Raw genomic sequence first — 70,080 nt, 5'->3', positions numbered from 1 at the left:
TCTCTCTCATTAAGGCCACATGGCCACACTGTGTCTCTTAGTTCTTGCAAGCTAAGCTTGAGTCAGTCTCTCTCATTAAGGCCACATGGCCACACAGTGTCTCTTAGTTCTTGCAAGCTAAGCTGGAGTCAGTCTCTCTCATTAAGGTCACATAGTCACACTGTGTCTCTTAGTTCTTGCAAGCTAAGCTGGAGTCAGTCTCTCTCATTAAGGCCACATGGCCACACTGTGTCTCTTAGTTCTTGCAAGCTAAGCTGGATTCAGTCTCTCTCATTAAGGCCACATGGCCACACTGTGTCTCTTAGTTCTTGCAAGCTAAGCTGGAGTCAGTCTCTCTCATTAAGGCCACATGGCCACACTGTGTCTCTTAGTTCTTGCAAGCTAAGCTGGAGTCAGTCTCATTAAGGCTACATGGCCACACTGTCTCTTAGTTCTTGCAAGCTAAGCTGGAGTGAGTCTCTCATTAAGGCCACATGGCCACACTGTGTCTCTTAGTTCTTGCAAGCTAAGCTGGAGTGAGTCTCTCTCATTAAGGCCACATGGCCACACAGTGTCTCTTAGTTCTTGCAAGCTAAGCTGGAGTGAGTCTCTCTCATTAAGGCCACATGGCCACACTGTGTCTCTTAGTTCTTGCAAGCTAAGCTTGAGTCAGTCTCTCTCATTAAGGCCACATGGCCACACAGTGTCTCTTAGTTCTTGCAAGGTAAGCTGGAGTCAGTCTCTCTCATTAAGGTCACATGGGCACACTGTGTCTCTTAATTCTTGCAAGCTAAGCTGGAGTCAGTCTCTCTCATTAAGGCCACATGGCCACACTGAGTCTCTTAGTTCTTGCAAGCTAAGCTGGAGTGAGTCTCTCTCATTAAGGCCACATGGCCACACTGTGTCTCTTGGTTCTTGCAAGCTAAGCTTGAGTCAGTCTCTCTCATTAAGGCCACATGGCCACACAGTGTCTCTTAGTTCTTGCAAGGTAAGCTGGAGTCAGTCTCTCTCATTAAGGTCACATGGGCACACTGTGTCTCTTAATTCTTGCAAGCTAAGCTGGAGTCAGTCTCATTAAGGCCACATGGCCACACTGTGTCGCTTTGTTCTTGCAAGTTAAGCTGGAATCAGTCTCTCTCATTAAGGCCACATGGCCACACTGTCTCTTAGTTCTTGCAAGCTAAGCTGGAGGCAGTCTCTCTCATTAAGGCCACATGGCCACACTGTGTCTCTTAGTTCTTGCAAGCTAAGCTGGAGTCAGTCTCTCTCATTAAGGCTACATGGCCACACTGTCTCTTAGTTCTTGCAAGCTAAGCTGGAGTGAGTCTCTCATTAAGGCCACATGGCCACACTGTCTCTTAGTTCTTGCAAGCTAAGCTGGAGTGAGTCTCTCTCATTAAGGCCACATGGCCACACTGTCTCTTAGTTCTTGCAAGCTAAGCTGGAGTGAGTCTTTCTCATTAAGGCCACATGGCCACACAGTGTCTCTTAGTTCTTGCAAGCTAAGCTGGAGTCAGTCTCTCTCATTAAGGCCACATGGCCACACTGTGTCTCTTAGTTCTTGCAAGCTAAGCTGGAGTCAGTCTCTCTCATTAAGGCTACATGGCCACACTGTCTCTTAGTTCTTGCAAGCTAAGCTGGAGTGAGTCTCTCATTAAGGCCACATGGCCACACTGTGTCTCTTAGTTCTTGCAAGCTAAGCTGGAGTGAGTCTCTCTCATTAAGGCCACATGGCCACACAGTTTATCTTGGTTCTTGCAAGTTAAGTTGGAGTCAGTCTCTCTCATTAAGGCCACATGGCCATACTGAGTCTCTTAGTTCTTGCAAGCTAAGCTGGAGTGAGTCTTTCTCATTAAGGCCACATGGCCACACAGTGTCTCTTAGTTCTTGCAAGCTAAGCTGGTGTGAGTCTCTCTCATTAAGGCCACATGGCCACACTGTGTCTCTTAGTTCTTGCAAGCTAAGCTTGAGTCATTCTCTCTCATTAAGGTCACATGGCCACACAGTGTCTCTTAGTTCTTGCAAGCTAAGCTGGAATCAGTCTCTCTCATTAAGGTCACATTGTCACACTGTGTCTCTTAGTTCTTGCAAGCTAAGCTGGAGTCAGTCTCTCTCATTAAGGCCACATGGCCACACTGTGTCTCTTAGTTCTTGCAAGCTAAGCTGGAATCAGTCTCTCTTATTAAGGCCACATGGCCACACTGTGTATCTTAGTTCTTGCAAGCTAAGCTGGAGTCAGTCTATCTCATTAAGGCCACATGGCCACACTGTCTCTTAGTTCTTGCAAGCTAAGCTGGAGTGAGTCTCTCTCATTAAGGCCACATGGCCACACAGTGTCTCTTAGTTCTTGCAAGCTAAGCTGGAGTGAGTCTCATTAAGGCCACATGGCCACACTGTGTCTCTTAGTTCTTGCAAGCTAAGCTTGAGTCAGTCTCTCTCATTAAGGCCACATGGCCACACAGTGTCTCTTAGTTCTTGCAAGGTAAGCTGGAGTCAGTCTCTCTCATTAAGGTCACATGGGCACACTGTGTCTTTTAGTTCTTGCAAGCTAAGCTGGAGTCAGTCTCTCTCATTAAGGCCACATGGCCACACTGTCTCTTAGATCTTGCAAGCTAAGCTGGAATCAGTCTCTCTCATTAAGGCCACATGGCCACACTGTGTCTCTTAGTTCTTGCAAGCTAAGCTGGAGTGAGTCTCTCTCATTAAGGCCACATGGCCACACAGTGTCTCTTAGTTCTTGCAAGCTAAGCTGGAGTGAGTCTCTCTCATTAAGGCCACATGGCCACACTGTGTCTCTTAGTTCTTGCAAGCTAAGCTTGCGTCAGTCTCTCTCATTAAGGCCACATGGCCACACAGTGTCTCTTAGTTCTTGCAAGGTAAGCTGGAGTCAGTCTCTCTCATTAAGGTCACATGGGCACACTGTGTCTCTTAATTCTTCCAAGCTAAGCTGGAGTCAGTCTCATTAAGGCCACATGGCCACACTGTGTCGCTTTGTTCTTGCAAGTTTAGCTGGAATCAGTCTCTCTCATTACGGCCGCATGGCCACACTGTCTCTTAGTTCTTGCAAGCTAAGCTGGAGGCAGTCTCTCTCATTATGGCCACATGGCCACACTGTGTCTCTTAGTTCTTGCAAGCTAAGCTGGAGTCAGTCTCTCTCATTAAGGCTACATGGCCACACTGTCTCTTAGTTCTTGCAAGCTAAGCTGGAGTGAGTCTCTCATTAAGGCCACATGGCCACACTGTGTCTCTTAGTTCTTGCAAGCTAAGCTGAAGTGAGTCTCTCTCATTAAGGCCACATGGCCACACAGTGTCTCTTAGTTCTTGCAAGCTAAGTTGGAGTCAGTCTCTCTCATTAAGGCCACATGGCCACACTGAGTCTCTTAGTTCTTGCAAGCTAAGCTGGAGTCTCTCTCATTAAGGCCACATGGCCACACTGTGTCTCTTAGTTCTTGCAAGCTAAGCTTGAGTCAGTCTCTCTCATTAAGGCCACATGGCCACACAGTGTCTCTTAGTTCTTGCAAGCTAAGCTGGAGTCAGTCTCTCTCATTAAGGTCACATAGTCACACTGTGTCTCTTAGTTCTTGCAAGCTAAGCTGGAGTCAGTCTCTCTCATTAAGGCCACATGGCCACACTGTGTCTCTTAGTTCTTGCAAGCTAAGCTAGATTCAGTCTCTCTCATTAAGGCCACATGGCCACACTGTGTCTCTTAGTTCTTGCAAGCTAAGCTGGAGTCAGTCTCTCTCATTAAGGCCACATGGCCACACTGTGTCTCTTAGTTCTTGCAAGCTAAGCTGGAGTCAGTCTCATTAAGGCTACATGACCACACTGTCTCTTAGTTCTTGCAAGCTAAGCTGGAGTGAGTCTCTCATTAAGGCCACATGGCCAAACTGTGTCTCTTAGTTCTTGCAAGCTAAGCTGGAGTGAGTCTCTCATTAAGGCCACATGGCCACACAGAGTCTCTTAGTTCTTGCAAGCTAAGCTGGAGTGAGTCTCTCTCATTAAGGCCACATGGCCACACTGAGTCTCTTAGTTCTTGCAAGCTAAGCTGGAGTGAGTCTTTCTCATTAATGCCACATGGCCACACAGTGTCTCTTAGTTCTTGCAAGCTAAGCTGGAGTGAGTCTCTCTCATTAAGGCCACATGGCCACACTGTGTCTCTTAGTTCTTGCAAGCTAAGCTTGAGTCAGTCTCTCTCATTAAGGCCACATGGCCACACAGTGTCTCTTAGTTCTTGCAAGCTAAGCTGGAATCAGTCTCATTAAGGTCACATGGTCACACTGTGTCTCTTAGTTCTTGCAAGCTAAGCTGGAGTCAGTCTCATTAAGGCCACATGGCCACACTGTGTCTCTTAGTTCTTGCAAGCTAAGCTGGAATCAGTCTCTCTCATTAAGGCCACATGGCCACACTGTGTCTCTTAGTTCTTGCAAGCTAAGCTGGAGTCAGTCTCTCTCATTAAGGCCACATGGCCACACTGAGTCTCTTAGTTCTTGCAAGCTAAGCTGGAGTGAGTCTCTCATTAAGGCCACATGGCCACACTGTGTCTCTTAGTTCTTGCAAGCTAAGCTGAAGTGAGTCTCTCTCATTAAGGCCACATGGCCACACAGTGTCTCTTAGTTCTTGCAAGCTAAGTTGGAGTCAGTCTCTCTCATTAAGGCCACATGGCCACACTGAGTCTCTTAGTTCTTGCAAGCTAAGCTGGAGTCTCTCTCATTAAGGCCACATGGCCACACTGTGTCTCTTAGTTCTTGCAAGCTAAGCTTGAGTCAGTCTCTCTCATTAAGGCCACATGGCCACACAGTGTCTCTTAGTTCTTGCAAGCTAAGCTGGAGTCAGTCTCTCTCATTAAGGTCACATAGTCACACTGTGTCTCTTAGTTCTTGCAAGCTAAGCTGGAGTCAGTCTCTCTCATTAAGGCCACATGGCCACACTGTGTCTCTTAGTTCTTGCAAGCTTTGCTGGATTCAGTCTCTCTCATTAAGGCCACATGGCCACACTGTGTCTCTTAGTTCTTGCAAGCTAAGCTGGAGTCAGTCTCTCTCATTAAGGCCACATGGCCACACTGTGTCTCTTAGTTCTTGCAAGCTAAGCTGGAGTCAGTCTCATTAAGGCTACATGGCCACACTGTCTCTTAGTTCTTGCAAGCTAAGCTGGAGTGAGTCTCTCATTAAGGCCACATGGCCACACTGTGTCTCTTAGTTCTTGCAAGCTAAGCTGGAGTGAGTCTCTCATTAAGGCCACATGGCCACACAGTGTCTCTTAGTTCTTGCAAGCTAAGCTGGAGTGAGTCTCTCTCATTAAGGCCACATGGCCACACTGTGTCTCTTAGTTCTTGTAAGCTAAGCTTGAGTCAGTCTCTCTCATTAAGGCCACATGGCCACACAGTGTCTCTTAGTTCTTGCAAGGTAAGCTGGAGTCAGTCTCTCTCATTAAGGTCACATGGGCACACTGTGTCTCTTAATTCTTGCAAGCTAAGCTGGAGTCAGTCTCTCTCATTAAGGCCACATGGCCACACTGAGTCTCTTAGTTCTTGCAAGCTAAGCTGGAGTGAGTCTTTCTCATTAATGCCACATGGCCACACAGTGTCTCTTAGTTCTTGCAAGCTAAGCTGGAGTGAGTCTCTCTCATTAAGGCCACATGGCCACACTGTGTCTCTTAGTTCTTGCAAGCTAAGCTTGAGTCAGTCTCTCTCATTAAGGCCACATGGCCACACAGTGTCTCTTAGTTCTTGCAAGCTAAGCTGGAATCAGTCTCATTAAGGTCACATGGGCACACTGTGTCTCTTAGTTCTTGCAAGCTAAGCTGGAGTCAGTCTCTCTCATTAAGGCCACATGGCCACACTGTCTCTTAGTTCTTGCAAGCTAAGCTGGAATCAGTCTCTCTCATTAAGGCCACATGGCCACACTGTGTCTCTTAGTTCTTGCAAGCTAAGCTGGAGTGAGTCTCTCTCATTAAGGCCACATGGCCACACAGTGTCTCTTAGTTTTTGCAAGCTAAGCTGGAGTGAGTCTCTCTCATTAAGGCCACATGGCCACACTGTGTCTCTTAGTTTTTGCAAGCTAAGCTTGAGTCAGTCTCTCTCATTAAGGCCACATGGCCACACAGTGTCTCTTAGTTCTTGCAAGGTAAGCTGGAGTCAGTCTCTCTCATTAAGGTCACATGGGCACACTGTGTCTCTTAGTTCTTGCAAGCTAAGCTGGAGTCAGTCTCTCTCATTAAGGCCACATAGCCACACTGTGTCTCTTAGTTCTTGCAAGTTAAGCTGGAATCAGTCTCTCTCATTAAGGCCACATGGCCACACTGTGTCTCTTAGTTCTTGCAAGCTAAGATTGAGTCAGTCTCTCTCATTAAGGCCACATGGCCACACAGTGTCTCTTAGTTCTTGCAAGCTAAGCTAGAGTCAGTCTCTCTCATTAAGGTCACATGGTCACACTGTGTCTCTTAGTTCTTGCAAGCTAAGCTGGAGTCAGTCTCTCTCATTAAGGCCACATGGCCACACTGTGTCTCTTAGTTCTTGCAAGCTAAGCTGGAATCAGTCTCTCTCATTAAGGCCACATGGCCACACAGTGTCTCTTAGTTCTTGCAAGCTAAGCTGGAGTGAGTCTCTCTCATGAAGGCCACATGGCCACACTGTGTCTCTTAGTTCTTGCAAGCTAAGCTTGAGTCAGTCTCTCTCATTAAGGCCACATGGCCACACAGTGTCTCTTAGTTCTTGCAAGGTAAGCTGGAGTCAGTCTCTCTCATTAAGGTCACATGGGCACACTGTGTCTCTTAGTTCTTGCAAGCTAAGCTGGAGTGAGTCTCTCTCATTAAGGCCACATGGCCACACTGTGTCTCTTAGTTCTTGCAAGCTAAGCTTGAGTCAGTCTCTCTCATTAAGGCCACATGGCCACACAGTGTATCTTAGTTCTTGCAAGGTAAGCTGGAGTCAGTCTCTCTCATTAAGGTCACATGGGCACACTGTGTCTCTTAGTTCTTGCAAGCTAAGCTGGAGTCAGTCTCTCTCATTAAGGCCACATGGCCACACTGTCTCTTAGTTCTTGCAAGCTAAGCTGGAATCAGTCTCTCTCATTAAGGCCACATGGCCACACTGTGTCTCTTAGTTCTTGCAAGCTAAGCTGGAGTGAGTCTCTCTCATTAAGGCCACATGGCCACACAGTGTCTCTTAGTTTTTGCAAGCTAAGCTGGAGTGAGTCTCTCTCATTAAGGCCACATGGCCACACTGTGTCTCTTAGTTTTTGCAAGCTAAGCTTGAGTCAGTCTCTCTCATTAAGGCCACATGGCCACACAGTGTCTCTTAGTTCTTGCAAGGTAAGCTGGAGTCAGTCTCTCTCATTAAGGTCACATGGGCACACTGTGTCTCTTAGTTCTTGCAAGCTAAGCTGGAGTCAGTCTCTCTCATTAAGGCCACATGGCCACACTGTGTCTCTTAGTTCTTGCAAGTTAAGCTGGAATCAGTCTCTCTCATTAAGGCCACATGGCCACACTGTGTCTCTTAGTTCTTGCAAGCTAAGATTGAGTCAGTCTCTCTCATTAAGGCCACATGGCCACACAGTGTCTCTTAGTTCTTGCAAGCTAAGCTAGAGTCAGTCTCTCTCATTAAGGTCACATGGTCACACTGTGTCTCTTAGTTCTTGCAAGCTAAGCTGGAGTCAGTCTCTCTCATTAAGGTCACATAGTCACACTGTGTCTCTTAGTTCTTGCAAGCTAAGCTGGAGTCAGTCTCTCTCATTAAGGCCACATGGCCACACTGTGTCTCTTAGTTCTTGCAAGCTTTGCTGGATTCAGTCTCTCTCATTAAGGCCACATGGCCACACTGTGTCTCTTAGTTCTTGCAAGCTAAGCTGGAGTCAGTCTCTCTCATTAAGGCCACATGGCCACACTGTGTCTCTTAGTTCTTGCAAGCTAAGCTGGAGTCAGTCTCATTAAGGCTACATGGCCACACTGTCTCTTAGTTCTTGCAAGCTAAGCTGGAGTGAGTCTCTCATTAAGGCCACATGGCCACACTGTGTCTCTTAGTTCTTGCAAGCTAAGCTGGAGTGAGTCTCTCATTAAGGCCACATGGCCACACAGTGTCTCTTAGTTCTTGCAAGCTAAGCTGGAGTGAGTCTCTCTCATTAAGGCCACATGGCCACACTGTGTCTCTTAGTTCTTGCAAGCTAAGCTTGAGTCAGTCTCTCTCATTAAGGCCACATGGCCACACAGTGTCTCTTAGTTCTTGCAAGGTAAGCTGGAGTCAGTCTCTCTCATTAAGGTCACATGGGCACACTGTGTCTCTTAATTCTTGCAAGCTAAGCTGGAGTCAGTCTCTCTCATTAAGGCCACATGGCCACACTGAGTCTCTTAGTTCTTGCAAGCTAAGCTGGAGTGAGTCTTTCTCATTAATGCCACATGGCCACACAGTGTCTCTTAGTTCTTGCAAGCTAAGCTGGAGTGAGTCTCTCTCATTAAGGCCACATGGCCACACTGTGTCTCTTAGTTCTTGCAAGCTAAGCTTGAGTCAGTCTCTCTCATTAAGGCCACATGGCCACACAGTGTCTCTTAGTTCTTGCAAGCTAAGCTGGAATCAGTCTCATTAAGGTCACATGGGCACACTGTGTCTCTTAGTTCTTGCAAGCTAAGCTGGAGTCAGTCTCTCTCATTAAGGCCACATGGCCACACTGTCTCTTAGTTCTTGCAAGCTAAGCTGGAATCAGTCTCTCTCATTAAGGCCACATGGCCACACTGTGTCTCTTAGTTCTTGCAAGCTAAGCTGGAGTGAGTCTCTCTCATTAAGGCCACATGGCCACACAGTGTCTCTTAGTTTTTGCAAGCTAAGCTGGAGTGAGTCTCTCTCATTAAGGCCACATGGCCACACTGTGTCTCTTAGTTTTTGCAAGCTAAGCTTGAGTCAGTCTCTCTCATTAAGGCCACATGGCCACACAGTGTCTCTTAGTTCTTGCAAGGTAAGCTGGAGTCAGTCTCTCTCATTAAGGTCACATGGGCACACTGTGTCTCTTAGTTCTTGCAAGCTAAGCTGGAGTCAGTCTCTCTCATTAAGGCCACATGGCCACACTGTCTCTTAGTTCTTGCAAGCTAAGCTGGAATCAGTCTCTCTCATTAAGGCCACATGGCCACATTGTGTCTCTTAGTTCTTGCAAGCTAAGCTGGAGTGAGTCTCTCTCATTAAGGCCACATGGCCACACAGTGTCTCTTAGTTCTTGCAAGCTAAGCTAGAGTCAGTCTCTCTCATTAAGGTCACATGGTCACACTGTGTCTCTTAGTTCTTGCAAGCTAAGCTGGAGTCAGTCTCTCTCATTAAGGCCACATGGCCACACTGTGTCTCTTAGTTCTTGCAAGCTAAGCTGGAATCAGTCTCTCTCATTAAGGCCACATGGCCACACAGTGTCTCTTAGTTCTTGCAAGCTAAGCTGGAGTGAGTCTCTCTCATGAAGGCCACATGGCCACACTGTGTCTCTTAGTTCTTGCAAGCTAAGCTTGAGTCAGTCTCTCTCATTAAGGCCACATGGCCACACAGTGTCTCTTAGTTCTTGCAAGGTAAGCTGGAGTCAGTCTCTCTCATTAAGGTCACATGGGCACACTGTGTCTCTTAGTTCTTGCAAGCTAAGCTGGAGTGAGTCTCTCTCATTAAGGCCACATGGCCACACTGTGTCTCTTAGTTCTTGCAAGCTAAGCTTGAGTCAGTCTCTCTCATTAAGGCCACATGGCCACACAGTGTATCTTAGTTCTTGCAAGGTAAGCTGGAGTCAGTCTCTCTCATTAAGGTCACATGGGCACACTGTGTCTCTTAGTTCTTGCAAGCTAAGCTGGAGTCAGTCTCTCTCATTAAGGCCACATGGCCACACTGTCTCTTAGTTCTTGCAAGCTAAGCTGGAATCAGTCTCTCTCATTAAGGCCACATGGCCACACTGTGTCTCTTAGTTCTTGCAAGCTAAGCTGGAGTGAGTCTCTCTCATTAAGGCCACATGGCCACACAGTGTCTCTTAGTTTTTGCAAGCTAAGCTGGAGTGAGTCTCTCTCATTAAGGCCACATGGCCACACTGTGTCTCTTAGTTTTTGCAAGCTAAGCTTGAGTCAGTCTCTCTCATTAAGGCCACATGGCCACACAGTGTCTCTTAGTTCTTGCAAGGTAAGCTGGAGTCAGTCTCTCTCATTAAGGTCACATGGGCACACTGTGTCTCTTAGTTCTTGCAAGCTAAGCTGGAGTCAGTCTCTCTCATTAAGGCCACATGGCCACACTGTGTCTCTTAGTTCTTGCAAGTTAAGCTGGAATCAGTCTCTCTCATTAAGGCCACATGGCCACACTGTGTCTCTTAGTTCTTGCAAGCTAAGATTGAGTCAGTCTCTCTCATTAAGGCCACATGGCCACACAGTGTCTCTTAGTTCTTGCAAGCTAAGCTAGAGTCAGTCTCTCTCATTAAGGTCACATGGTCACACTGTGTCTCTTAGTTCTTGCAAGCTAAGCTGGAGTCAGTCTCTCTCATTAAGGCCACATGGCCACACTGTGTCTCTTAGTTCTTGCAAGCTAAGCTGGAATCAGTCTCTCTCATTAAGGCCACATGGCCACACAGTGTCTCTTAGTTCTTGCAAGCTAAGCTGGAGTGAGTCTCTCTCATGAAGGCCACATGGCCACACTGTGTCTCTTAGTTCTTGCAAGCTAAGCTTGAGTCAGTCTCTCTCATTAAGGCCACATGGCCACACAGTGTCTCTTAGTTCTTGCAAGGTAAGCTGGAGTCAGTCTCTCTCATTAAGGTCACATGGGCACACTGTGTCTCTTAGTTCTTGCAAGCTAAGCTGGAGTGAGTCTCTCTCATTAAGGCCACATGGCCACACTGTCTCTTAGTTCTTGCAAGCTAAGCTGGAATCAGTCTCTCTCATTAAGGCCACATGGCCACACTGTGTCTCTTAGTTCTTGCAAGCTAAGCTGGAGTGAGTCTCTCTCATTAAGGCCACATGGCCACACAGTGTCTCTTAGTTCTTGCAAGCTAAGCTGGAGTGAGTCTCTCTCATTAAGGCCACATGGGCACACTGTGTCTCTTAGTTCTTGCAAGCTAAGCTGGAGTCAGTCTCTCTCATTAAGGCCACATGGCCACACTGTGTCTCTTAGTTCTTGCAAGCTAAGCTTGAGTCAGTCTCTCTCATTAAGGCCACATGGCCACACAGTGTCTCTTAGTTCTTGCAAGCTAAGCTGGAATCAGTCTCTCTCATTAAGGTCACATGGTCACACTGTGTCTCTTAGTTCTTGCAAGCTAAGCTGGAGTCAGTCTCATTAAGGCCACATGGCCACACTGTGTCTCTTAGTTCTTGCAAGCTAAGCTGGAATCAGTCTCTCTCATTAAGGCCACATGGCCACACTGTGTCTCTTAGTTCTTGCAAGCTAAGCTGGAGTCAGTCTCTCTCATTAAGGCCACATGGCCACACTGTGTCTCTTAGTTCTTGCAAGCTAAGCTGGAATGAGTCTCTCTCATTAAGGCCACATGGCCACACAGTGTCTCTTAGTTCTTGCAAGCTAAGCTGGAGTGAGTCTCTCTCATTAAGGCCACATGGCCACACTGTCTCTTAGTTCTTGCAAGCTAAGCTTGAGTCAGTCTCTCTCATTAAGGCCACATGGCCACACAGTGTCTCTTAGTTCTTGCAAGGTAAGCTGGAGTCAGTCTCTCTCATTAAGGTCACATGGGCACACTGTGTCTCTTAGTTCTTGCAAGCTAAGCTGGAGTCAGTCTCTCTCATTAAGGCCACATGGCCACACTGTCTCTTAGTTCTTGCAAGCTAAGCTGGAATCAGTCTCTCTCATTAAGGCCACATGGCCACACTGTGTCTCTTAGTTCTTGCAAGCTAAGCTGGAGTGAGTCTCTCTCATTAAGGCCACATGGCCACACAGTGTCTCTTAGTTCTTGCAAGCTAAGCTGGAGTGAGTCTCTCTCATTAAGGCCACATGGCCACACTGTGTCTCTTAGTTCTTGCAAGCTAAGCTTGAGTCAGTCTCTCTCATTAAGGCCACATGGCCACACAGTGTCTCTTTAGTTCTTGCAAGGTAAGCTGGAGTCAGTCTCTCTCATTAAGGTCACATGGGCACACTGTGTCTCTTAGTTCTTGCAAGCTAAGCTGGAGTCAGTCTCTCTCATTAAGGCCACATGGCCACACTGTGTCTCTTAGTTCTTGCAAGTTAAGCTGGTATCAGTCTCTCTCATTAAGGCCACATGGCCACACTGTGTCTCTTAGTTCTTGCAAGCTAAGCTTGAGTCAGTCTCTCTCATTAAGGCCACATGGCCACACAGTGTCTCTTAGTTCTTGCAAGCTAAGCTGGAGTCAGTCTCTCTCATTAAGGTCACATGGTCACACTGTGTCTCTTAGTTCTTGCAAGCTAAGCTGGAGTCAGTCTCTCTCATTAAGGCCACATGGCCACACTGTGTCTCTTAGTTCTTGCAAGCTAAGCTGGAATCAGTCTCTCTCATTAAGGCCACATGGCCACACAGTGTCTCTTAGTTCTTGCAAGCTAAGCTGGAGTGAGTCTCTCTCATTAAGGCCACATGGCCACACTGTCTCTTAGTTCTTGCAAGCTAAGCTTGAGTCAGTCTCTCTCATTAAGGCCACATGGCCACACAGTGTCTCTTAGTTCTTGCAAGGTAAGCTGGAGTCAGTCTCTCTCATTAAGGTCACATGGGCACACTGTGTCTCTTAGTTCTTGCAAGCTAAGCTGGAGTCAGTCTCTCTCATTAAGGCCACATGGCCACACTGTCTCTTAGTTCTTGCAAGCTAAGCTGGAATCAGTCTCTCTCATTAAGGCCACATGGCCACACTGTGTCTCTTAGTTCTTGCAAGCTAAGCTGGAGTGAGTCTCTCTCATTAAGGCCACATGGCCACACAGTGTCTCTTAGTTCTTGCAAGCTAAGCTGGAGTGAGTCCCATTAAGGCCACATGGCCACACTGTGTCTCTTAGTTCTTGCAAGCTAAGCTTGAGTCAGTCTCTCTCATTAATGCCACATGGCCACACAGTGTCTCTTAGTTCTTGCAAGGTAAGCTGGAGTCAGTCTCTCTCATTAAGATCACATGGGCACACTGTGTCTCTTAGTTCTTGCAAGCTAAGCTGGAGTCAGTCTCTCTCATTAAGGCCACATGGCCACACTGTGTCTCTTAGTTCTTGCAAGTTAAGCTGGAATCAGTCTCTCTCATTAAGGCCACATGGCCACACTGTGTCTCTTAGTTCTTGCAAGCTAAGCTGGAGTCAGTCTCTCTCATTAAGGCCACATGGCCACACTGTGTCTCTTAGTTCTTGCAAGCTAAGCTGGAGTCAGTCTCTCTCATTAAGGCTACATGGCCACACTGTCTCTTAGTTCTTGCAAGCTAAGCTGGAGTGAGTCTCTCATTAAGGCCACATGGCCACACTGTGTCTCTTAGTTCTTGCAAGCTAAGCTGGAGTGAGTCTCTCTCATTAAGGCCACATGGCCACACAGTGTCTCTTAGTTCTTGCAAGCTAAGTTGGAGTCAGTCTCTCTCATTAAGGCCACATGGCCATACTGAGTCTCTTAGTTCTTGCAAGCTAAGCTGGAGTGAGTCTCTCTCATTAAGGCCACATGGCCACACAGTGTCTCTTAGTTCTTGCAAGCTAAGCTGGAGTGAGTCTCTCTCATTAAGGCCACATGGCCACACTGTGTCTCTTAGTTCTTGCAAGCTAAGCTTGAGTCAGTCTCTCTCATTAAGGCCACATGGCCACACAGTATCTCTTAGTTCTTCCAAGCTAAGCTGGAGTCAGTCTCTCTCATTAAGGTCACATGGTCACACTGTGTCTCTTAGTTCTTTCAAGCTAAGCTGGAGTCAGTCTCTCTCATCAAGGCCACATGGCCACACTGTGTCTCTTAGTTCTTGCAAGCTAAGCTGGAATCAGTCTCTCTCATTAAGGCCACATGGCCACACTGTGTCTCTTAGTTCTTGCAAGCTAAGCTGGAGTCAGTCTTTCTCATTAAGGCCACATGGCCACACTGTGTCTCTTAGTTCTTGCAAGCTAAGCTGGAGTCAGTCTCTCTCATTAAGGCTACATGGCCACACTGTCTCTTAGTTCTTGCAAGCTAAGCTGGAGTGAGTCTCTCATTAAGGCCACATGGCCACACTGTGTCTCTTAGTTTTTGCAAGCTAAGCTGGAGTGAGTCTCTCTCATTAAGGCCACATGGCCACACAGTGTATCTTAGTTCTTGCAAGTTAAGTTGGAGTGAGTCTTTCTCATTAAGGCCACATGGCCACACAGTGTCTCTTAGTTCTTGCAAGCTAAGTTGGAGTCAGTCTCTCTCATTAAGGCCACATGGCCACACTGAGTCTCTTAGTTCTTGCAAGCTAAGCTGGAGTGAGTCTTTCTCATTAAGGCCACATGGCCACACAGTGTCTCTTAGTTCTTGCAAGCTAAGCTGGAGTGAGTCTCTCTCATTAAGGCCACATGGCCACACTGTGTCTCTTAGTCCTTGCAAGCTAAGCTTGAGTCAGTCTCTCTCATTAAGGCCACATGGCCACACAGTGTCTCTTAGTTCTTGCAAGCTAAGCTGGAATCAGTCTCTCTCATTAAGGTCACATGGTCACACTGTGTCTCTTAGTTCTTGCAAGCTAAGCTGGAGTCAGTCTCTCTCATTAAGGCCACATGGCCACACTGTCTCTTAGTTCTTGCAAGCTAAGCTGGAATCAGTCTCTCTCATTAAGGCCACATGGCCACACTGTGTCTCTTAGTTCTTGCAAGCTAAGCTGGAGTGAGTCTCTCTCATTAAGGCCACATGGCCACACTGTGTCTCTTAGTTCTTGCAAGCTAAGCTTGAGTCAGTCTCTCTTATTAAGGCCACATGGCCACACAGTGTCTCTTAGTTCTTGCAAGGTAAGCTGGAGTCAGTCTCTCTCATTAAGGTCACATGGGCACACTGTGTCTCTTAGTTCTTGCAAGCTAAGCTGGAGTCAGTCTCTCTCATTAAGGCCACATGGCCACACTGTCTCTTAGTTCTTGCAATCTAAGCTGGAATCAGTCTCTCTCATTAAGGCCACATGGCCACACTGTGTCTCTTAGTTCTTGCAAGCTAAGCTGGAGTGAGTCTCTCTCATTAAGGCCACATGGCCACACAGTGTCTCTTAGTTCTTGCAAGCTAAGCTGGAGTGAGTCTCTCTCATTAAGGCCACATGGCCACACTGTGTCTCTTAGTTCTTGCAAGCTAAGCTTGAGTCAGTCTCTCTCATTAAGGCCACATGGCCACACTGTGTCTCTTAGTTCTTGCAAGTTAAGCTGGTATCAGTCTCTCTCATTAAGGCCACATGGCCACACTGTGTCTCTTAGTTCTTGCAAGCTAAGCTTGAGTCAGTCTCTCTCATTAAGGCCACATGGCCACACAGTGTCTCTTAGTTCTTGCAAGCTAAGCTGGAGTCAGTCTCTCTCATTAAGGTCACATGGTCACACTGTGTCTCTTAGTTCTTGCAAGCTAAGCTGGAGTCAGTCTCTCTCATTAAGGCCACATGGCCACACTGTGTCTCTTAGTTCTTGCAAGCTAAGCTGGAATCAGTCTCTCTCATTAAGGCCACATGGCCACACAGTGTCTCTTAGTTCTTGCAAGCTAAGCTGGAGTGAGTCTCTCTCATTAAGGCCACATGGCCACACTGTCTCTTAGTTCTTGCAAGCTAAGCTTGAGTCAGTCTCTCTCATTAAGGCCACATGGCCACACAGTGTCTCTTAGTTCTTGCAAGGTAAGCTGGAGTCAGTCTCTCTCATTAAGGTCACATGGGCACACTGTGTCTCTTAGTTCTTGCAAGCTAAGCTGGAGTCAGTCTCTCTCATTAAGGCCACATGGCCACACTGTCTCTTAGTTCTTGCAAGCTAAGCTGGAATCAGTCTCTCTCATTAAGGCCACATGGCCACACTGTGTCTCTTAGTTCTTGCAAGCTAAGCTGGAGTGAGTCTCTCTCATTAAGGCCACATGGCCACACAGTGTCTCTTAGTTCTTGCAAGCTAAGCTGGAGTGAGTCCCATTAAGGCCACATGGCCACACTGTGTCTCTTAGTTCTTGCAAGCTAAGCTTGAGTCAGTCTCTCTCATTAATGCCACATGGCCACACAGTGTCTCTTAGTTCTTGCAAGGTAAGCTGGAGTCAGTCTCTCTCATTAAGATCACATGGGCACACTGTGTCTCTTAGTTCTTGCAAGCTAAGCTGGAGTCAGTCTCTCTCATTAAGGCCACATGGCCACACTGTGTCTCTTAGTTCTTGCAAGTTAAGCTGGAATCAGTCTCTCTCATTAAGGCCACATGGCCACACTGTGTCTCTTAGTTCTTGCAAGCTAAGCTGGAGTCAGTCTCTCTCATTAAGGCCACATGGCCACACTGTGTCTCTTAGTTCTTGCAAGCTAAGCTTGAGTCAGTCTCTCTCATTAAGGCCACATGGCCACACTGTGTCTCTTAGTTCTTGCAAGTTAAGCTGGTATCAGTCTCTCTCATTAAGGCCACATGGCCACACTGTGTCTCTTAGTTCTTGCAAGCTAAGCTTGAGTCAGTCTCTCTCATTAAGGCCACATGGCCACACAGTGTCTCTTAGTTCTTGCAAGCTAAGCTGGAGTCAGTCTCTCTCATTAAGGTCACATGGTCACACTGTGTCTCTTAGTTCTTGCAAGCTAAGCTGGAGTCAGTCTCTCTCATTAAGGCCACATGGCCACACTGTGTCTCTTAGTTCTTGCAAGCTAAGCTGGAATCAGTCTCTCTCATTAAGGCCACATGGCCACACAGTGTCTCTTAGTTCTTGCAAGCTAAGCTGGAGTGAGTCTCTCTCATTAAGGCCACATGGCCACACTGTCTCTTAGTTCTTGCAAGCTAAGCTTGAGTCAGTCTCTCTCATTAAGGCCACATGGCCACACAGTGTCTCTTAGTTCTTGCAAGGTAAGCTGGAGTCAGTCTCTCTCATTAAGGTCACATGGGCACACTGTGTCTCTTAGTTCTTGCAAGCTAAGCTGGAGTCAGTCTCTCTCATTAAGGCCACATGGCCACACTGTCTCTTAGTTCTTGCAAGCTAAGCTGGAATCAGTCTCTCTCATTAAGGCCACATGGCCACACTGTGTCTCTTAGTTCTTGCAAGCTAAGCTGGAGTGAGTCTCTCTCATTAAGGCCACATGGCCACACAGTGTCTCTTAGTTCTTGCAAGCTAAGCTGGAGTGAGTCCCATTAAGGCCACATGGCCACACTGTGTCTCTTAGTTCTTGCAAGCTAAGCTTGAGTCAGTCTCTCTCATTAATGCCACATGGCCACACAGTGTCTCTTAGTTCTTGCAAGGTAAGCTGGAGTCAGTCTCTCTCATTAAGATCACATGGGCACACTGTGTCTCTTAGTTCTTGCAAGCTAAGCTGGAGTCAGTCTCTCTCATTAAGGCCACATGGCCACACTGTGTCTCTTAGTTCTTGCAAGTTAAGCTGGAATCAGTCTCTCTCATTAAGGCCACATGGCCACACTGTGTCTCTTAGTTCTTGCAAGCTAAGCTGGAGTCAGTCTCTCTCATTAAGGCCACATGGCCACACTGTGTCTCTTAGTTCTTGCAAGCTAAGCTGGAGTCAGTCTCTCTCATTAAGGCTACATGGCCACACTGTCTCTTAGTTCTTGCAAGCTAAGCTGGAGTGAGTCTCTCATTAAGGCCACATGGCCACACTGTGTCTCTTAGTTCTTGCAAGCTAAGCTGGAGTGAGTCTCTCTCATTAAGGCCACATGGCCACACAGTGTCTCTTAGTTCTTGCAAGCTAAGTTGGAGTCAGTCTCTCTCATTAAGGCCACATGGCCACACTGAGTCTCTTAGTTCTTGCAAGCTAAGCTGGAGTGAGTCTCTCTCATTAAGGCCACATGGCCACACAGTGTCTCTTAGTTCTTGCAAGCTAAGCTGGAGTGAGTCTCTCTCATTAAGGCCACATGGCCACACTGTGTCTCTTAGTTCTTGCAAGCTAAGCTTGAGTCAGTCTCTCTCATTAAGGCCACATGGCCACACAGTATCTCTTAGTTCTTCCAAGCTAAGCTGGAGTCAGTCTCTCTCATTAAGGTCACATGGTCACACTGTGTCTCTTAGTTCTTTCAAGCTAAGCTGGAGTCAGTCTCTCTCATCAAGGCCACATGGCCACACTGTGTCTCTTAGTTCTTGCAAGCTAAGCTGGAATCAGTCTCTCTCATTAAGGCCACATGGCCACACTGTGTCTCTTAGTTCTTGCAAGCTAAGCTGGAGTGAGTCTCTCTCATTAAGGCCACATGGCCACACAGTGTCTCTTAGTTCTTGCAAGCTAAGCTGGAGTGAGTCTCTCTCATTAAGGCCACATGGCCACACTGTGTCTCTTAGTTCTTGCAAGCTAAGCTTGAGTCAGTCTCTCTCATTAAGGCCACATGGCCACACAGTGTCTCTTTAGTTCTTGCAAGGTAAGCTGGAGTCAGTCTCTCTCATTAAGGTCACATGGGCACACTGTGTCTCTTAGTTCTTGCAAGCTAAGCTGGAGTCAGTCTCTCTCATTAAGGCCACATGGCCACACTGTGTCTCTTAGTTCTTGCAAGTTAAGCTGGTATCAGTCTCTCTCATTAAGGCCACATGGCCACACTGTGTCTCTTAGTTCTTGCAAGCTAAGCTTGAGTCAGTCTCTCTCATTAAGGCCACATGGCCACACAGTGTCTCTTAGTTCTTGCAAGCTAAGCTGGAGTCAGTCTTTCTCATTAAGGTCACATGGTCACACTGTGTCTCTTAGTTCTTGCAAGCTAAGCTGGAGTCAGTCTCTCTCATTAAGGCCACATGGCCACACTGTGTCTCTTAGTTCTTGCAAGCTAAGCTGGAATCAGTCTCTCTCATTAAGGCCACATGGCCACACAGTGTCTCTTAGTTCTTGCAAGCTAAGCTGGAGTGAGTCTCTCTCATTAAGGCCACATGGCCACACTGTCTCTTAGTTCTTGCAAGCTAAGCTTGAGTCAGTCTCTCTCATTAAGGCCACATGGCCACACAGTGTCTCTTAGTTCTTGCAAGGTAAGCTGGAGTCAGTCTCTCTCATTAAGGTCACATGGGCACACTGTGTCTCTTAGTTCTTGCAAGCTAAGCTGGAGTCAGTCTCTCTCATTAAGGCCACATGGCCACACTGTCTCTTAGTTCTTGCAAGCTAAGCTGGAATCAGTCTCTCTCATTAAGGCCACATGGCCACACTGTGTCTCTTAGTTCTTGCAAGCTAAGCTGGAGTGAGTCTCTCTCATTAAGGCCACATGGCCACACAGTGTCTCTTAGTTCTTGCAAGCTAAGCTGGAGTGAGTCCCATTAAGGCCACATGGCCACACTGTGTCTCTTAGTTCTTGCAAGCTAAGCTTGAGTCAGTCTCTCTCATTAATGCCACATGGCCACACAGTGTCTCTTAGTTCTTGCAAGGTAAGCTGGAGTCAGTCTCTCTCATTAAGATCACATGGGCACACTGTGTCTCTTAGTTCTTGCAAGCTAAGCTGGAGTCAGTCTCTCTCATTAAGGCCACATGGCCACACTGTGTCTCTTAGTTCTTGCAAGTTAAGCTGGAATCAGTCTCTCTCATTAAGGCCACATGGCCACACTGTGTCTCTTAGTTCTTGCAAGCTAAGCTGGAGTCAGTCTCTCTCATTAAGGCCACATGGCCACACTGTGTCTCTTAGTTCTTGCAAGCTAAGCTGGAGTCAGTCTCTCTCATTAAGGCTACATGGCCACACTGTCTCTTAGTTCTTGCAAGCTAAGCTGGAGTGAGTCTCTCATTAAGGCCACATGGCCACACTGTGTCTCTTAGTTCTTGCAAGCTAAGCTGGAGTGAGTCTCTCTCATTAAGGCCACATGGCCACACAGTGTCTCTTAGTTCTTGCAAGCTAAGTTGGAGTCAGTCTCTCTCATTAAGGCCACATGGCCATACTGAGTCTCTTAGTTCTTGCAAGCTAAGCTGGAGTGAGTCTCTCTCATTAAGGCCACATGGCCACACAGTGTCTCTTAGTTCTTGCAAGCTAAGCTGGAGTGAGTCTCTCTCATTAAGGCCACATGGCCACACTGTGTCTCTTAGTTCTTGCAAGCTAAGCTTGAGTCAGTCTCTCTCATTAAGGCCACATGGCCACACAGTATCTCTTAGTTCTTCCAAGCTAAGCTGGAGTCAGTCTCTCTCATTAAGGTCACATGGTCACACTGTGTCTCTTAGTTCTTTCAAGCTAAGCTGGAGTCAGTCTCTCTCATCAAGGCCACATGGCCACACTGTGTCTCTTAGTTCTTGCAAGCTAAGCTGGAATCAGTCTCTCTCATTAAGGCCACATGGCCACACTGTGTCTCTTAGTTCTTGCAAGCTAAGCTGGAGTCAGTCTTTCTCATTAAGGCCACATGGCCACACTGTGTCTCTTAGTTCTTGCAAGCTAAGCTGGAGTCAGTCTCTCTCATTAAGGCTACATGGCCACACTGTCTCTTAGTTCTTGCAAGCTAAGCTGGAGTGAGTCTCTCATTAAGGCCACATGGCCACACTGTGTCTCTTAGTTTTTGCAAGCTAAGCTGGAGTGAGTCTCTCTCATTAAGGCCACATGGCCACACAGTGTATCTTAGTTCTTGCAAGTTAAGTTGGAGTGAGTCTTTCTCATTAAGGCCACATGGCCACACAGTGTCTCTTAGTTCTTGCAAGCTAAGTTGGAGTCAGTCTCTCTCATTAAGGCCACATGGCCACACTGAGTCTCTTAGTTCTTGCAAGCTAAGCTGGAGTGAGTCTTTCTCATTAAGGCCACATGGCCACACAGTGTCTCTTAGTTCTTGCAAGCTAAGCTGGAGTGAGTCTCTCTCATTAAGGCCACATGGCCACACTGTGTCTCTTAGTCCTTGCAAGCTAAGCTTGAGTCAGTCTCTCTCATTAAGGCCACATGGCCACACAGTGTCTCTTAGTTCTTGCAAGCTAAGCTGGAATCAGTCTCTCTCATTAAGGTCACATGGTCACACTGTGTCTCTTAGTTCTTGCAAGCTAAGCTGGAGTCAGTCTCTCTCATTAAGGCCACATGGCCACACTGTCTCTTAGTTCTTGCAAGCTAAGCTGGAATCAGTCTCTCTCATTAAGGCCACATGGCCACACTGTGTCTCTTAGTTCTTGCAAGCTAAGCTGGAGTGAGTCTCTCTCATTAAGGCCACATGGCCACACTGTGTCTCTTAGTTCTTGCAAGCTAAGCTTGAGTCAGTCTCTCTTATTAAGGCCACATGGCCACACAGTGTCTCTTAGTTCTTGCAAGGTAAGCTGGAGTCAGTCTCTCTCATTAAGGTCACATGGGCACACTGTGTCTCTTAGTTCTTGCAAGCTAAGCTGGAGTCAGTCTCTCTCATTAAGGCCACATGGCCACACTGTCTCTTAGTTCTTGCAATCTAAGCTGGAATCAGTCTCTCTCATTAAGGCCACATGGCCACACTGTGTCTCTTAGTTCTTGCAAGCTAAGCTGGAGTGAGTCTCTCTCATTAAGGCCACATGGCCACACAGTGTCTCTTAGTTCTTGCAAGCTAAGCTGGAGTGAGTCTCTCTCATTAAGGCCACATGGCCACACTGTGTCTCTTAGTTCTTGCAAGCTAAGCTTGAGTCAGTCTCTCTCATTAAGGCCACATGGCCACACTGTGTCTCTTAGTTCTTGCAAGTTAAGCTGGTATCAGTCTCTCTCATTAAGGCCACATGGCCACACTGTGTCTCTTAGTTCTTGCAAGCTAAGCTTGAGTCAGTCTCTCTCATTAAGGCCACATGGCCACACAGTGTCTCTTAGTTCTTGCAAGCTAAGCTGGAGTCAGTCTCTCTCATTAAGGTCACATGGTCACACTGTGTCTCTTAGTTCTTGCAAGCTAAGCTGGAGTCAGTCTCTCTCATTAAGGCCACATGGCCACACTGTGTCTCTTAGTTCTTGCAAGCTAAGCTGGAATCAGTCTCTCTCATTAAGGCCACATGGCCACACAGTGTCTCTTAGTTCTTGCAAGCTAAGCTGGAGTGAGTCTCTCTCATTAAGGCCACATGGCCACACTGTCTCTTAGTTCTTGCAAGCTAAGCTTGAGTCAGTCTCTCTCATTAAGGCCACATGGCCACACAGTGTCTCTTAGTTCTTGCAAGGTAAGCTGGAGTCAGTCTCTCTCATTAAGGTCACATGGGCACACTGTGTCTCTTAGTTCTTGCAAGCTAAGCTGGAGTCAGTCTCTCTCATTAAGGCCACATGGCCACACTGTCTCTTAGTTCTTGCAAGCTAAGCTGGAATCAGTCTCTCTCATTAAGGCCACATGGCCACACTGTGTCTCTTAGTTCTTGCAAGCTAAGCTGGAGTGAGTCTCTCTCATTAAGGCCACATGGCCACACAGTGTCTCTTAGTTCTTGCAAGCTAAGCTGGAGTGAGTCCCATTAAGGCCACATGGCCACACTGTGTCTCTTAGTTCTTGCAAGCTAAGCTTGAGTCAGTCTCTCTCATTAATGCCACATGGCCACACAGTGTCTCTTAGTTCTTGCAAGGTAAGCTGGAGTCAGTCTCTCTCATTAAGATCACATGGGCACACTGTGTCTCTTAGTTCTTGCAAGCTAAGCTGGAGTCAGTCTCTCTCATTAAGGCCACATGGCCACACTGTGTCTCTTAGTTCTTGCAAGTTAAGCTGGAATCAGTCTCTCTCATTAAGGCCACATGGCCACACTGTGTCTCTTAGTTCTTGCAAGCTAAGCTGGAGTCAGTCTCTCTCATTAAGGCCACATGGCCACACTGTGTCTCTTAGTTCTTGCAAGCTAAGCTTGAGTCAGTCTCTCTCATTAAGGCCACATGGCCACACTGTGTCTCTTAGTTCTTGCAAGTTAAGCTGGTATCAGTCTCTCTCATTAAGGCCACATGGCCACACTGTGTCTCTTAGTTCTTGCAAGCTAAGCTTGAGTCAGTCTCTCTCATTAAGGCCACATGGCCACACAGTGTCTCTTAGTTCTTGCAAGCTAAGCTGGAGTCAGTCTCTCTCATTAAGGTCACATGGTCACACTGTGTCTCTTAGTTCTTGCAAGCTAAGCTGGAGTCAGTCTCTCTCATTAAGGCCACATGGCCACACTGTGTCTCTTAGTTCTTGCAAGCTAAGCTGGAATCAGTCTCTCTCATTAAGGCCACATGGCCACACAGTGTCTCTTAGTTCTTGCAAGCTAAGCTGGAGTGAGTCTCTCTCATTAAGGCCACATGGCCACACTGTCTCTTAGTTCTTGCAAGCTAAGCTTGAGTCAGTCTCTCTCATTAAGGCCACATGGCCACACAGTGTCTCTTAGTTCTTGCAAGGTAAGCTGGAGTCAGTCTCTCTCATTAAGGTCACATGGGCACACTGTGTCTCTTAGTTCTTGCAAGCTAAGCTGGAGTCAGTCTCTCTCATTAAGGCCACATGGCCACACTGTCTCTTAGTTCTTGCAAGCTAAGCTGGAATCAGTCTCTCTCATTAAGGCCACATGGCCACACTGTGTCTCTTAGTTCTTGCAAGCTAAGCTGGAGTGAGTCTCTCTCATTAAGGCCACATGGCCACACAGTGTCTCTTAGTTCTTGCAAGCTAAGCTGGAGTGAGTCCCATTAAGGCCACATGGCCACACTGTGTCTCTTAGTTCTTGCAAGCTAAGCTTGAGTCAGTCTCTCTCATTAATGCCACATGGCCACACAGTGTCTCTTAGTTCTTGCAAGGTAAGCTGGAGTCAGTCTCTCTCATTAAGATCACATGGGCACACTGTGTCTCTTAGTTCTTGCAAGCTAAGCTGGAGTCAGTCTCTCTCATTAAGGCCACATGGCCACACTGTGTCTCTTAGTTCTTGCAAGTTAAGCTGGAATCAGTCTCTCTCATTAAGGCCACATGGCCACACTGTGTCTCTTAGTTCTTGCAAGCTAAGCTGGAGTCAGTCTCTCTCATTAAGGCCACATGGCCACACTGTGTCTCTTAGTTCTTGCAAGCTAAGCTGGAGTCAGTCTCTCTCATTAAGGCTACATGGCCACACTGTCTCTTAGTTCTTGCAAGCTAAGCTGGAGTGAGTCTCTCATTAAGGCCACATGGCCACACTGTGTCTCTTAGTTCTTGCAAGCTAAGCTGGAGTGAGTCTCTCTCATTAAGGCCACATGGCCACACAGTGTCTCTTAGTTCTTGCAAGCTAAGTTGGAGTCAGTCTCTCTCATTAAGGCCACATGGCCACACTGAGTCTCTTAGTTCTTGCAAGCTAAGCTGGAGTGAGTCTCTCTCATTAAGGCCACATGGCCACACAGTGTCTCTTAGTTCTTGCAAGCTAAGCTGGAGTGAGTCTCTCTCATTAAGGCCACATGGCCACACTGTGTCTCTTAGTTCTTGCAAGCTAAGCTTGAGTCAGTCTCTCTCATTAAGGCCACATGGCCACACAGTATCTCTTAGTTCTTCCAAGCTAAGCTGGAGTCAGTCTCTCTCATTAAGGTCACATGGTCACACTGTGTCTCTTAGTTCTTTCAAGCTAAGCTGGAGTCAGTCTCTCTCATCAAGGCCACATGGCCACACTGTGTCTCTTAGTTCTTGCAAGCTAAGCTGGAATCAGTCTCTCTCATTAAGGCCACATGGCCACACTGTGTCTCTTAGTTCTTGCAAGCTAAGCTGGAGTCAGTCTTTCTCATTAAGGCCACATGGCCACACTGTGTCTCTTAGTTCTTGCAAGCTAAGCTGGAGTCAGTCTCTCTCATTAAGGCTACATGGCCACACTGTCTCTTAGTTCTTGCAAGCTAAGCTGGAGTGAGTCTCTCATTAAGGCCACATGGCCACACTGTGTCTCTTAGTTTTTGCAAGCTAAGCTGGAGTGAGTCTCTCTCATTAAGGCCACATGGCCACACAGTGTATCTTAGTTCTTGCAAGTTAAGTTGGAGTGAGTCTTTCTCATTAAGGCCACATGGCCACACAGTGTCTCTTAGTTCTTGCAAGCTAAGTTGGAGTCAGTCTCTCTCATTAAGGCCACATGGCCACACTGAGTCTCTTAGTTCTTGCAAGCTAAGCTGGAGTGAGTCTTTCTCATTAAGGCCACATGGCCACACAGTGTCTCTTAGTTCTTGCAAGCTAAGCTGGAGTGAGTCTCTCTCATTAAGGCCACATGGCCACACTGTGTCTCTTAGTCCTTGCAAGCTAAGCTTGAGTCAGTCTCTCTCATTAAGGCCACATGGCCACACAGTGTCTCTTAGTTCTTGCAAGCTAAGCTGGAATCAGTCTCTCTCATTAAGGTCACATGGTCACACTGTGTCTCTTAGTTCTTGCAAGCTAAGCTGGAGTCAGTCTCTCTCATTAAGGCCACATGGCCACACTGTCTCTTAGTTCTTGCAAGCTAAGCTGGAATCAGTCTCTCTCATTAAGGCCACATGGCCACACTGTGTCTCTTAGTTCTTGCAAGCTAAGCTGGAGTGAGTCTCTCTCATTAAGGCCACATGGCCACACTGTGTCTCTTAGTTCTTGCAAGCTAAGCTTGAGTCAGTCTCTCTTATTAAGGCCACATGGCCACACAGTGTCTCTTAGTTCTTGCAAGGTAAGCTGGAGTCAGTCTCTCTCATTAAGGTCACATGGGCACACTGTGTCTCTTAGTTCTTGCAAGCTAAGCTGGAGTCAGTCTCTCTCATTAAGGCCACATGGCCACACTGTCTCTTAGTTCTTGCAATCTAAGCTGGAATCAGTCTCTCTCATTAAGGCCACATGGCCACACTGTGTCTCTTAGTTCTTGCAAGCTAAGCTGGAGTGAGTCTCTCTCATTAAGGCCACATGGCCACACAGTGTCTCTTAGTTCTTGCAAGCTAAGCTGGAGTGAGTCTCTCTCATTAAGGCCACATGGCCACACTGTGTCTCTTAGTTCTTGCAAGCTAAGCTTGAGTCAGTCTCTCTCATTAAGGCCACATGGCCACACAGTGTCTCTTAGTTCTTGCAAGGTAAGCTGGAGTCAGTCTCTCTCATTAAGATCACATGGGCACACTGTGTCTCTTAGTTCTTGCAAGCTAAGCTGGAGTCAGTCTCTCTCATTAAGGCCACATGGCCACACTGTGTCTCTTAGTTCTTGCAAGTTAAGCTGGAATCAGTCTCTCTCATTAAGGCCACATGGCCACACTGTGTCTCTTAGTTCTTGCAAGCTAAGCTGGAGTCAGTCTCTCTCATTAAGGCCACATGGCCACACTGTGTCTCTTAGTTCTTGCAAGCTAAGCTGGAGTCAGTCTCTCTCATTAAGGCTACATGGCCACACTGTCTCTTAGTTCTTGCAAGCTAAGCTGGAGTGAGTCTCTCATTAAGGCCACATGGCCACACTGTGTCTCTTAGTTCTTGCAAGCTAAGCTGGAGTGAGTCTCTCTCATTAAGGCCACATGGCCACACAGTGTCTCTTAGTTCTTGCAAGCTAAGTTGGAGTCAGTCTCTCTCATTAAGGCCACATGGCCACTCTGAGTCTCTTAGTTCTTGCAAGCTAAGCTGGAGTGAGTCTCTCTCATTAAGGCCACATGGCCACACAGTGTCTCTTAGTTCTTGCAAGCTAAGCTGGAGTGAGTCTCTCTCATTAAGGCCACATGGCCACACTGTGTCTCTTAGTTCTTGCAAGCTAAGCTTGAGTCAGTCTCTCTCATTAAGGCCACATGGCCACACAGTATCTCTTAGTTCTTGCAAGCTAAGCTGGAGTCAGTCTCTCTCATTAAGGTCACATGGTCACACTGTGTCTCTTAGTTCTTGCAAGCTAAGCTGGAGTCAGTCTCTCTCATCAAGGCCACATGGCCACACTGTGTCTCTTAGTTCTTGCAAGCTAAGCTGGAATCAGTCTCTCTCATTAAGGCCACATGGCCACACTGTGTCTCTTAGTTCTTGCAAGCTAAGCTGGAGTCAGTCTCTCTCATTAAGGCCACATGGCCACACTGTGTCTCTTAGTTCTTGCAAGCTAAGCTGGAGTCAGTCTCTCTCATTAAGGCTACATGGCCACACTGTCTCTTAGTTCTTGCAAGCTAAGCTGGAGTGAGTCTTTCTCATTAAGGCCACATGGCCACACAGTGTCTCTTAGTTCTTGCAAGCTAAGTTGGAGTCAGTCTCTCTCATTAAGGCCACATGGCCACACTGAGTCTCTTAGTCCTTGCAAGCTAAGCTTGAGTCAGTCTCTCTCATTAAGGCCACATGGCCACACAGTGTCTCTTAGTTCTTGCAAGCTAAGCTGGAATCAGTCTCTCTCATTAAGGCCACATGGCCACACTGTGTCTCTTAGTTCTTGCAAGCTAAGCTGGAGTGAGTCTCTCTCATTAAGGCCACATGGCCACACAGTGTCTCTTAGTTCTTGCAAGCTAAGCTGGAGTGAGTCTCTCTCATTAAGGCCACATGGCCACACTGTGTCTCTTAGTTCTTGCAAGCTAAGCTTGAGTCAGTCTCTCTCATTAAGGCCACATGGCCACACAGTGTCTCTTAGTTCTTGCAAGGTAAGCTGGAGTCAGTCTCTCTCATTAAGGTCACATGGGCACACTGTGTCTCTTAGTTCTTGCAAGCTAAGCTGGAGTCAGTATCTCTCATTAAGGCCACATGGCCACACTGTGTCTCTTAATTCTTGCAAGTTAAGCTGGAATCAGTCTCTCTCATTAAGGCCACATGGCCACACTGTGTCTCTTAGTTCTTGCAAGTTAAGCTTGAGTCAGTCTCTCTCATTAAGGCCACATGGCCACACAGTGTCTCTTAGTTCTTGCAAGCTAAGCTGGAGTCAGTCTCTCTCATTAAGGTCACATGGTCACACTGTGTCTCTTAGTTCTTGCAAGCTAAGCTGGAATCAGTCTCTCTCATTAAGGCCACATGGCCACACTGTGTCTCTTAGTTCTTGCAAGCTAAGCTGGAATCAGTCTCTCTCATTAAGGCCACATGGCCACACAGTGTCTCTTAGTTCTTGCAAGCTAAGCTGGAGTGAGTCTCTCTCATTAAGGCCACATGGCCACACTGTGTCTCTTAGTTCTTGCAAGCTAAGCTTGAGTCAGTCTCTCTCATTAAGGCCACATGGCCACACAGTGTCTCTTAGTTCTTGCAAGGTAAGCTGGAGTCAGTCTCTCTCATTAAGGTCACATGGGCACACTGTGTCTCTTAGTTCTTGCAAGCTAAGCTGGAGTCAGTCTCTCTCATTAAGGCCACATGGCCACACTGTCTCTTAGTTCTTGCAAGCTAAGCTGGAATCAGTCTCTCTCATTAAAGCCACATGGCCACACTGTGTCGCTTTGTTCTTGCAAGCTAAGCTGGAGTGAGTCTCTCTCATTAAGGCCACATGGCCACACAGTGTCTCTTAGTTCTTGCAAGCTAAGCTGGAGTGAGTCTCTCTCATTAAGGCCACATGGCCACACTGTGTCTCTTAGTTCTTGCAAGCTAAGCTTGAGTCAGTCTCTCTCATTAAGGCCACATGGCCACACAGTGTCTCTTAGTTCTTGCAAGGTAAGCTGGAGTCAGTCTCTCTCATTAAGGTCACATGGGCACACTGTGTCTCTTAGTTCTTGCAAGCTAAGCTGGAGTCAGTCTCTCTCATTAAGGCCACATGGCCACACTGTGTCTCTTAGTTCTTGCAAGTTAAGCTGGAATCAGTCTCTCTCATTAAGGCCACATGGCCACACTGTGTCTCTTAGTTCTTGCAAGCTAAGCTGGAGTCAGTCTCTCTCATTAAGGTCACATGGCCACACTGTGTCTCTTAGTTCTTGCAAGCTAAGCTGGAGTCAGTCTCTCTCATTAAGGCTACATGGCCACACTGTCTCTTAGTTCTTGCAAGCTAAGCTGGAGTGAGTCTCTCATTAAGGCCACATGGCCACACTGTGTCTCTTAGTTCTTGCAAGCTATGCTGGAGTCAGTCTCTCTCATTAAGGCCACATGGCCACACTGTGTCTCTTAGTTCTTGCAAGCTAAGTTGGAGTCAGTCTCTCTCATTAAGGCCACATGGCCACACTGAGTCTCTTAGTTCTTGCAAGCTAAGCTGGAGTGAGTCTCTCTCATTAAGGCCACATGGCCACACAGTGTCTCTTAGTTCTTGCAAGCTAAGCTGGAGTGAGTCTCTCTCATTAAGGCCACATGGCCACACTGTGTCTCTTAGTTCTTGCAAGCTAAGCTTGAGTCAGTCTCTCTCATTAAGGCCACATGGCCACACAGTATCTATTAGTTCTTGCAAGCTAAGCTGGAGTCAGTCTCTCTCATTAAGGTGACATGGTCACACTGTGTCTCTTAGTTCTTGCAAGCTAAGCTGGAGTCAGTCTCTCTCATTAAGGCCACATGGCCACACTGTGTCTCTTAGTTCTTGCAAGCTAAGCTGGAATCAGTCTCTCTCATTAAGGCCACATGGCCACACTGTGTCTCTTAGTTCTTGCAAGCTAAGCTGGAGTCAGTCTCTCTCATTAAGGCCACATCGCCACACTGTGTCTCTTAGTTCTTGCAAGCTAAGCTGGAGTCAGTCTCTCTCATTAAGGCTACATGGCCACACTGTCTCTTAGTTCTTGCAAGCTAAGCTGGAGTGAGTCTCTCATTAAGGCCACATGGCCACACTGTGTTTCTTAGTTCTTGCAAGCTAAGCTGGAGTGAGTCTCTCATTAAGGCCACATGGCCACACAGTGTATCTTAGTTCTTGCAAGTTAAGTTGGAGTCAGTCTCTCTCATTAAGGCCACATGGCCATACTGAGTCTCTTAGTTCTTGCAAGCTAAGCTGGAGTGAGTCTTTCTCATTAAGGCCACATGGCCACACAGTGTCTCTTAGTTCTTGCAAGCTAAGCTGGAGTGAGTCTCTCTCATTAAGGCCACATGGCCACACTGTGTCTCTTAGTTCTTGCAAGCTAAGCTTGAGTCAGTCTCTCTCATTAAGGCCACATGGCCACACAGTGTCTCTTAGTTCTTGCAAGCTAAGCTGGAATCAGTCTCTCTCATTAAGGTCACATGGTCACACTGTGTCTCTTAGTTCTTGCAAGCTAAGCTGGAGTCAGTCTCTCTCATTAAGGCCACATGGCCACACTGTCTCTTAGTTCTTGCAAGCTAAGCTGGAATCAGTCTCTCTCATTAAGGCCACATGGCCACACTGTGTCTCTTAGTTCTTGCAAGCTAAGCTGGAGTGAGTCTCTCTCATTAAGGCCACATGGCCACACAGTGTCTCTTAGTTCTTGCAAGCTAAGCTGGAGTGAGTCTCTCTCATTAAGGCCACATGGCCACACTGTGTCTCTTAGTTCTTGCAAGCTAAGCTTGAGTCAGTCTCTCTCATTAAGGCCACATGGCCACACAGTGTCTCTTAGTTCTTGCAAGGTAAGCTGGAGTCAGTCTCTCTCATTAAGGTCACATGGGCACACTGTGTCTCTTAGTTCTTGCAAGCTAAGCTGGAGTCAGTCTCTCTCATTAAGGCCACATGGCCACACTGTGTCTCTTAGTTCTTGCAAGTTAAGCTGGAATCAGTCTCTCTCATTAAGGCCACATGGCCACACTGTGTCTCTTAGTTCTTGCAAGCTAAGCTTGAGTCAGTCTCTCTCATTAAGGCCACATGGCCACACAGTGTCTCTTAGTTCTTGCAAGCTAAGCTGGAGTCAGTCTCTCTCATTAAGGTCACATGGTCACACTGTGTCTCTTAGTTCTTGCAAGCTAAGCTGGAGTCAGTCTCTCTCATTAAGGCCACATGGCCACACTGTGTCTCTTAGTTCTTGCAAGCTAAGCTGGAATCAGTCTCTCTCATTAAGGCCACATGGCCACACAGTGTCTCTTAGTTCTTGCAAGCTAAGCTGGAGTGAGTCTCTCTCATTAAGGCCACATGGCCACACTGTGTCTCTTAGTTCTTGCAAGCTAAGCTTGAGTCAGTCTCTCTCATTAAGGCCACATGGCCACACAGTGTCTCTTAGTTCTTGCAAGGTAAGCTGGAGTCAGTCTCTCTCATTAAGGTCACATGGGCACACTGTGTCTCTTAGTTCTTGCAAGCTAAGCTGGAGTCAGTTTCTCTCATTAAGGCCACATGGCCACACTGTCTCTTAGTTCTTGCAAGCTAAGCTGGAATCAGTCTCTCTCATTAAGGCCACATGGCCACACTGTGTCTCTTAGTTCTTGCAAGCTAAGCTGGAGTGAGTCTCTCTCATTAAGGCCACATGGCCACACAGTGTCTCTCAGTTCTTGCAAGCTAAGCTGGAGTGAGTCTCTCTCATTAAGGCCACATCGCCACACTGTGTCTCTTAGTTCTTGCAAGCTAAGCTGGAGTCAGTCTCTCTCATTAAGGCTACATGGCCACACTGTCTCTTAGTTCTTGCAAGCTAAGCTGGAGTGAGTCTCTCATTAAGGCCACATGGCCACACTGTGTTTCTTAGTTCTTGCAAGCTAAGCTGGAGTGAGTCTCTCTCATTAAGGCCACATGGCCACACAGTGTATCTTAGTTCTTGCAAGTTAAGTTGGAGTCAGTCTCTCTCATTAAGGCCACATGGCCATACTGAGTCTCTTAGTTCTTGCAAGCTAAGCTGGAGTGAGTCTTTCTCATTAAGGCCACATGGCCACACAGTGTCTCTTAGTTCTTGCAAGCTAAGCTGGAGTGAGTCTCTCTCATTAAGGCCACATGGCCACACTGTGTCTCTTAGTTCTTGCAAGCTAAGCTTGAGTCAGTCTCTCTCATTAAGGCCACATGGCCACACAGTGTCTCTTAGTTCTTGCAAGCTAAGCTGGAATCAGTCTCTCTCATTAAGGTCACATGGTCACACTGTGTCTCTTAGTTCTTGCAAGCTAAGCTGGAGTCAGTCTCTCTCATTAAGGCCACATGGCCACACTGTCTCTTAGTTCTTGCAAGCTAAGCTGGAATCAGTCTCTCTCATTAAGGCCACATGGCCACACTGTGTCTCTTAGTTCTTGCAAGCTAAGCTGGAGTGAGTCTCTCTCATTAAGGCCACATGGCCACACAGTGTCTCTTAGTTCTTGCAAGCTAAGCTGGAGTGAGTCTCTCTCATTAAGGCCACATGGCCACACTGTGTCTCTTAGTTCTTGCAAGCTAAGCTTGAGTCAGTCTCTCTCATTAAGGCCACATGGCCACACAGTGTCTCTTAGTTCTTGCAAGGTAAGCTGGAGTCAGTCTCTCTCATTAAGGTCACATGGGCACACTGTGTCTCTTAGTTCTTGCAAGCTAAGCTGGAGTCAGTCTCTCTCATTAAGGCCACATGGCCACACTGTGTCTCTTAGTTCTTGCAAGTTAAGCTGGAATCAGTCTCTCTCATTAAGGCCACATGGCCACACTGTGTCTCTTAGTTCTTGCAAGCTAAGCTTGAGTCAGTCTCTCTCATTAAGGCCACATGGCCACACAGTGTCTCTTAGTTCTTGCAAGCTAAGCTGGAGTCAGTCTCTCTCATTAAGGTCACATGGTCACACTGTGTCTCTTAGTTCTTGCAAGCTAAGCTGGAGTCAGTCTCTCTCATTAAGGCCACATGGCCACACTGTGTCTCTTAGTTCTTGCAAGCTAAGCTGGAATCAGTCTCTCTCATTAAGGCCACATGGCCACACTGTGTCTCTTAGTTCTTGCAAGCTAAGCTTGAGTCAGTCTCTCTCATTAAGGCCACATGGCCACACAGTGTCTCTTAGTTCTTGCAAGCTAAGCTGGAGTCAGTCTCTCTCATTAAGGTCACATGGTCACACTGTGTCTCTTAGTTCTTGCAAGCTAAGCTGGAGTCAGTCTCTCTCATTAAGGCCACATGGCCACACTGTGTCTCTTAGTTCTTGCAAGCTAAGCTGGAATCAGTCTCTCTCATTAAGGCCACATGGCCACACAGTGTCTCTTAGTTCTTGCAAGCTAAGCTGGAGTGAGTCTCTCTCATTAAGGCCACATGGCCACACTGTGTCTCTTAGTTCTTGCAAGCTAAGCTTGAGTCAGTCTCTCTCATTAAGGCCACATGGCCACACAGTGTCTCTTAGTTCTTGCAAGGTAAGCTGGAGTCAGTCTCTCTCATTAAGGTCACATGGGCACACTGTGTCTCTTAGTTCTTGCAAGCTAAGCTGGAGTCAGTCTCTCTCATTAAGGCCACATGGCCACACTGTCCCTTAGTTCTTGCAAGCTAAGCTGGAATCAGTCTCTCTCATTAAGCCCACATGGCCACACTGTGTCTCTTAGTTCTTGCAAGCTAAGCTGGAGTGAGTCTCTCTCATTAAGGCCACATGGCCACACAGTGTCTCTCAGTTCTTGCAAGCTAAGCTGGAGTGAGTCTCTCTCATTAAGGCCACATGGCCACACTGTGTCTCTTAGTTCTTGCAAGCAAAGCTTGAGTCAGTCTCTCTCATTAAGGCCACATGGCCACACAGTGTCTCTTAGTTCTTGCAAGGTTAGCTGGAGTCAGTCTCTCTCATTAAGGTCACATGGGCACACTGTGTCTCTTAGTTCTTGCAAGCTAAGCTGGAGTCAGTCTCTCTCATTAAGGCCACATGGCCACACTGTGTCTCTTAGTTCTTGCAAGTTAAGCTGGAATCAGTCTCTCTCATTAAGGCCACATGGCCACACTGTGTCTCTTAGTTCTTGCAAGCTAAGCTCGGGTCAGTCTCTCTCATTAAGGCCACATGGCCACACTGTGTCTCTTAGTTCTTGCAAGCTAAGCTGGAGTCAGTCTCTCTCATTAAGGCTACATGGCCACACTGTCTCTTAGTTCTTGCAAGCTAAGCTGGAGTCAGTCTCTCTCATTAAGGCCACATGGCCACACTGTGTCTCTTAGTTCTTGCAAGCTAAGTTGGAGTCAGTCTCTCTCATTAAGGCCACATGGCCACACTGAGTCTCTTAGTTCTTGCAAGCTAAGCTGGAGTGAGTCTCTCTCATTAAGGCCACATGGCCACACAGTGTCTCTTAGTTCTTGCAAGCTAAGCTGGAGTGAGTCTCTCTCATTAAGGCCACATGGCCACACTGTGTCTCTTAGTTCTTGCAAGCTAAGCTTGAGTCAGTCTCTCTCATTAAGGCCACATGGCCACACAGTATCTCTTAGTTCTTGCAAGCTAAGCTGGAGTCAGTCTCTCTCATTAAGGTCACATGGTCACACTGTGTCTCTTAGTTCTTGCAAGCTAAGCTGGAGTCAGTCTCTCTCATTAAGGCCACATGGCCACACTGTATCTCTTAGTTCTTGCAAGCTAAGCTGGAATCAGTCTCTCTCATTAAGGCCACATGGCCACACTGTGTCTCTTAGTTCTTGCAAGCTAAGCTGGAGTCAGTCTCTTTCATTAAGGCTACATGGCCACACTGTCTCTTAGTTCTTGCAAGCTAAGCTGGAGTGAGTCTCTCATTAAGACCACATGGCCACACTGTGTCTCTTAGTTCTTGCAAGCTAAGCTGGAGTGAGTCTCTCTCATTAAGGCCACATGGCCACACAGTGTATCTTAGTTCTTGCAAGTTAAGTTGGAGTCAGTCTCTCTCATTAAGGCCACATGGCCATACTGAGTCTCTTAGTTCTTGCAAGCTAAGCTGGAGTGAGTCTTTCTCATTAAGGCCACATGGCCACACAGTGTCTCTTAGTTCTTGCAAGCTAAGCTGGAGTGAGTCTCTCTCATTAAGGCCACATGGCCACACTGTGTCTCTTAGTTCTTGCAAGCTAAGCTTGAGTCAGTCTCTCTCATTAAGGCCACATGGCCACACAGTGTCTCTTAGTTCTTGCAAGCTAAGCTGGAATCAGTCTCTCTCATTAAGGTCACATGGTCACACTGTGTCTCTTAGTTCTTGCAAGCTAAGCTGGAGTCAGTCTCATTAAGGCCACATGGCCACACTGTGTCTCTTAGTTCTTGCAAGCTAAGCTGGAATCAGTCTCTCTCATTAAGGCCACATGGCCACACTGTGTCTCTTAGTTCTTGCAAGCTAAGCTGGAGTCAGTCTCTCTCATTAAGGCCACATGGCCACACTGTGTATCTTAGTTCTTGCAAGCTAAGCTGGAGTCAGTCTCTCTCATTAAGGCCACATGGCCACACTGTCTCTTAGTTCTTGCAAGCTAAGCTGGAGTGAGTCTCTCTCATTAAGGCCACATGGCCACACAGTGTCTCTTAGTTCTTGCAAGCTAAGCTGGAGTGAGTCTCTCTCATTAAGGCCACATGGCCACACTGTGTCTCTTAGTTCTTGCAAGCTAAGCTTGAGTCAGTCTCTCTCATTAAGGCCACATGGCCACACAGTGTCTCTTAGTTCTTGCAAGGTAAGCTGGAGTCAGTCTCTCTCATTAAGGTCACATGGGCACACTGTGTCTCCTAGTTCTTGCAAGCTAAGCTGGAGTCAGTCTCTCTCATTAAGGCCACATGGCCACACTGTCTCTTAGTTCTTGCAAGCTAAGCTGGAGTCAGTCTCTCTCATTAAGGCCACATGGCCACACTGTGTCTCTTAGTTCTTGCAAGCTAAGTTGGAGTCAGTCTCTCTCATTAAGGCCACATGGCCACACTGAGTCTCTTAGTTCTTGCAAGCTAAGCTGGAGTGAGTCTCTCTCATTAAGGCCACATGGCCACACAGTGTCTCTTAGTTCTTGCAAGCTAAGCTGGAGTGAGTCTCTCTCATTAAGGCCACATGGCCACACTGTGTCTCTTAGTTCTTGCAAGCTAAGCTTGAGTCAGTCTCTCTCATTAAGGCCACATGGCCACACAGTATCTCTTAGTTCTTGCAAGCTAAGCTGGAGTCAGTCTCTCTCATTAAGGTCACATGGTCACACTGTGTCTCTTAGTTCTTGCAAGCTAAGCTGGAGTCAGTCTCTCTCATTAAGGCCACATGGCCACACTGTATCTCTTAGTTCTTGCAAGCTAAGCTGGAATCAGTCTCTCTCATTAAGGCCACATGGCCACACTGTGTCTCTTAGTTCTTGCAAGCTAAGCTGGAGTCAGTCTCTCTCATTAAGGCTACATGGCCACACTGTCTCTTAGTTCTTGCAAGCTAAGCTGGAGTGAGTCTCTCATTAAGACCACATGGCCACACTGTGTCTCTTAGTTCTTGCAAGCTAAGCTGGAGTGAGTCTCTCTCATTAAGGCCACATGGCCACACAGTGTATCTTAGTTCTTGCAAGTTAAGTTGGAGTCAGTCTCTCTCATTAAGGCCACATGGCCATACTGAGTCTCTTAGTTCTTGCAAGCTAAGCTGGAGTGAGTCTTTCTCATTAAGGCCACATGGCCACACAGTGTCTCTTAGTTCTTGCAAGCTAAGCTGGAGTGAGTCTCTCTCATTAAGGCCACATGGCCACACTGTGTCTCTTAGTTCTTGCAAGCTAAGCTTGAGTCAGTCTCTCTCATTAAGGCCACATGGCCACACAGTGTCTCTTAGTTCTTGCAAGCTAAGCTGGAATCAGTCTCTCTCATTAAGGTCACATGGTCACACTGTGTCTCTTAGTTCTTGCAAGCTAAGCTGGAGTCAGTCTCATTAAGGCCACATGGCCACACTGTGTCTCTTAGTTCTTGCAAGCTAAGCTGGAATCAGTCTCTCTCATTAAGGCCACATGGCCACACTGTGTCTCTTAGTTCTTGCAAGCTAAGCTGGAGTCAGTCTCTCTCATTAAGGCCACATGGCCACACTGTCTCTTAGTTCTTGCAAGCTAAGCTGGAGTGAGTCTCTCTCATTAAGGCCACATGGCCACACAGTGTCTCTTAGTTCTTGCAAGCTAAGCTGGAGTGAGTCTCTCTCATTAAGGCCACATGGCCACACTGTGTCTCTTAGTTCTTGCAAGCTAAGCTTGAGTCAGTCTCTCTCATTAAGGCCACATGGCCACACAGTGTCTCTTAGTTCTTGCAAGGTAAGCTGGAGTCAGTCTCTCTCATTAAGGTCACATGGGCACACTGTGTCTCCTAGTTCTTGCAAGCTAAGCTGGAGTCAGTCTCTCTCATTAAGGCCACATGGCCATACTGTCTCTTAGTTCTTGCAAGCTAAGCTGGAATCAGTCTCTCTCATTAAGGCCACATGGCCACACTGTGTCTCTTAGTTCTTGCAAGCTAAGCTGGAGTGAGTCTCTCTCATTAAGGCCACATGGCCACACAGTGTCTCTTAGTTCTTGCAAGCTAAGCTGGAGTCAGTCTCTCTCATTAAGGTCACATGGTCACACTGTGTCTCTTAGTTCTTGCAAGCTAAGCTGGAGTCAGTCTCTCTCATTAAGGCCACATGGCCACACTGTGTCTCTTAGTTCTTGCAAGCTAAGCTGGAATCAGTCTCTCTCATTAAGGCCACATGGCCACACTGTGTCTCTTAGTTCTTGCAAGCTAAGCTGGAGTCAGTCTCTCTCATTAAGGCTACATGGCCACACTGTCTCTTAGTTCTTGCAAGCTAAGTTGGAGTGAGTCTCTCATTAAGGCCACATGGCCACACTGTGTCTCTTAGTTCTTGCAAGCTAAGCTGGAGTGAGTCTCTCTCATTAAGGCCACATGGCCACACAGTGTATCTTAGTTCTTGCAAGTTAAGTTGGAGTCAGTCTCTCTCATTAAGGCCACATGGCCATACTGAGTCTCTTAGTTCTTGCAAGCTAAGCTGGAGTGAGTCTTTCTCATTAAGGCCACATGGCCACACAGTGTCTCTTAGTTCTTGCAAGCTAAGCTGGAGTGAGTCTCTCTCATTAAGGCCACATGGCCACACTGTGTCTCTTAGTTCTTGCAAGCTAAGCTTGAGTCAGTCTCTCTCATTAAGGCCACATGGCCACACAGTGTCTCTTAGTTCTTGCAAGCTAAGCTGGAATCAGTCTCTCTCATTAAGGTCACATGGTCACACTGTGTCTCTTAGTTCTTGCAAGCTAAGCTGGAGTCAGTCTCATTAAGGCCACATGGCCACACTGTGTCTCTTAGTTCTTGCAAGCTAAGCTGGAATCAGTCTCTCTCATTAAGGCCACATGGCCACACTGTGTCTCTTAGTTCTTGCAAGCTAAGCTGGAGTCAGTCTCTCTCATTAAGGCCACATGGCCACACTGTGTCTCTTAGTTCTTGCAAGCTAAGCTGGAGTCAGTCTCTCTCATTAAGGCCACATGGCCACACTGTCTCTTAGTTCTTGCAAGCTAAGCTGGAGTGAGTCTCTCTCATTAAGGCCACATGGCCACACAGTGTCTCTTAGTTCTTGCAAGCTAAGCTGGAGTGAGTCTCTCTCATTAAGGCCACATGGCCACACTGTGTCTCTTAGTTCTTGCAAGCTAAGCTTGAGTCAGTCTCTCTCATTAAGGCCACATGGCCACACAGTGTCTCTTAGTTCTTGCAAGGTAAGCTGGAGTCAGTCTCTCTCATTAAGGTCACATGGGCACACTGTGTCTCCTAGTTCTTGCAAGCTAAGCTGGAGTCAGTCTCTCTCATTAAGGCCACATGGCCATACTGTCTCTTAGTTCTTGCAAGCTAAGCTGGAATCAGTCTCTCTCATTAAGGCCACATGGCCACACTGTGTCTCTTAGTTCTTGCAAGCTAAGCTGGAGTGAGTCTCTCTCATTAAGGCCACATGGCCACACAGTGTCTCTTAGTTCTTGCAAGCTAAGCTGGAGTGAGTCTCTCTCATTAAGGCCACATGGCCACACTGTGTCTCTTAGTTCTTGCAAGCTAAGCTTGAGTCAGTCTCTCTCATTAAGGCCACATGGCCACACAGTGTCTCTTAGTTCTTGCAAGCTAAGCTGGAATCAGTCTCTCTCATTAAGGTCACATGGTCACACTGTGTCTCTTAGTTCTTGCAAGCTAAGCTGGAGTCAGTCTCATTAAGGCCACATGGCCACACTGTGTCTCTTAGTTCTTGCAAGCTAAGCTGGAATCAGTCTCTCTCATTAAGGCCACATGGCCACACTGTGTCTCTTAGTTCTTGCAAGCTAAGCTGGAGTCAGTCTCTCTCATTAAGGCCACATGGCCACACTGTGTCTCTTAGTTCTTGCAAGCTAAGCTGGAGTCAGTCTCTCTCATTAAGGCCACATGGCCACACTGTCTCTTAGTTCTTGCAAGCTAAGCTGGAGTGAGTCTCTCTCATTAAGGCCACATGGCCACACAGTGTCTCTTAGTTCTTGCAAGCTAAGCTGGAATCAGTCTCTCTCATTAAGGTCACATGGTCACACTGTGTCTCTTAGTTCTTGCAAGCTAAGCTGGAGTCAGTCTCATTAAGGCCACATGGCCACACTGTGTCTCTTAGTTCTTGCAAGCTAAGCTGGAATCAGTCTCTCTCATTAAGGCCACATGGCCACACTATGTCTCTTAGTTCTTGCAAGCTAAGCTGGAGTCAGTCTCTCTCATTAAGGCCACATGGCCACACTGTGTCTCTTAGTTCTTGCAAGCTAAGCTGGAGTCAGTCTCTCTCATTAAGGCCACATGGCCACACTGTCTCTTAGTTCTTGCAAGCTAAGCTGGAGTGAGTCTCTCTCATTAAGGCCACATGGCCACACAGTGTCTCTTAGTTCTTGCAAGCTAAGCTGGAGTGAGTCTCTCTCATTAAGGCCACATGGCCACACTGTGTCTCTTAGTTCTTGCAAGCTAAGCTTGAGTCAGTCTCTCTCATTAAGGCCACATGGCCACACAGTGTCTCTTAGTTCTTGCAAGGTAAGCTGGAGTCAGTCTCTCTCATTAAGGTCACATGGGCACACTGTGTCTCCTAGTTCTTGCAAGCTAAGCTGGAGTCAGTCTCTCTCATTAAGGCCACATGGCCATACTGTCTCTTAGTTCTTGCAAGCTAAGCTGGAATCAGTCTCTCTCATTAAGGCCACATGGCCACACTGTGTCTCTTAGTTCTTGCAAGCTAAGCTGGAGTGAGTCTCTCTCATTAAGGCCACATGGCCACACAGTGTCTCTTAGTTCTTGCAAGCTAAGCTGGAGTGAGTCTCTCTCATTAAGGCCACATGGCCACACTGTGTCTCTTAGTTCTTGCAAGCTAAGCTTGAGTCAGTCTCTCTCATTAAGGCCACATGGCCACACAGTGTCTCTTAGTTCTTGCAAGGTAAGCTGGAGTCAGTCTCTCTCATTAAGGTCACATGGGCACACTGTGTCTCTTAATTCTTGCAAGCTAAGCTGGAGTCAGTCTCATTAAGGCCACATGGCCACACTGTGTCGCTTTGTTCTTGCAAGTTGAGCTGGAATCAGTCTCTCTCATTAAGGCCACATGGCCACACTGTCTCTTAGTTCTTGCAAGCTAAGCTGGAGTGAGTCTCTCTCATTAAGGCTACATGGCCACACTGTCTCTTAGTTCTTGCAAGCTAAGCTGGAGTGAGTCTCTCATTAAGGCCACATGGCCACACTGTGTCTCTTAGTTCTTGCAAGCTAAGCTGGAGTGAGTCTCTCTCATTAAGGCCACATGGCCACACAGTGTCTGTTAGTTCTTGCAAGCTAAGTTGGAGTCAGTCTCTCTCATTAAGGCCACATGGCCACACTGTGTCTCTTAGTTCTTGCAAGCTAAGCTGGAATCAGTCTCTCTCATTAAGGCCACATGGCCACACTGTGTCTCTTAGTTCTTGCAAGCTAAGCTGGAGTCAGTCTCTCTCATTAAGGCCACATGGCCACACTGTGTCTCTTAGTTCTTGCAAGCTAAGCTGGAGTCAGTCTCTCTCATTAAGGCTACATGGCCACACTGTCTCTTAGTTCTTGCAAGCTAAGCTGGAGTGAGTCTCTCATTAAGGCCACATGGCCACACTGTGTCTCTTAGTTCTTGCAAGCTAAGCTGGAGTGAGTCTCATTAAGGCCACATGGCCACACAGTGTATCTTAGTTCTTGCAAGTTAAGTTGGAGTCAGTCTCTCTCATTAAGGCCACATGGCCATACTGAGTCTCTTAGTTCTTGCAAGCTAAGCTGGAGTGAGTCTTTCTCATTAAGGCCACATGGCCACACAGTGTCTCTTAGTTCTTGCAAGCTAAGCTGGTGTGAGTCTCTCTCATTAAGGCCACATGGCCACACTGTGTCTCTTAGTTCTTGCAAGCTAAGCTGGAGTCATTCTCTCTCATTAAGGCCACATGGCCACATTGTGTCTCTTAGTTCTTGCAAGCTAAGCTGGAATCAGTCTCTCTCATTAAGGCCACATGGCCACACTGTGTCTCTTAGTTCTTGCAAGCTAAGCTGGAGTCAGTCTCTCTCATTAAGGCTACATGGCCACACTGTGTCTCTTAGTTCTTGCAAGCTAAGCTGGAGTCAGTCTCTCTCATTAAGGCCACATGGCCACACTGTCTCTTAGTTCTTGCAAGGTAAGCTGGAGTGAGTCTCTCTCATTAAGGCCACATGGCCACACAGTGTCTCTTAGTTCTTGCAAGCTAAGCTGGAGTGAGTCTCATTAAGGCCACATGGCCACACTGTGTCTCTTAGTTCTTGCAAGCTAAGCTGGATTCAGTCTCTCTCATTAAGGCCACATGGCCACACAGTGTCTCTTAGTTCTTGCAAGGTAAGCTGGAGTCAGTCTCTCTCATTAAGGTCACATGGGCACACTGTGTCTCCTAGTTCTTGCAAGCTAAGCTGGAGTCAGTCTCTCTCATTAAGGCCACATGGCCATACTGTCTCTTAGTTCTTGCAAGCTAAGCTGGAATCAGTCTCTCTCATTAAGGCCACATGGCCACACTGTGTCTCTTAGTTCTTGCAAGCTAAGCTGGAGTGAGTCTCTCTCATTAAGGCCACATGGCCACACAGTGTCTCTTAGTTCTTGCAAGCTAAGCTGGAGTCAGTCTCTCTCATTAAGGTCACATGGTCACACTGTGTCTCTTAGTTCTTGCAAGCTAAGCTGGAGTCAGTTTCTCTCATTAAGGCCACATGGCCACACTGTGTCTCTTAGTTCTTGCAAGCTAAGCTGGAATCAGTCTCTCTCATTAAGGCCACATGGCCACACTGTGTCTCTTAGTTCTTGCAAGCTAAGCTGGAGTCAGTCTCTCTCATTAAGGCTACATGGCCACACTGTCTCTTAGTTCTTGCAAGCTAAGTTGGAGTGAGTCTCTCATTAAGGCCACATGGCCACACTGTGTCTCTTAGTTCTTGCAAGCTAAGCTGGAGTGAGTCTCTCTCATTAAGGCCACATGGCCACACAGTGTATCTTAGTTCTTGCAAGTTAAGTTGGAGTCAGTCTCTCTCATTAAGGCCACATGGCCATACTGAGTCTCTTAGTTCTTGCAAGCTAAGCTGGAGTGAGTCTTTCTCATTAAGGCCACATGGCCACACAGTGTCTCTTAGTTCTTGCAAGCTAAGCTGGAGTGAGTCTCTCTCATTAAGGCCACATGGCCACACTGTGTCTCTTAGTTCTTGCAAGCTAAGCTTGAGTCAGTCTCTCTCATTAAGGCCACATGGCCACACAGTGTCTCTTAGTTCTTGCAAGCTAAGCTGGAATCAGTCTCTCTCATTAAGGTCACATGGTCACACTGTGTCTCTTAGTTCTTGCAAGCTAAGCTGGAGTCAGTCTCATTAAGGCCACATGGCCACACTGTGTCTCTTAGTTCTTGCAAGCTAAGCTGGAATCAGTCTCTCTCATTAAGGCCACATGGCCACACTGTGTCTCTTAGTTCTTGCAAGCTAAGCTGGAGTCAGTCTCTCTCATTAAGGCCACATGGCCACACTGTGTCTCTTAGTTCTTGCAAGCTAAGCTGGAGTCAGTCTCTCTCATTAAGGCCACATGGCCACACTGTCTCTTAGTTCTTGCAAGCTAAGCTGGAGTGAGTCTCTCTCATTAAGGCCACATGGCCACACAATGTCTCTTAGTTCTTGCAAGCTAAGCTGGAGTGAGTCTCTCTCATTAAGGCCACATGGCCACACTGTGTCTCTTAGTTCTTGCAAGCTAAGCTTGAGTCAGTCTCTCTCATTAAGGCCACATGGCCACACAGTGTCTCTTAGTTCTTGCAAGGTAAGCTGGAGTCAGTCTCTCTCATTAAGGTCACATGGGCACACTGTGTCTCCTAGTTCTTGCAAGCTAAGCTGGAGTCAGTCTCTCTCATTAAGGCCACATGGCCATACTGTCTCTTAGTTCTTGCAAGCTAAGCTGGAATCAGTCTCTCTCATTAAGGCCACATGGCCACACTGTGTCTCTTAGTTCTTGCAACCTAAGCTGGAGTGAGTCTCTCTCATTAAGGCCACATGGCCACACAGTGTCTCTTAGTTCTTGCAAGCTAAGCTGGAGTGAGTCTCTCTCATTAAGGCCACATGGCCACACTGTGTCTCTTAGTTCTTGCAAGCTAAGCTTGAGTCAGTCTCTCTCATTAAGGCCACATGGCCACACAGTGTCTCTTAGTTCTTGCAAGCTAAGCTGGAATCAGTCTCTCTCATTAAGGTCACATGGTCACACTGTGTCTCTTAGTTCTTGCAAGCTAAGCTGGAGTCAGTCTCATTAAGGCCACATGGCCACACTGTGTCTCTTAGTTCTTGCAAGCTAAGCTGGAATCAGTCTCTCTCATTAAGGCCACATGGCCACACTATGTCTCTTAGTTCTTGCAAGCTAAGCTGGAGTCAGTCTCTCTCATTAAGGCCACATGGCCACACTGTGTCTCTTAGTTCTTGCAAGCTAAGCTGGAGTCAGTCTCTCTCATTAAGGCCACATGGCCACACTGTCTCTTAGTTCTTGCAAGCTAAGCTGGAGTGAGTCTCTCTCATTAAGGCCACATGGCCACACAGTGTCTCTTAGTTCTTGCAAGCTAAGCTGGAGTGAGTCTCTCTCATTAAGGCCACATGGCCACACTGTGTCTCTTAGTTCTTGCAAGCTAAGCTTGAGTCAGTCTCTCTCATTAAGGCCACATGGCCACACAGTGTCTCTTAGTTCTTGCAAGGTAAGCTGGAGTCAGTCTCTCTCATTAAGGTCACATGGGCACACTGTGTCTCCTAGTTCTTGCAAGCTAAGCTGGAGTCAGTCTCTCTCATTAAGGCCACATGGCCATACTGTCTCTTAGTTCTTGCAAGCTAAGCTGGAATCAGTCTCTCTCATTAAGGCCACATGGCCACACTGTGTCTCTTAGTTCTTGCAAGCTAAGCTGGAGTGAGTCTCTCTCATTAAGGCCACATGGCCACACAGTGTCTCTTAGTTCTTGCAAGCTAAGCTGGAGTGAGTCTCTCTCATTAAGGCCACATGGCCACACTGTGTCTCTTAGTTCTTGCAAGCTAAGCTTGAGTCAGTCTCTCTCATTAAGGCCACATGGCCACACAGTGTCTCTTAGTTCTTGCAAGGTAAGCTGGAGTCAGTCTCTCTCATTAAGGTCACATGGGCACACTGTGTCTCTTAATTCTTGCAAGCTAAGCTGGAGTCAGTCTCATTAAGGCCACATGGCCACACTGTGTCGCTTTGTTCTTGCAAGTTGAGCTGGAATCAGTCTCTCTCATTAAGGCCACATGGCCACACTGTCTCTTAGTTCTTGCAAGCTAAGCTGGAGTGAGTCTCTCTCATTAAGGCTACATGGCCACACTGTCTCTTAGTTCTTGCAAGCTAAGCTGGAGTGAGTCTCTCATTAAGGCCACATGGCCACACTGTGTCTCTTAGTTCTTGCAAGCTAAGCTGGAGTGAGTCTCTCTCATTAAGGCCACATGGCCACACAGTGTCTCTTAGTTCTTGCAAGCTAAGTTGGAGTCAGTCTCTCTCATTAAGGCCACATGGCCACACTGTGTCTCTTAGTTCTTGCAAGCTAAGCTGGAATCAGTCTCTCTCATTAAGGCCACATGGCCACACTGTGTCTCTTAGTTCTTGCAAGCTAAGCTGGAGTCAGTCTCTCTCATTAAGGCCACATGGCCACACTGTGTCTCTTAGTTCTTGCAAGCTAAGCTGGAGTCAGTCTCTCTCATTAAGGCTACATGGCCACACTGTCTCTTAGTTCTTGCAAGCTAAGCTGGAGTGAGTCTCTCATTAAGGCCACATGGCCACACTGTGTCTCTTAGTTCTTGCAAGCTAAGCTGGAGTGAGTCTCATTAAGGCCACATGGCCACACAGTGTATCTTAGTTCTTGCAAGTTAAGTTGGAGTCAGTCTCTCTCATTAAGGCCACATGGCCATACTGAGTCTCTTAGTTCTTGCAAGCTAAGCTGGAGTGAGTCTTTCTCATTAAGGCCACATGGCCACACAGTGTCTCTTAGTTCTTGCAAGCTAAGCTGGTGTGAGTCTCTCTCATTAAGGCCACATGGCCACACTGTGTCTCTTAGTTCTTGCAAGCTAAGCTTGATTCAGTCTCTCTCATTAAGGCCACATGGCCACACAGTGTCTCTTAGTTCTTGCAAGCTAAGCTGGAATCAGTCTCTCTCATTAAGGTCACATGGTCACACTGTGTCTCTTAGTTCTTGCAAGCTAAGCTGGAGTCATTCTCTCTCATTAAGGCCACATGGCCACATTGTGTCTCTTAGTTCTTGCAAGCTAAGCTGGAATCAGTCTCTCTCATTAAGGCCACATGGCCACACTGTGTCTCTTAGTTCTTGCAAGCTAAGCTGGAGTCAGTCTCTCTCATTAAGGCTACATGGCCACACTGTGTCTCTTAGTTCTTGCAAGCTAAGCTGGAGTCAGTCTCTCTCATTAAGGCCACATGGCCACACTGTCTCTTAGTTCTTGCAAGGTAAGCTGGAGTGAGTCTCTCTCATTAAGGCCACATGGCCACACAGTGTCTCTTAGTTCTTGCAAGCTAAGCTGGAGTGAGTCTCATTAAGGCCACATGGCCACACTGTGTCTCTTAGTTCTTGCAAGCTAAGCTGGATTCAGTCTCTCTCATTAAGGCCACATGGCCACACAGTGTCTCTTAGTTCTTGCAAGGTAAGCTGGAGTCAGTCTCTCTCATTAAGGTCACATGGGCACACTGTGTCTCTTAGTTCTTGCAAGCTAAGCTGGAGTCAGTCTCTCTCATTAAGGCCACATGGCCACACTGTCTCTTAGTTCTTGCAAGCTAAGCTGGAATCAGTCTCTCTCATTAAGGCCACATGGCCACACTGTGTCTCTTAGTTCTTGCAAGCTAAGCTGGAGTGAGTCTCTCTCATTAAGGCCACATGGCCACACAGTGTCTCTTAGTTCTTGCAAGCTAAGCTGGAGTGAGTCTCTCTCATTAAGGCCACATGGCCACACTGTGTCTCTTAGTTCTTGCAAGCTAAGCTTGAGTCAGTCTCTCTCATTAAGGTCACATGGCCACACAGTATCTCTTAGGTCTTGCAAGCTAAGCTGGAGTCAGTCTCTCTCATTAAGGTCACATGGTCACACTGTGTCTCTTAGTTCTTGCAAGCTAAGCTGGAGTCAGTCTCTCTCATTAAGCCCACATGGCCACACTGTGTCTCTTAGTTCTTGCAAGCTAAGCTTGAGTCAGTCTCTCTCATTAAGGCCACATGGCCACACAGTGTCTCTTAGTTCTTGCAAGGTAAACTGGAGTCTCTCTCATTAAGGTCACATGGGCACACTGTGTCTCTTAATTCTTGCAAGCTAAGCTGGAGTCAGTCTCATTAAGGCCACATGGCGACACTGTATCGCTTTGTTCTTGCAAGTTAAGCTGGAATCAGTCTCTCTCATTAAGGCCACATGGCCACACTGTCTCTTAGTTCTTGCAAGCTAAGCTGGAGGCAGTCTCTCTCATTAAGGCCACATGCCCACACTGTGTCTCTTAGTTCTTGCAAGCTAAGCTGGAGTCAGTCTCTCTCATTAAGGCTACATGGCCACACTGTCTCTTAGTTCTTGCAAGCTAAGCTGGAGTGAGTCTCTCATTAAGGCCACATGGCCACACTGTGTCTCTTAGTTCTTGCAAGCTAAGCTGGAGTGAGTCTCTCTCATTAAGGCCACATGGCCACACAGTGTCTCTTAGTTCTTGCAAGCTAAGTTGGAGTCAGTCTCTCTCATTAAGGCCACATGGCCACACTGAGTCTCTTAGTTCTTGCAAGCTAAGCTGGAGTCTCTCTCATTAAGGCCACATGGCCACACAGTGTCTCTTAGTTCTTGCAAGCTAAGCTGGAGTGAGTCTCTCTCATTAAGGCCACATGGCCACACTGTGTCTCTTAGTTCTTGCAAGCTAAGCTTGAGTCAGTCTCTCTCATTAAGGCCACATGGCCACACAGTGTCTCTTAGTTCTTGCAAGCTAAGCTGGAGTCAGTCTCTCTCATTAAGGTCACATGGTCACACTGTGTCTCTTAGTTCTTGCAAGCTAAGCTGGAGTCAGTCTCTCTCATTAAGGCCACATGGCCACACTGTCTCTTAGTTCTTGCAAGCTAAGCTGGAGTGAGTCTCTCATTAAGGCCACATGGCCACACTGTGTCTCTTAGTTCTTGCAAGCTAAGCTGGAGTGAGTCTCTCTCATTAAGGCCACATGGCCACACAGTGTCTCTTAGTTCTTGCAAGCTAAGCTGGAGTGAGTCTCTCTCATTAAGGCCACATGGCCACACTGTGTCTCTTAGTTCTTGCAAGCTAAGCTTGAGTCAGTCTCTCTCATTAAGGCCACATGGCCACACAGTGTCTCTTAGTTCTTGCAAGGTAAGCTGGAGTCAGTCTCTCTCATTAAGGCCACATGGCTACACAGTGTATCTTAGTTCTTGCAAGTTAAGTTGGAGTCAGTCTCTCTCATTAAGGCCACATGGCCACACAGTGTATCTTAGTTCTTGCAAGTTAAGTTGGAGTCAGTCTCTCTCATTAAGGCCACATGGCCACACTGAGTCTCTTAGTTCTTGCAAGCTAAATTGGAGTCAGTCTCTCTCATTAAGGCCACATGGCCACACTGAGTCTCTTAGTTCTTGCAAGCTAAGCTGGAGTCTCTCTCATTAGGCCACATGGCCACACAGTGTCTCTTAGTTCTTGCAAGCTAAGCTTGAGTCAGTCTCTCTCATTAAGGCCACATGGCCACACAGTGTCTCTTAGTTCTTGCAAGCTAAGCTGGAGTCAGTCTCTCTCATTAAGATCACATGGTCACACTGTGTCTCTTAGTTCTTGCAAGCTAAGCTGGAGTCAGTCTCTCTCATTAAGGCCACATGGCCACACTGTGTCTCTTAGTTCTTGCAAGCTAAGCTGGATTCAGTCTCTCTCATTAAGGCCACATGGCCACACTGTGTCTCTTAGTTCTTGCAAGCTAAGCTGGAGTCAGTCTCTCTCATTAAGGCCACATGGCCACACTGTGTCTCTTAGTTCTTGCAAGCTAAGCTGGAGTCAGTCTCTCTCATTAAGGCTACATGGCCACACTGTCTCTTAGTTCTTGCAAGCTAAGCTGGAGTGAGTCTCTCATTAAGGCCACATGGCCACACTGTGTCTCTTAGTTCTTGCAAGCTAAGCTGGAGTGAGTCTCTCTCATTAAGGCCACATGGCCACACAGTGTCTCTTAGTTCTTGCAAGCTAAGCTGGAGTGAGTCTCTCTCATTAAGGCCACATGGCCACACTGTGTCTCTTAGTTCTTGCAAGCTAAGCTTGAGTCAGTCTCTCTCATTAAGGCCACATGGCCACACAGTGTCTCTTAGTTCTTGCAAGGTAAGCTGGAGTCAGTCTCTCTCATTAAGGTCACATGGGCACACTGTGTCTCTTAATTCTTGCAAGCTAAGCTGGAGTCAGTCTCTCTCATTAAGGCCACATGGCCACACTGTGTCGCTTAGTTCTTGCAAGTTAAGCTGGAATCAGTCTCTCTCATTAAGGCCACATGGCCATAATGAGTCTCTTAGTTCTTGCAAGCTAAGCTGGAGTGAGTCTTTCTCATTAAGACCACATGGCCACACAGTGTCTCTTAGTTCTTGCAAGCTAAGCTGGAGTGAGTCTCTCTCATTAAGGCCACATGGCCACACTGTGTCTCTTAGTTCTTGCAAGCTAAGCTTGAGTCAGTCTCTCTCATTAAGGCCACATGGCCACACAGTGTCTCTTAGTTCTTGCAAGCTAAGCTGGAATCAGTCTCTCTCATTAAGGTCACATGGTCACACTGTGTCTCTTAGTTCTTGCAAGCTAAGCTGGAGTCAGTCTCATTAAGGCCACATGGCCACACTGTGTCTCTTAGTTCTTGCAAGGTAAGCTGGAGTCAGTCTCTCTCATTAAGGTCACATGGGCACACTGTGTCTCTTAGTTCTTGCAAGCTAAGCTGGAGTCAGTCTCTCTCATTAAGGTCACATGGTCACACTGTGTCTCTTAGTTCTTGCAAGCTAAGCTGGAGTCAGTCTCTCTCATTAAGGCCACATGGCCACACTGTGTCTCTTAGTTCTTGCAAGCTAAGCTGGAGTCAGTCTCTCTCATTAAGGCCACATGGCCACACTGTCTCTTAGTTCTTGCAAGCTAAGCTGGAGTGAGTCTCTCTCATTAAGGCCACATGGCCACACAGTGTCTCTTAGTTCTTGCAAGCTAAGCTTGAGTCAGTCTCTCTCATTAAGGCCACATGGCCACACAGTGTCTCTTAGTTCTTGCAAGGTAAGCTGGAGTCAGTCTCTCTCATTAAGGCCACATGGCCACACAGTGTCTCTTAGTTCTTGAAAGGTAAGCTGGAGTCAGTCTCTCTCATTAAGGTCACATGGGCACACTGTGTCTCTTAATTCTTGCAAGCTAAGCTGGAGTCAGTCTCATTAAGGCCACATGGCCATACTGTGTCTCTTAGTTCTTGCAAGCTAAGCTGGAGGCAGTCTCTCTCATTAAGGCCACATGGCCACACTGTGTCTCTTAGTTCTTGCAAGCTAAGCTGGAGTCAGTCTCTCTCATTAAGGCTACATGGCCACAGTCTCTTAGTTCTTGCAAGCTAAGCTGGAGTGAGTCTCTCATTAAGGCCACATGGCCACACTGTGTCTCTTAGTTCTTGCAATCTAAGCAGGAGTGAGTCTCTCTCATTAAGGCCACATGGCCACACTGTGTCTCTTAGTTCTTGCAAGCTAAGCTTGAGTCAGTCTCTCTCATTAAGGCCACATGGCCACACAGTGTCTCTTAGTTCTTGCAAGCTAAGCTGGAATCAGTCTCTCTCATTAAGGTCACATGGTCACACTGTGTCTCTTAGTTCTTGCAAGCTAAGCTGGAGTCAGTCTCTCTCATTAAGGCCACATGGCCACACTGTGTCTCTTAGTTCTTGCAAGCTAAGCTGGAATCAGTCTCTCTCATTAAGGCCACATGGCCACACTGTGTCTCTTAGTTCTTGCAAGCTAAGCTGGAGTCAGTCTCTCTCATTAAGGCCACATGGCCACACTGTGTCTCTTAGTTCTTGTAAGCTAAGCTGGAGTCAGTCTCTCTCATTAAGGCCACATGGCCACACTGTCTTTTAGTTCTTGCAAGCTAAGCTGGAGTGAGTCTCTCTCATTAAGGCCACATGGCCACACAGTGTCTCTTAGTTCTTGCAAGCTAAGCTGGAGTGAGTCTCATTAAGGCCACATGGCCACACTGTGTCTCTTAGTTCTTGCAAGCTAAGCTTGAGTCAGTCTCTCTCATTAAGGCCACATGGCCACACAATGTCTCTTAGTTCTTGCAAGGTAAGCTGGAGTCAGTCTCTCTCATTAAGGTCACATGGGCACACTGTGTCTCTTAGTTCTTGCAAGCTAAGCTGGAGTCAGTCTCTCTCATTAAGGCCACATGGCCATACTGTCTCTTAGTTCTTGCAAGCTAAGCTGGAATCAGTCTCTCTCATTAAGGCCACATGGCCACACTGTGTCTCTTAGTTCTTGCAAGCTAAGCTGGAGTGAGTCTCTCTCATTAAGGCCACATGGCCACACAGTGTCTCTTAGTTCTTGCAAGCTAAGCTGGAGTGAGTCTCTCTCATTAAGGCCACATGGCCACACTGTGTCTCTTAGTTCTTGCAAGCTAAGCTTGAGTCAGTCTCTCTCATTAAGGCCACATGGCCAGACAGTGTCTCTTAGTTCTTGCAAGGTAAGCTGGAGTCAGTCTCTCTCATTAAGGCCACATGGCCACACTGTGTCTCTTAGTTCTTGCAAGCTAAGCTTGAGTCAGTCTCTCTCATTAAGGCCACATGGTCACACTGTGTCTCTTAGTTCTTGCAAGCTAAGCTGGAGTCAGTCTCTCTCATTAAGGCCACATGGCCACACTGTGTCTCTTAGTTCTTGCAAGCTAAGCTGGAATCAGTCTCTCTCATTAAGGCCACATGGCCACACTGTGTCTCTTAGTTCTTGCAAGCTAAGCTGGAGTCAGTCTCTCTCATTAAGGCCACATGGCCACACTGTGTCTCTTAGTTCTTGTAAGCTAAGCTGGAGTCAGTCTCTCTCATTAAGGCCACATGGCCACACTGTCTTTTAGTTCTTGCAAGCTAAGCTGGAGTGAGTCTCTCTCATTAAGGCCACATGGCCACACAGTGTCTCTTAGTTCTTGCAAGCTAAGCTGGAGTGAGTCTCATTAAGGCCACATGGCCACACTGTGTCTCTTAGTTCTTGCAAGCTAAGCTTGAGTCAGTCTCTCTCATTAAGGCCACATGGCCACACAATGTCTCTTAGTTCTTGCAAGGTAAGCTGGAGTCAGTCTCTCTCATTAAGGTCACATGGGCACACTGTGTCTCTTAGTTCTTGCAAGCTAAGCTGGAGTCAGTCTCTCTCATTAAGGCCACATGGCCACACTGTCTCTTAGTTCTTGCAAGCTAAGCTGGAATCAGTCTCTCTCATTATGGCCACATGGGCACACTGTGTCTCTTAGTTCTTGCAAGCTAAGCTGGAGTGAGTCTCTCTCATTAAGGCCACATGGCCACACTGTGTCTCTTAGTTCTTGCAAGCTAAGCTTGAGTCAGTCTCTCTCATTAAGGCCACATGGCCACACTGTGTCTCTTAGTTCTTGCAAGCTAAGCTTGAGTCAGTCTCTCTCATTAAGGCCACATGGTCACACTGTGTCTCTTAGTTCTTGCAAGCTAAGCTGGAGTCAGTCTCTCTCATTAAGGCCACATGGCCACACTGTGTCTCTTAGTTCTTGCAAGCTAAGCTGGAATCAGTCTCTCTCATTAAGGCCACATGGCCACACTGTGTCTCTTAGTTCTTGCAAGCTAAGCTGGAGTCAGTCTCTCTCATTAAGGCCACATGGCCACACTGTGTCTCTTAGTTCTTGTAAGCTAAGCTGGAGTCAGTCTCTCTCATTAAGGCCACATGGCCACACTGTCTTTTAGTTCTTGCAAGCTAAGCTGGAGTGAGTCTCTCTCATTAAGGCCACATGGCCACACAGTGTCTCTTAGTTCTTGCAAGCTAAGCTGGAGTGAGTCTCATTAAGGCCACATGGCCACACTGTGTCTCTTAGTTCTTGCAAGCTAAGCTTGAGTCAGTCTCTCTCATTAAGGCCACATGGCCACACAATGTCTCTTAGTTCTTGCAAGGTAAGCTGGAGTCAGTCTCTCTCATTAAGGTCACATGGGCACACTGTGTCTCTTAGTTCTTGCAAGCTAAGCTGGAGTCAGTCTCTCTCATTAAGGCCACATGGCCACACTGTCTCTTAGTTCTTGCAAGCTAAGCTGGAATCAGTCTCTCTCATTAAGGCCACATGGCCACACTGTGTCTCTTAGTTCTTGCAAGCTAAGCTGGAGTGAGTCTCTCTCATTAAGGCCACATGGCCACACAGTGTCTTTTAGTTCTTGCAAGCTAAGCTGGAGTGAGTCTCTCTCATTAAGGCCACATGGCCACACTGTGTCTCTTAGTTCTTGCAAGCTAAGCTTGAGTCAGTCTCTCTCATTAAGGCCACATGGCCAGACAGTGTCTCTTAGTTCTTGCAAGGTAAGCTGGAGTCAGTCTCTCTCATTAAGGTCACATGGGCACACTGTGTCTCTTAATTCTTGCAAGCTAAGCTGGAGTCAGTCTCATTAAGGCCACATGGCCACACTGTGTCGCTTTGTTCTTGCAAGTTAAGCTGGAATCAGTCTCTCTCATTAAGGCCACATGGCCACACTGTCTCTTAGTTCTTGCAAGCTAAGCTGGAGTCAGTCTCTCTCATTAAGGCCACATGGCCACACTGTGTCTCTTAGTTCTTGCAAGCTAAGCTGGAATCAGTCTCTCTCATTAAGGCCACATGGCCACACAGTGTCTCTTAGTTCTTGCAAGCTAAGCTGGAGTCATTCTCTCTCATTAAGGCCACATGGCCACACTGTGTCTCTTAGTTCTTGCAAGCTAAGCTGGAGTCAGTCTCTCTCATTAAGGCTACATGGCCACACTGTCTCTTATTTCTTGCAAGCTAAGCTGGAGTCATTCTCTCTCATTAAGGCCACATGGCCACACTGTGTCTCTTAGTTCTTGCAAGCTAAGCTGGAATCAGTCTCTCTCATTAAGGCCACATGGCCACACAGTGTCTCTTAGTTCTTGCAAGCTAAGCTGGAGTCATTCTCTCTCATTAAGGCCACATGGCCACACTGTGTCTCTTAGTTCTTGCAAGCTAAGCTGGAGTCAGTCTCTCTCATTAAGGCTACATGGCCACACTGTCTCTTAGTTCTTGCAAGCTAAGCTGGAGTGAGTCTCTCATTAAGGCCACATGGCCACACTGTGTCTCTTAGTTCTTGCAAGCTAAGCTGGAGTCAGTCTCTCTCATTAAGGCCACATGGCCACACTGTGTCTCTTAGTTCTTGCAAGCTAAGCTGGAATCAGTCTCTCTCATTAAGGCCACATGGCCACACTGTGTCTCTTAGTTCTTGCAAGCTAAGCTGGAGTCAGTCTCTCTCATTAAGGCCACATGGCCACACTGTGTCTCTTAGTTCTTGCAAGCTAAGCTGGAGTCAGTCTCTCTCATTAAGGCTTCATGGCCACACTCTCTCTTAGTTCTTGCAAGCTAAGCTGGAGTGAGTCTCTCATTAAGGCCACATGGCCACACTGTGTCTCTTTGTTCTTGCAAGCTAAGCTGGAGTCAGTCTCTCTCATTAAGGCCACATGGCCACACTGTGTCTCTTAGTTCTTTCAAGCTAAGCTGGAATCAGTCTCTCTCATTAAGGCCACATGGCCACACTGTGTCTCTTAGTTCTTGCAAGCTAAGCTGGAGTCAGTCTCTCTCATTAAGGCCACATGGCCACACTGTGTCTCTTAGTTCTTGCAAGCTAAGCTGGAGTCAGTCTCTCTCATTAAGGCTTCATGGCCACACTCTCTCTTAGTTCTTGCAAGCTAAGCTGGAGTGAGTCTCTCATTAAGGCCACATGGCCACACTGTGTCTCTTTGTTCTTGCAAGCTAAGCTGGAGTCAGTCTCTCTCATTAAGGCCACATGGCCACACTGTGTCTCTTAGTTCTTGCAAGCTAAGCTGGAATCAGTCTCTCTCATTAAGGCCACATGGCCACACTGTGTCTCTTAGTTCTTGCAAGCTAAGCTGGAGTCAGTCTCTCTCATTAAGGCCACATGGCCACACTGTGTCTCTTAGTTCTTGCAAGCTAAGCTGGAGTCAGTCTCTCTCATTAAGGCTACATGGCCACACTGTCTCTTAGTTCTTGCAAGCTAAGCTGGAGTGAGTCTCTCATTAAGGCCACATGGCCACACTGTGTCTCTTTGTTCTTGCAAGCTAAGCTGGAGTCAGTCTCTCTCATTAAGGCCACATGGCCACACTGTGTCTCTTAGTTCTTGCAAGCTAAGCTGGAATCAGTCTCTCTCATTAAGGCCACATGGCCACACTGTGTCTCTTAGTTCTTGCAAGCTAAGCTGGAGTCAGTCTCTCTCATTAAGGCCACATGGCCACACTGTGTCTCTTAGTTCTTGCAAGCTAAGCTGGAGTCAGTCTCTCTCATTAAGGCTTCATGGCCACACTCTCTCTTAGTTCTTGCAAGCTAAGCTGGAGTGAGTCTCTCATTAAGGCCACATGGCCACACTGTGTCTCTTTGTTCTTGCAAGCTAAGCTGGAGTCAGTCTCTCTCATTAAGGCCACATGGCCACACTGTGTCTCTTAGTTCTTGCACGCTAAGCTGGAATCAGTCTCTCTCATTAAGGCCACATGGCCACACTGTGTCTCTTAGTTCTTGCAAGCTAAGCTGGAGTCAGTCTCTCTCATTAAGGCCACATGGCCACACTGTGTCTCTTAGTTCTTGCAAGCTAAGCTGGAGTCAGTCTCTCTCATTAAGGCTACATGGCCACACTGTCTCTTAGTTCTTGCAAGCTAAGCTGGAGTGAGTCTCTCATTAAGGCCACATGGCCACACTGTGTCTCTTAGTTCATGCAAGCTAAGCTGGAGTGAGTCTCTCTCATTAAGGCCACATGGCCACACAGTGTATCTTAGTTCTTGCAAGTTAAGTTGGAGTCAGTCTCTCTCATTAAGGCCACATGGCCATACTGAGTCTCTTAGTTCTTGCAAGCTAAGCTGGAGTGAGTCTTTCTCATTAAGGCCACGTGGCCACACAGTGTCTCTTAGTTCTTGCAAGCTAAGCTGGAGTGAGTCTCTCTCATTAAGGCCACATGGCCACACTGTGTCTCTTAGTTCTTGCAAGCTAAGCTTGAGTCAGTCTCTCTCATTAAGGCCACATGGCCACACAGTGTCTCTTAGTTCTTGCAAGCTAAGCTGGAATCAGTCTCTCTCATTAAGGTCACATGGTCACACTGTCTCTTAGTTCTTGCAAGCTAAGCTGGAGTCAGTCTCTCTCATTAAGGCCACATGGCCACACTGTGTCTCTTAGTTCTTGCATGCTAAGCTGGAGTGAGTCTCTCTCATTAAGGCCACATGGCCACACAGTGTCTCTTAGTTCTTGCAAGCTAAGCTGGAGTCAGTCTCTCTCATTAAGGCCACATGGCCACACTGTGTCTCTTAGTTCTTGCAAGCTAAGCTTGAGTCAGTCTCTCTCATTAAGGCCACATGGCCACACAGTGTCTCTTAGTTCTTGCAAGGTAAGCTGGAGTCAGTCTCTCTCATTAAGGTCACATGGCCACACTGTGTCGCTTAGTTCTTGCAAGTTAAGCTGGAATCAGTCTCTCTCATTAAGGCCACATGGCCACACTGTCTCTGAGTTCTTGCAAGCTAAGCTGGAGTCAGTCTCTCTCATTAAGGCCACATGGCCACACTGTGTCTCTTAGTTCTTGCAAGCTAAGCTTGAGTCAGTCTCTCTCATTAAGGCCACATGGCCACACAGTGTCTCTTAGTTCTTGCAAGGTAAGCTGGAGTCAGTCTCTCTCATTAAGGTCACATGGGCACACTGTGTCTCTTAATTCTTGCAAGCTAAGCTGGAGTCAGTCTCTCTCATTAAGGCCACATGGCCACACTGTGTCGCTTAGTTCTTGCAAGTTAAGCTGGAATCAGTCTCTCTCATTAAGGCCACATGGCCACACTGTGTCTCTTAGTTCTTGCAAGCTAAGCTGGAGTCAGTCTCTCTCATTAAGGCCACATGGCCACACTGTGTCTCTTAGTTCTTGCAAGCTAAGCTGGAGTCAGTCCCTCTCATTAAGGCTACATGGCCACACTGTCTCTTAGTTCTTGCAAACTAAGCTGGAGTGAGGCTCTCATTAAGGCCACATGGCCACACTGTGTCTCTTAGTTCTTGCAAGCTAAGCTGGAGTCAGTCTCTCTCATTAAGGCTACATGGCCACACTGTCTCTTAGTTCTTGCAAGCTAAGCTGGAGTGAGGCTCTCATTAAGGCCACATGGCCACACTGTGTCTCTTAGTTCTTGCAAGCTAAGCTGGAGTCAGTCTCTCTCATTAAGGCCACATGGCCACACTGTGTCTCTAGTTCTTGCAAGCTAAGTTGGAGTCAGTCTCTCTCATTAAGGCCACATGGCCACACTGAGTCTCTTAGTTCTTGCAAGCTAAGCTGGAGTGAGTCTCTCATTAAGGCCACATGGCCACACAGTGTCTCTTAGTTCTTGCAAGCTAAGCTGGAGTGAGTCTCTCTCATTAAGGCCACATGGCCACACTGTGTCTCTTAGTTCTTGCAAGCTAAGCTGGAGTCAGTCTCTCTCATTAAGGCCACATGGCCACACAGTGTCTCTTAGTTCTTGCAAGCTAAGCTGGAGTGAGTCTCTCATTAAGGCCACATGGCCACACTGTGTCTCTTAGTTCTTGCAAGCTAAGCTGGAGTCAGTCTCTCTCATTAAGGCCACATGACCACACTGTGTCTCTTAGTTCTTGCAAGCTAAGTTGGAGTCAGTCTCTCTCATTAAGGCCACATGGCCACACTGAGTCTCTTAGTTCTTGCAAGCTAAGCTGGAGTGAGTCTCTCTCATTAAGGCCACATGGCCACACAGTGTCTCTTAGTTCTTGCCAGCTAAGCTGGAGTGAGTCTCTCTCATTAAGGCCACATGGCCACACTGTGTCTCTTAGTTCTTGCAAGCTAAGCTTGAGTCAGTCTCTCTCATTAAGGCCACATGGCCACACAGTGTCTCTTAGTTCTTGCAAGCTAAGCTGGAGTCAGTCTCTCTCATTAAGGCCACATGGCCACACTGTGTCTCTTAGTTCTTGCAAGCTAAGCTGGAGTCAGTCTCTCTCATTAAGGCTTCATGGCCACACTCTCTCTTAGTTCTTGCAAGCTAAGCTGGAGTGAGTCTCTCATTAAGGCCACATGGCCACACTGTGTCTCTTTGTTCTTGCAAGCTAAGCTGGAGTCAGTCTCTCTCATTAAGGCCACATGGCCACACTGTGTCTCTTAGTTCTTGCAAGCTAAGCTGGAATCAGTCTCTCTCATTAAGGCCACATGGCCACACTGTGTCTCTTAGTTCTTGCAAGCTAAGCTGGAGTCAGTCTCTCTCATTAAGGCCACATGGCCACACTGTGTCTCTTAGTTCTTGCAAGCTAAGCTGGAGTCAGTCTCTCTCATTAAGGCTACATGGCCACACTGTCTCTTAGTTCTTGCAAGCTAAGCTGGAGTGAGTCTCTCATTAAGGCCACATGGCCACACTGTGTCTCTTAGTTCATGCAAGCTAAGCTGGAGTGAGTCTCTCTCATTAAGGCCACATGGCCACACAGTGTATCTTAGTTCTTGCAAGTTAAGTTGGAGTCAGTCTCTCTCATTAAGGCCACATGGCCATACTGAGTCTCTTAGTTCTTGCAAGCTAAGCTGGAGTGAGTCTTTCTCATTAAGGCCACGTGGCCACACAGTGTCTCTTAGTTCTTGCAAGCTAAGCTGGAGTGAGTCTCTCTCATTAAGGCCACATGGCCACACTGTGTCTCTTAGTTCTTGCAAGCTAAGCTTGAGTCAGTCTCTCTCATTAAGGCCACATGGCCACACAGTGTCTCTTAGTTCTTGCAAGCTAAGCTGGAATCAGTCTCTCTCATTAAGGTCACATGGTCACACTGTCTCTTAGTTCTTGCAAGCTAAGCTGGAGTCAGTCTCTCTCATTAAGGCCACATGGCCACACTGTGTCTCTTAGTTCTTGCATGCTAAGCTGGAGTGAGTCTCTCTCATTAAGGCCACATGGCCACACAGTGTCTCTTAGTTCTTGCAAGCTAAGCTGGAGTCAGTCTCTCTCATTAAGGCCACATGGCCACACTGTGTCTCTTAGTTCTTGCAAGCTAAGCTTGAGTCAGTCTCTCTCATTAAGGCCACATGGCCACACAGTGTCTCTTAGTTCTTGCAAGGTAAGCTGGAGTCAGTCTCTCTCATTAAGGTCACATGGCCACACTGTGTCGCTTAGTTCTTGCAAGTTAAGCTGGAATCAGTCTCTCTCATTAAGGCCACATGGCCACACTGTCTCTGAGTTCTTGCAAGCTAAGCTGGAGTCAGTCTCTCTCATTAAGGCCACATGGCCACACTGTGTCTCTTAGTTCTTGCAAGCTAAGCTTGAGTCAGTCTCTCTCATTAAGGCCACATGGCCACACAGTGTCTCTTAGTTCTTGCAAGGTAAGCTGGAGTCAGTCTCTCTCATTAAGGTCACATGGGCACACTGTGTCTCTTAATTCTTGCAAGCTAAGCTGGAGTCAGTCTCTCTCATTAAGGCCACATGGCCACACTGTGTCGCTTAGTTCTTGCAAGTTAAGCTGGAATCAGTCTCTCTCATTAAGGCCACATGGCCACACTGTGTCTCTTAGTTCTTGCAAGCTAAGCTGGAGTCAGTCTCTCTCATTAAGGCCACATGGCCACACTGTGTCTCTTAGTTCTTGCAAGCTAAGCTGGAGTCAGTCCCTCTCATTAAGGCTACATGGCCACACTGTCTCTTAGTTCTTGCAAACTAAGCTGGAGTGAGGCTCTCATTAAGGCCACATGGCCACACTGTGTCTCTTAGTTCTTGCAAGCTAAGCTGGAGTCAGTCTCTCTCATTAAGGCTACATGGCCACACTGTCTCTTAGTTCTTGCAAGCTAAGCTGGAGTGAGGCTCTCATTAAGGCCACATGGCCACACTGTGTCTCTTAGTTCTTGCAAGCTAAGCTGGAGTCAGTCTCTCTCATTAAGGCCACATGGCCACACTGTGTCTCTAGTTCTTGCAAGCTAAGTTGGAGTCAGTCTCTCTCATTAAGGCCACATGGCCACACTGAGTCTCTTAGTTCTTGCAAGCTAAGCTGGAGTGAGTCTCTCATTAAGGCCACATGGCCACACAGTGTCTCTTAGTTCTTGCAAGCTAAGCTGGAGTGAGTCTCTCTCATTAAGGCCACATGGCCACACTGTGTCTCTTAGTTCTTGCAAGCTAAGCTGGAGTCAGTCTCTCTCATTAAGGCCACATGGCCACACAGTGTCTCTTAGTTCTTGCAAGCTAAGCTGGAGTGAGTCTCTCATTAAGGCCACATGGCCACACTGTGTCTCTTAGTTCTTGCAAGCTAAGCTGGAGTCAGTCTCTCTCATTAAGGCCACATGACCACACTGTGTCTCTTAGTTCTTGCAAGCTAAGTTGGAGTCAGTCTCTCTCATTAAGGCCACATGGCCACACTGAGTCTCTTAGTTCTTGCAAGCTAAGCTGGAGTGAGTCTCTCTCATTAAGGCCACATGGCCACACAGTGTCTCTTAGTTCTTGCCAGCTAAGCTGGAGTGAGTCTCTCTCATTAAGGCCACATGGCCACACTGTGTCTCTTAGTTCTTGCAAGCTAAGCTTGAGTCAGTCTCTCTCATTAAGGCCACATGGCCACACAGTGTCTCTTAGTTCTTGCAAGCTAAGCTGGAGTCAGTCTCTCTCATTAAGGTCACATGGTCACACTGTGTCTCTTAGTTCTTGCAAGCTAAGCTGGAGTCAGTCTCTCTCATTAAGGCCACATGGCCACACTGTGTCTCTTAGTTCTTGCAAGCTAAGCTGGAATCAGTCTCTCTCATTAAGGCCACATGGCCACACAGTGTCTCTTAGTTCTTGCAAGCTAAGCTGGAGTCATTCTCTCTCATTAAGGCCACATGGCCACACTGTGTCTCTTAGTTCTTGCAAGCTAAGCTGGAGTCAGTCTCTCTCATTAAGGCTACATGGCCACACTGTCTCTTAGTTCTTGCAAGCTAAGCTGGAGTGAGTCTCTCATTAAGGCCACATGGCCACACTGTGTCTCTTAGTTCTTGCAAGCTAAGCTGGAGTCAGTCTCTCTCATTAAGGCCACATGGCCACACTGTGTCTCTTAGTTCTTGCAAGCTAAGCTGGAATCAGTCTCTCTCATTAAGGCCACATGGCCACACTGTGTCTCTTAGTTCTTGCAAGCTAAGCTGGAGTCAGTCTCTCTCATTAAGGCCACATGGCCACACTGTGTCTCTTAGTTCTTGCAAGCTAAGCTGGAGTCAGTCTCTCTCATTAAGGCTTCATGGCCACACTCTCTCTTAGTTCTTGCAAGCTAAGCTGGAGTGAGTCTCTCATTAAGGCCACCTGGCCACACTGTGTCTCTTTGTTCTTGCAAGCTAAGCTGGAGTCAGTCTCTCTCATTAAGGCCACATGGCCACACTGTGTCTCTTAGTTCTTGCAAGCTAAGCTGGAATCAGTCTCTCTCATTAAGGCCACATGGCCACACTGTGTCTCTTAGTTCTTGCAAGCTAAGCTGGAGTCAGTCTCTCTCATTAAGGCCACATGGCCACACTGTGTCTCTTAGTTCTTGCAAGCTAAGCTGGAGTCAGTCTCTCTCATTAAGGCTACATGGCCACACTGTCTCTTAGTTCTTGCAAGCTAAGCTGGAGTGAGTCTCTCATTAAGGCCACATGGCCACACTGTGTCTCTTAGTTCATGCAAGCTAAGCTGGAGTGAGTCTCTCTCATTAAGGCCACATGGCCACACAGTGTATCTTAGTTCTTGCAAGTTAAGTTGGAGTCAGTCTCTCTCATTAAGGCCACATGGCCATACTGAGTCTCTTAGTTCTTGCAAGCTAAGCTGGAGTGAGTCTTTCTCATTAAGGCCACGTGGCCACACAGTGTCTCTTAGTTCTTGCAAGCTAAGCTGGAGTGAGTCTCTCTCATTAAGGCCACATGGCCACACTGTGTCTCTTAGTTCTTGCAAGCTAAGCTTGAGTCAGTCTCTCTCATTAAGGCCACATGGCCACACAGTGTCTCTTAGTTCTTGCAAGCTAAGCTGGAATCAGTCTCTCTCATTAAGGTCACATGGTCACACTGTCTCTTAGTTCTTGCAAGCTAAGCTGGAGTCAGTCTCTCTCATTAAGGCCACATGGCCACACTGTGTCTCTTAGTTCTTGCATGCTAAGCTGGAGTGAGTCTCTCTCATTAAGGCCACATGGCCACACAGTGTCTCTTAGTTCTTGCAAGCTAAGCTGGAGTCAGTCTCTCTCATTAAGGCCACATGGCCACACTGTGTCTCTTAGTTCTTGCAAGCTAAGCTTGAGTCAGTCTCTCTCATTAAGGTCACATGGCCACACTGTGTCGCTTAGTTCTTGCAAGTTAATCTGGAATCAGTCTCTCTCATTAAGGCCACATGGCCACACTGTCTCTTAGTTCTTGCAAGCTAAGCTGGAGTCAGTCTCTCTCATTAAGGCCACATGGCCACACTGTGTCTCTTAGTTCTTGCAAGCTAAGCTGGAGTCAGTCTCTCTCATTAAGGCTACATGGCCACACTGTCTCTTAGTTCTTGCAAGCTAAGCTGGAGTGAGTCTCTCATTAAGGCCACATGGCCACACTGTGTCTCTTAGTTCTTGCAAGCTAAGCTGGAGTCAGTCTCTCTCATTAAGGCCACATGGCCACACTGAGTCTCTTAGTTCTTGCAAGCTAAGCTGGAGTGAGTTTCTCTCATTAAGGCCACATGGCCACACAGTGTCTCTTAGTTCTTGCAAGCTAAGCTGGAGTGAGTCTCTCTCATTAAGGCCACATGGCCACACTGTGTCTCTTAGTTCTTGCAAGCTAAGCTTGAGTCAGTCTCTCTCATTAAGGCCACATGGCCACACAGTGTCTCTTAGTTCTTGCAAGCTAAGCTGGAGTCAGTCTCTCTCATTAAGGTCACATGGTCACACTGTGTCTCTTAGTTCTTGCAAGCTAAGCTGGAGTCAGTCTCTCTCATTAAGGCTCCATGGCCACACTGTGTCTCTTAGTTCTTGCAAGCTAAGCTGGAATCAGTCTCTCTCATTAAGGCCACATGGCCACACTGTGTCTCTTAGTTCTTGCAAGCTAAGCTGGAGTCATTCTCTCTCATTAAGGCCACATGGCCACACTGTGTCTCTTAGTTCTTGCAAGCTAAGCTGGATTCAGTCTCTCTCATTAAGGCCACATGGCCACACAGTGTCTCTTAGTTCTTGCAAGCTAAGCTGGAGTGAGTCTCTCTCATTAAGGCCACATGGCCACACTGTGTCTCTTAGTTCTTGCAAGCTAAGCTTGAGTCAGTCTCTCTCATTAAGGCCACATGGCCACACAGTGTCTCTTAGTTCTTGCAAGCTAAGCTGGAGTCAGTCTCTCTCATTAAGGTCACATGGTCACACTGTGTCTCTTAGTTCTTACAAGCTAAGCTGGAGTCAGTCTCTCTCATTAAGGCAACATGGCCACACTGTGTCTCTTAGTTCTTGCAAGCTAAGCTGGATTCAGTCTCTCTCATTAAGGCCACATGGCCACACTGTGTCTCTTAGTTCTTGCAAGCTAAGCTGGAGTGAGTCTCTCTCATTAAGGCCACATGGCCACACTGTGTCTCTTAGTTCTTGCAAGCTAAGCTTGAGTCAGTCTCTCTCATTAAGGCCACATGGCCACACAGTGTCTCTTAGTTCTTGCAAGGTAAGCTGGAGTCAGTCTCTCTCATTAAGGTCACATGGGCACACTGTGTCTCTTAATTCTTGCAAGCTAAGCTGGAGTCAGTCTCTCTCATTAAGGCCACATGGCCACACTGTGTCGCTTAGTTCTTGCAAGTTAAGCTGGAATCAGTCTCTCTCATTAAGGCCACATGGCCACACTGTGTCTCTTAGTTCTTGCAAGCTAAGCTGGAGTCAGTCTCTCTCATTAAGGCCACATGGCCACACTGTGTCTCTTAGTTCTTGCAAGCTAAGCTGGAGTCAGTCTCTCTCATTAAGGCTACATGGCCACACTGTCTCTTAGTTCTTGCAAGCTAAGCTGGAGTGAGGCTCTCATTAAGGCCACATGGCCACACTGTGTCTCTTAGTTCTTGCAAGCTAAGCTGGAGTCAGTCTCTCTCATTAAGGCCACATGGCCACACTGTGTCTCTAGTTCTTGCAAGCTAAGTTGGAGTCAGTCTCTCTCATTAAGGCCACATGGCCACACTGAGTCTCTTAGTTCTTGCAAGCTAAGCTGGAGTGAGTCTCTCATTAAGGCCACATGGCCACACAGTGTCTCTTAGTTCTTGCAAGCTAAGCTGGAGTGAGTCTCTCTCATTAAGGCCACATGGCCACACTGTGTCTCTTAGTTCTTGCAAGCTAAGCTTGAGTCAGTCTCTCTCATTAAGGCCACATGGCCACACAGTGTCTCTTAGTTCTTGCAAGCTAAGCTGGAGTGAGTCTCTCTCATTAAGGCCACATGGCCACACTGTGTCTCTTAGTTCTTGCAAGCTAAGCTTGAGTCAGTCTCTCTCATTAAGGCCACATGGCCACACTGTGTCTCTTAGTTCTTGCAAGCTAAGCTGGAATCAGTCTCTCTCATTAAGGCCACATGGCCACACTGTGTCTCTTAGTTCTTGCAAGCTAAGCTGGAGTCAGTCTCTCTCATTAAGGCCACATGGCCACACTGTGTCTCTTAGTTCTTGCAAGCTAAGCTGGAGTGAGTCTCTCTCATTAAGGCTACATGGCCACACTGTCTCTTAGTTCTTGCAAGCTAAGCTGGAGTGAGTCTCTCATTAAGGACACATGGCCACACTGTGTCTCTTAGTTCTTGCAAGCTAAGCTGGAGTCAGTCTCTCTCATTAAGGCCACATGGCCACACTGTGTCTCTTAGTTCTTGCAAGCTAAGCTGGAATCAGTCTCTCTCATTAAGGCCACATGGCCACACTGTGTCTCTTAGTTCTTGCAAGCTAAGCTGGAGTCAGTCTCTCTCATTAAGGCCACATGGCCACACTGTGTCTCTAAGTTCTTGCAACCTAAGCTGGAGTCAGTCTCTCTCATTAAGGCTACATGGCCACACTGTCTCTTAGTTCTTGCAAGCTAAGCTGGAGTGAGTCTCTCATTAAGGCCACATGGCCACACTGTGTCTCTTAGTTCTTGCAAGCTAAGCTGGAGTGAGTCTCTCTCATTAAGGCCACATGGCCACACTGTGTCTCTTAGTTCTTGCAAGCTAAGCTGGAGTCAGTCTCTCTCATTAAGGCCACATGGCCACACTGTGTCTCTTAGTTCTTGCAAGCTAAGCTGGAGTGAGTCTTTCTCATTAAGGCCACGTGGCCACACAGTGTCTCTTAGTTCTTGCAAGCTAAGCTGGAGTGAGTCTCTCTCATTAAGGCCACATGGCCACACTGTGTCTCTTAGTTCTTGCAAGCTAAGCTTGAGTCAGTCTCTCTCATTAAGGCCACATGGCCACACAGTGTCTCTTAGTTCTTGCAAGCTAAGCTGGAATCAGTCTCTCTCATTAAGGTCACATGGTCACACTGTCTCTTAGTTCTTGCAAGCTAAGCTGGAGTCAGTCTCTCTCATTAAGGCCACATGGCCACACTGTGTCTCTTAGTTCTTGCATGCTAAGCTGGAGTGAGTCTCTCTCATTAAGGCCACATGGCCACACAGTGTCTCTTAGTTCTTGCAAGCTAAGCTGGAGTCAGTCTCTCTCATTAAGGCCACATGGCCACACTGTGTCTCTTAGTTCTTGCAAGCTAAGCTTGAGTCAGTCTCTCTCATTAAGGCCACATGGCCACACAGTGTCTCTTAGTTCTTGCAAGGTAAGCTGGAGTCAGTCTCTCTCATTAAGGTCACATGGCCACACTGTGTCGCTTAGTTCTTGCAAGTTAAGCTGGAATCAGTCTCTCTCATTAAGGCCACATGGCCACACTGTCTCTTAGTTCTTGCAAGCTAAGCTGGAGTCAGTCTCTCTCATTAAGGCCACATGGCCACACTGTGTCTCTTAGTTCTTGCAAGCTAAGCTGGAGTCAGTCTCTCTCACTAAGGCTACATGGCCACACTGTCTCTTAGTTCTTGCAAGCTAAGCTGGAGTGAGTCTCTCATTAAGGCCACATGGCCACACTGTGTCTCTTAGTTCTTGCAAGCTAAGCTGGAGTCAGTCTCTCTCATTAAGGCCACATGGCCACACTGTGTCTCTTAGTTCTTGCAAGCTAAGTTGGAGTCAGTCTCTCTCATTAAGGCCACATGGCCACACTGAGTCTCTTAGTTCTTGCAAGCTAAGCTGGAGTGAGTTTCTCTCATTAAGGCCACATGGCCACACAGTGTCTCTTAGTTCTTGCAAGCTAAGCTGGAGTGAGTCTCTCTCATTAAGGCCACATGGCCACACTGTGTCTCTTAGTTCTTGCAAGCTAAGCTTGAGTCAGTCTCTCTCATTAAGGCCACATGGCCACACAGTGTCTCTTAGTTCTTGCAAGCTAAGCTGGAGTCAGTCTCTCTCATTAAGGTCACATGGTCACACTGTGTCTCTTAGTTCTTGCAAGCTAAGCTGGAGTCAGTCTCTCTCATTAAGGCTCCATGGCCACACTGTGTCTCTTAGTTCTTGCAAGCTAAGCTGGAATCAGTCTCTCTCATTAAGGCCACATGGCCACACTGTGTCTCTTAGTTCTTGCAAGCTAAGCTGGAGTCATTCTCTCTCATTAAGGCCACATGGCCACACTGTGTCTCTTAGTTCTTGCAAGCTAAGCTGGATTCAGTCTCTCTCATTAAGGCCACATGGCCACACAGTGTCTCTTAGTTCTTGCAAGCTAAGCTGGAGTGAGTCTCTCTCATTAAGGCCACATGGCCACACTGTGTCTCTTAGTTCTTGCAAGCTAAGCTTGAGTCAGTCTCTCTCATTAAGGCCACATGGCCACACAGTGTCTCTTAGTTCTTGCAAGCTAAGCTGGAGTCAGTCTCTCTCATTAAGGTCACATGGTCACACTGTGTCTCTTAGTTCTTGCAAGCTAAGCTGGAGTCAGTCTCTCTCATTAAGGCAACATGGCCACACTGTGTCTCTTAGTTCTTGCAAGCTAAGCTGGATTCAGTCTCTCTCATTAAGGCCACATGGCCACACTGTGTCTCTTAGTTCTTGCAAGCTAAGCTGGAGTGAGTCTCTCTCATTAAGGCCACATGGCCACACTGTGTCTCTTAGTTCTTGCAAGCTAAGCTTGAGTCAGTCTCTCTCATTAAGGCCACATGGCCACACAGTGTCTCTTAGTTCTTGCAAGGTAAGCTGGAGTCAGTCTCTCTCATTAAGGTCACATGGGCACACTGTGTCTCTTAATTCTTGCAAGCTAAGCTGGAGTCAGTCTCTCTCATTAAGGCCACATGGCCACACTGTGTCGCTTAGTTCTTGCAAGTTAAGCTGGAATCAGTCTCTCTCATTAAGGCCACATGGCCACACTGTGTCTCTTAGTTCTTGCAAGCTAAGCTGGAGTCAGTCTCTCTCATTAAGGCCACATGGCCACACTGTGTCTCTTAGTTCTTGCAAGCTAAGCTGGAGTCAGTCTCTCTCATTAAGGCTACATGGCCACACTGTCTCTTAGTTCTTGCAAGCTAAGCTGGAGTGAGGCTCTCATTAAGGCCACATGGCCACACTGTGTCTCTTAGTTCTTGCAAGCTAAGCTGGAGTCAGTCTCTCTCATTAAGGCCACATGGCCACACTGTGTCTCTAGTTCTTGCAAGCTAAGTTGGAGTCAGTCTCTCTCATTAAGGCCACATGGCCACACTGAGTCTCTTAGTTCTTGCAAGCTAAGCTGGAGTGAGTCTCTCATTAAGGCCACATGGCCACACAGTGTCTCTTAGTTCTTGCAAGCTAAGCTGGAGTGAGTCTCTCTCATTAAGGCCACATGGCCACACTGTGTCTCTTAGTTCTTGCAAGCTAAGCTTGAGTCAGTCTCTCTCATTAAGGCCACATGGCCACACAGTGTCTCTTAGTTCTTGCAAGCTAAGCTGGAGTCAGTCTCTCTCATTAAGGTCACATGGTCACACTGTGTCTCTTAGTTCTTGCAAGCTAAGCTGGAGTCAGTCTCTCTCATTAAGGCCACATGGCCACACTGTGTCTCTTAGTTCTTGCAAGCTAAGCTGGAATCAGTCTCTCTCATTAAGGCCACATGGCCACACTGTGTCTCTTAGTTCTTGCAAGCTAAGCTGGAGTCAGTCTCTCTCATTAAGGCCACATGGCCACACTGTCTCTTAGTTCTTGCAAGCTAAGCTGGAGTGAGTCTCTCATTAAGGCCACATGGCCACACTGTGTCTCTTAGTTCTTGCAAGCTAAGCTGGAGTCAGTCTCTCTCATTAAGGCCACATGGCCACACTGTGTCTCTTAGTTCTTGCAAGCTAAGTTGGAGTCAGTCTCTCTCATTAAGGCCACATGGCCACACTGAGTCTCTTAGTTCTTGCAAGCTAAGCTGGAGTGAGTTTCTCTCATTAAGGCCACATGGCCACACAGTGTCTCTTAGTTCTTGCAAGCTAAGCTGGAGTGAGTCTCTCTCATTAAGGCCACATGGCCACACTGTGTCTCTTAGTTCTTGCAAGCTAAGCTTGAGTCAGTCTCTCTCATTAAGGCCACATGGCCACACAGTGTCTCTTAGTTCTTGCAAGCTAAGCTGGAGTCAGTCTCTCTCATTAAGGTCACATGGTCACACTGTGTCTCTTAGTTCTTGCAAGCTAAGCTGGAGTCAGTCTCTCTCATTAAGGCTCCATGGCCACACTGTGTCTCTTAGTTCTTGCAAGCTAAGCTGGAATCAGTCTCTCTCATTAAGGCCACATGGCCACACTGTGTCTCTTAGTTCTTGCAAGCTAAGCTGGAGTCATTCTCTCTCATTAAGGCCACATGGCCACACTGTGTCTCTTAGTTCTTGCAAGCTAAGCTGGATTCAGTCTCTCTCATTAAGGCCACATGGCCACACAGTGTCTCTTAGTTCTTGCAAGCTAAGCTGGAGTGAGTCTCTCTCATTAAGGCCACATGGCCACACTGTGTCTCTTAGTTCTTGCAAGCTAAGCTTGAGTCAGTCTCTCTCATTAAGGCCACATGGCCACACAGTGTCTCTTAGTTCTTGCAAGCTAAGCTGGAGTCAGTCTCTCTCATTAAGGTCACATGGTCACACTGTGTCTCTTAGTTCTTGCAAGCTAAGCTGGAGTCAGTCTCTCTCATTAAGGCAACATGGCCACACTGTGTCTCTTAGTTCTTGCAAGCTAAGCTGGATTCAGTCTCTCTCATTAAGGCCACATGGCCACACTGTGTCTCTTAGTTCTTGCAAGCTAAGCTGGAGTGAGTCTCTCTCATTAAGGCCACATGGCCACACTGTGTCTCTTAGTTCTTGCAAGCTAAGCTTGAGTCAGTCTCTCTCATTAAGGCCACATGGCCACACAGTGTCTCTTAGTTCTTGCAAGGTAAGCTGGAGTCAGTCTCTCTCATTAAGGCCACATGGGCACACTGTGTCTCTTAATTCTTGCAAGCTAAGCTGGAGTCAGTCTCTCTCATTAAGGCCACATGGCCACACTGTGTCGCTTAGTTCTTGCAAGTTAAGCTGGAATCAGTCTCTCTCATTAAGGCCACATGGCCACACTGTGTCTCTTAGTTCTTGCAAGCTAAGCTGGAGTCAGTCTCTCTCATTAAGGCCACATGGCCACACTGTGTCTCTTAGTTCTTGCAAGCTAAGCTGGAGTCAGTCTCTCTCATTAAGGCTACATGGCCACACTGTCTCTTAGTTCTTGCAAGCTAAGCTGGAGTGAGGCTCTCATTAAGGCCACATGGCCACACTGTGTCTCTTAGTTCTTGCAAGCTAAGCTGGAGTCAGTCTCTCTCATTAAGGCCACATGGCCACACTGTGTCTCTAGTTCTTGCAAGCTAAGTTGGAGTCAGTCTCTCTCATTAAGGCCACATGGCCACACTGAGTCTCTTAGTTCTTGCAAGCTAAGCTGGAGTGAGTCTCTCATTAAGGCCACATGGCCACACAGTGTCTCTTAGTTCTTGCAAGCTAAGCTGGAGTGAGTCTCTCTCATTAAGGCCACATGGCCACACTGTGTCTCTTAGTTCTTGCAAGCTAAGCTTGAGTCAGTCTCTCTCATTAAGGCCACATGGCCACACAGTGTCTCTTAGTTCTTGCAAGCTAAGCTGGAGTCAGTCTCTCTCATTAAGGTCACATGGTCACACTGTGTCTCTTAGTTCTTGCAAGCTAAGCTGGAGTCAGTCTCTCTCATTAAGGCCACATGGCCACACTGTGTCTCTTAGTTCTTGCAAGCTAAGCTGGAATCAGTCTCTCTCATTAAGGCCACATGGCCACACTGTGTCTCTTAGTTCTTGCAAGCTAAGCTGGAGTCAGTCTCTCTCATTAAGGCCACATGGCCACACTGTGTCTCTTAGTTCTTGCAAGCTAAGCTGGAGTGAGTCTCTCTCATTAAGGCTACATGGCCACACTGTCTCTTAGTTCTTGCAAGCTAAGCTGGAGTGAGTCTCTCATTAAGGCCACATGGCCACACTGTGTCTCTTAGTTCTTGCAAGCTAAGCTGGAGTCAGTCTCTCTCATTAAGGCCACATGGCCACACTGTGTCTCTTAGTTCTTGCAAGCTAAGCTGGAATCAGTCTCTCTCATTAAGGCCACATGGCCACACTGTGTCTCTTAGTTCTTGCAAGCTAAGCTGGAGTCAGTCTCTCTCATTAAGGCCACATGGCCACACTGTGTCTCTAAGTTCTTGCAACCTAAGCTGGAGTCAGTCTCTCTCATTAAGGCTACATGGCCACACTGTCTCTTAGTTCTTGCAAGCTAAGCTGGAGTGAGTCTCTCATTAAGGCCACATGGCCACACTGTGTCTCTTAGTTCTTGCAAGCTAAGCTGGAGTGAGTCTCTCTCATTAAGGCCACATGGCCACACTGTGTCTCTTAGTTCTTGCAAGCTAAGCTTGAGTCAGTCTCTCTCATTAAGGCCACATGGCCACACTGTGTCGCTTAGTTCTTGCAAGTTAAGCTGGAATCAGTCTCTCTCATTAAGGCCACATGGCCACACTGTGTCTCTTAGTTCTTGCAAGCTAAGCTGGAGGCAGTCTCTCTCATTAAGGCCACATGGCCACACTGTGTCTCTTAGTTCTTGCAAGCTAAGCTGGAGTCAGTCTCTCTCATTAAGGCTACATGGTCACACTGTCT

Source organism: Petromyzon marinus, chromosome 15 (assembly GCF_048934315.1).
Source record: "Petromyzon marinus isolate PM22_M1 ecotype Great Lakes invasive population chromosome 15, UKy_Petmar_22M1.pri1.0, whole genome shotgun sequence".
In the NCBI taxonomy this organism is placed as follows: Eukaryota; Metazoa; Chordata; class Hyperoartia; order Petromyzontiformes; family Petromyzontidae; genus Petromyzon; species Petromyzon marinus.
Note: the sequence above shows the minus strand (reverse complement) of the source record.